We start from the raw sequence: 72,089 nt of genomic DNA on the forward strand, positions 1-72,089 counted from the left end.
AAATTGCAAATATTTTTACTTATAAAATTCCTCTAAATGTAAAGTTTTTGCTCAAATAAACCAACAACATTTTTTTTTACTATAACAGTAAAGTTCCCCTGCCGGAGAAGAATTGTCCCGACTTTCAAGAATCTCTGAGCTAATTTCCTGCTATTCTACATATTTTCATGGTTTATGACGTGCACCTGCTGCTTCGACCTCTGAATGCTCGGTTATGGAAAACCAACTGACATTTACTCCTGAGGTACTGACCTTTTACACTCTCTACAACCACTGTGATTATTATTTGACCCTGCTGGTCATCTATGAACGTTTGAACATCTTGAAGAACAATCTGGCCTTAAAACCTCTTACATCTAGATGTCCCGCTAGCGGAACACTGCTCCAATATCCAATGATAGGTCGTGGCGCGAATTACAAACTCCTCAAAAATCCCCAAACTTCCATTTTTCAAACATATGACTATTTTACACCATTTTAAAGACAAGACTCTCCTTTATCTAACCACATTCTCCGATTTCAAAAAGGCTTTACAACGAAAGCAAAACATTAGATTATGTCAGGAGAGTACCCAGCCAGAAATAATCACACACCCATTTTTCAAGCTAGCATATAATGTCACAAAAACCAAAACCACAGCTAAATGCAGCACTAACCTTTGATGATCTTCATCAGATGACACTCCTAGGACATGATGTTATACAATACATGCATGTTTTGTTCAATCAAGTTCATATTTATATAAAAAAACTGCTTTTTACATTAGCATGTGACGTTCAGAACTAGCATACCCACCGAAACTTCCGGTGAATTTACTAAATTACTCACGATAAACGTTCACAAAAAACATAACAATTATTTTAAGAATTATAGATACAGAACTCCTTTATGCAATCGCTATGTCAGATTTTAAAATAGCTTTTTCGGTGAAAGCACATTTTGCAATATTCTGAGTAGATTGCCCGGCCATCATGGCTAGCTATTTTGACACCCACCAAGTTTGGCACTCACCAAACTCCGATTTACTATAAGAAAAATTGGATTACCTTTGCTGTTCTTCGTCAGAATGCACTCCCAGGACTTCTACTTTACACCCAATGTTGTTTTGGTTCCAAATAATCCATAGTTATATCCAAATAGCGGCGTTTTGTTTTTGCGTTCAAGACACTATCCGATACGCGCCGATACGCGCCGGCGCGTATCGTGACAAAATATTTCAAAATATTCCATTACCGTACTTCGAACCATGTCAAACGCTGTTTAAAATAAATTTGTATGCGATTTTTCTCGTAAAATAGTGATAATATTCTGACCGGGAGACGTTGTTTTTGTTCAAAGACTGAAAATGTAAAATGGACTCTTCACGTGCACGCGCGCACCCGTGTCATTGTTCTCAGATCGACCACTATCCAAATCCCCTACTGTTTTTTGCCCAGGGACTGCAGAGTCATCATTCTCCGTTCTGGCGCCATCTGAGAGCCTATGGGAGCCTTAGAAAATGTCACGTTACAGCAGAGATCCTCTGTTTTCGATAAAGAGGCTATAGAAGGTCAAGAAATGGTCAGAGAGGGCACTTCCTGTATAGAATCTTCTCAGATTTTGGCCTGCCATATGAGTTCTGTTATACTCACAGACACCATTCAAACAGTTTTAGAAACTTTAGGGTGTTTTCTATCCAAATCAAACAATTATATGCATATTCTAGTTTCTGGGCAGGAGTAATAACTAGTTTAAATCGGGTACGTTTTTTATCCGGGCCGTGAAAATACTGCCCCCTATCCTAAACAGGTTAATGGCCATGTACTCTTATAATCTCCACCCGGCACAGCCAGAAGAGGACTGGCCACCTCTCAGATCCTGGTTCCTCTCTAGGTTTCTTCCTAGGTTACTGCCTTTCTAGGGAGTGTTTCCTAGCCATGGTGCTTCTACATCTGCATTGGTTGCTGTTTGGGGTTTTAGGCTGGGTTTCTGTATAGCACTATGTCACATCTGCTGATGTAAAAAGGGCTTTATAAATACATTAGATTGATTGATCTGGGGGGCCCGACCTCCAGGGTGACCCAACCCAAAAGCTTGTGGGCAAAATGGGAGGAGGCCCAAAGCTTGTAGGCTTAACACGCTAGTGGTTGCGTGTTAAGTGAGTCCGGTGTACCAACCTCATAGGCTCTGTTGGGATTATATTAGAGTTTCAAATATGTGCAAACAGATTACATTCATAGCAAAATCATTTAGTCGCTTAGATGGCATTTGTGGCTAGTGGTGTTACATATCTCAACACCTCCTACAAACTGTAGAGACTCACAATAAGGCAGTGTCATGGTTTTGACTTGGCTGGGACCGGGTCCAGCAATGACTCCTTAGGGCACAAGGCTCAAACTGGAAAACAATGATCTCCAAAAAGAACAAGGGCCTTTGTATAATGTGATACTCATCTAGAGAGGCGCTCGTATACATTAGACAGGGGCCCTATGGGGTCAGACCCAACTCGGCTATAAGCTGCAGTGGGCGAGGGATGGATGTATGTTTACCAGACCGACTAGACGGTGTGAAAAGTTGGCCGTTTGTGTCTGGCCTCTCGGTTACAAGGCCAGATCAGGTGTCATTGCTTCATAACCAGGCCGTCCATCCTCCTCACCTTCACCCTTTCTCTGTCTCTCTGTCTGAAAGAGTCTGGGGTCAGACACACATTACCCCCATACCCCTACTGTCTGTTACATTATTCACTCTGTCTTCACCTGAGAGCACCTGCAAGGGGCTGCAGTGCAGACAGACAAGCCCCTTGTCATTTCTGTCTCCTCTCCCCTGTCTCCGTTTGTTATGCGTCACTATGGCCTGTGGTAAGCTAAAGTAAACCAACCTGGAAATAAATAACATTCAACAGGATGAAAATATACGACTATAGGGTTATCATACACTTTGCCGGGCTGTAACATTTGATAACCAATTTTCTGATATGTCTGATATGTGATATCATGAGCCTAAATAAAAGCAGCAATGTGTTGGAACAATAATAATGGCGCATTACGAAGCAATATAATCTTTGAAAATGCTTTATTGCAGGTTTTTATTAAACCCTAGGCATGAGAAATAACAGTAACTGTAAAAAAAGATGAAGATGTTGCATGTAAATGTCTCCAGGTCATTCAGCTCTTAAAGCTGAAATCAATAGCGGTGAAACTGCCACGTCCGTTTGCAATATTACAACAACAAAGACGTTACTTCAAACAATTGTTACCACAATGCTGGATGCCAATTTCCTCCAAACAAAACAATAATAAATGCAACTGGGGCGGCCAGTGGCGCTGTTCTGCCTATCGTGGAGCTCAGTTTTAACAAAAAACAACAGATCACTTTGATGGTATGACAACAGACCTGAGGCTAGTCTAGCAGAAGGCTTATGCAGAGCAGTGTGTGCGCGTATGCTCATACACCATACTGCTCTATCTTGTTATGTTATCCCTGATTCTGCTCTGGGTCCTTTAAGCCTGATCTTAAAGTAACTGCCCAGTATTTCAAGATGTCTATGAAATATGACCAATAATACATTTTTGTGAAATTGTTCTCTTTCGAAAAATGTATTAATGTTAAAAAGCTGCTTTTCTGTGTTGGAATGGTGTGGGCATGCCCCAACAACAGAATTGTGTGGGTGTATACCGGTCATTTAAAATATTCACGCAAGTAGACCGCTGATTGGCCCGCTCAGATGACATCATGTTCTATGAGGAAATAGCCAGCATTTTTTTAAACAGTCTGTTTGAGATACAAGTTTGAGGTGTTTTTTTAACCTGTTGGGGCTACAGGTTAGCAATGAACCCCGAGACGGGATTGCTAACAAGGCTGGAAATTCAAAACATCAAAAATCTAATAATTTCAATTTCTCAAACAATCAACTATTTTACACAATTTAAAAGATAAACATCTCCTTAATCTAACCACATTGTTCGATTTTCAAAGAGGCTTTACGGCAAAAGCATAAAGTTAGATTATGTTAGGACAGTACATAGCCACAAAAGTACAAACATCCAGTTTCAATTCAAGGTCAGGCGTCACCAAAAGCAGAAACCAGCTAAAATTATGCACCAACCTTTGACAATCTCCATCAGATGACACTCCTAGGACATTATGTTATACAATACATGCATTTTTTGTTCCATCAAGTTCATATTTATATCCAAAAACAGCATTTTACAGTAGCGTGAAATTCAGATTTTTTTCTTCTCTGAAATGCTTCCGGTGAACATAACAAAATTACTATTCGAAAACATTGGTAAATTATAATATTGTCATTCAAAGAATAATATATTATCATCTCGTAATTGCTACCGAATGGCCAGATCTCAAAATAACTTTACTGGGAAATCACATTTTGCAATAAACGGGGTGCTATGCTAAGAACAATAAGCTATGCTATACAGTTAGCATCATCTAATATCGATAATAACATTGTAAATATCCCCTTACCTTTGATTATCTCCATCAGAAGGCACTGCCAGGAATCCCAGGTCCAGAACAAATGTGGTTTCTTTTGACAAAGTTCATAATTTATGTCCAAATAACACCAAGTAGTTAGCGTTCATTATGCTCCCACAAAACGTGGTGGGGGGGTGTAAAATCACGCCGAAAAGCTAAAAAAACCTAGTAAATAATCTATTTACGTTCGTTCAAACATGTCAAACGTTGTTTAGCATTAATCTTTTGGTCCATTTTTAACGTTAAACATCAGTAATATTTTCACACAACCTATCCTAAGTCTAGATAAACAATTATGACAAACTCACGCTTCTCACATTTATGCGCAGGCGCAAAAAAATGAAGTGACGACATGTCAACTTCCCTGCATTCTAATTTGCTCTCTGTTTATCATAGACGCTTCAAACAACTTTATAAAGATCGTTGACATCTAGTGGAAGCCGTAGGAGTTGCGAAATGAATCCTTTCTCACTATGGTATCTATAAAACAATGACACTAAATAGTACAGTCACAAAATTCACATTTTTTTAAATCTATTTTTCACAGGTTTTTGCCTGCAATATGAGTTTTGTTATACTTACAGACACCATTCAAACTGTTTTAGAAAATTCAGAGTGTTTTCTATCCGAATGTGTTAATAATATGCATATCCTAGCTTCTGAGTTGGTGTAGGAGGCAGTTAAAAATGGGCACATATTTTTTTCAAAATTTCTCAATACTGCCCCCTAGCCCCAACAGGTTTTAAAGTGTTTTTTCTCCAATATATGCTTTAGTCACAAATATAGGTATAGGACGAGTCAACTTTTAAAAGGGAGATTTTCACTGGACATTTACTTTAAATAGTTGACATTGAGTGTTCTTGACCCTGTCACGCAGACGTGAGACACCCCTAGAAAAACACTACCTGTTTTGATGAATTCTGGGAGGAATCCAGAATATGATTGAATAAGGAGATAGCTGAGTGAATCCTTACAAGTGGTAAAAACATGTGTGGTGTGCACTCAGAGAAGGGACAGAGCTTTGGGGATTTCCTAGAGCCAATGACACAGGGGCAAGTCATTGGTGGGACAGCCTCTGAGGACAAGTGGAAAAGGCTCCTCTGTTACCAGGTCATTGGGGCTTCTTGAATGTGATCTCTGCCATTGGGTCAGTGTGCCTCATATGCCTCTCCTAACTGGCTGGCCATGCAGATGCAGTTGCTATGGAGCACATCCAATTGGAGCACATGCAATCCCCTTTCCAGTTTCTAGGCAGGATTCAGATGTTGGAGTTGTTTTGGTGGGAAACTGAATCTGTGTGTGTGTGTGTGTGTGTGTGTGTGTGTGTGTGTGTGTGTGTGTGTGTGTGTGTGTGTGTGTGTGTGTGTGTGTGTGTGTGTGTGTGTGTGTGTGTGTGTGTGTGTGTGTGTGTGTGTGTGTGTGTGTGTGTGTGTGTGAGAGAGAGAAAGAGAAAGAGAGAGAGGTTTTTGAAGTTGCTGAAGAAGTGGAGCATGTGATTGTGCAGCCATGTGTGTGTGTTTGCATGCGTGCGCACCCCCGCATGAGAGAGCTGTCTGATGCAACAGAAAGTGATGCTGGCATTGCCTCTCCAGGCTTCTGAGGCTTCGATGGGAACTTGTTTCTTTTTTCCCCCTCCTCCAGGAAGCACTTGTAGCCAATGACGGCCCTGTTGCCATCGGAGGCAGCAAGATATGTTTGTTATGTCTCCGTTCAAATCCCATGCACCCATCATCCACAGTTTCATTAGGAACTGATTACCCTGGTCATCTGTTGAAAAGCTCTGTGAATGTAAATATTTTCATATATCATTCATAGAAAGCCTTTTTGCAACCCAGCTTGTATCAGTAAACAGACACATTATAGATAGTGGAGGAAAAATGCCCATAACCAGGAGCCACTAGTGAATAAAATGTCTTGTTGAATGCAATATTTATGTTCCTAAATAGCGGAGCCAGAGAGATGCCCCTCTATTCATTAATATTCGAGCAATAGGCCTATCTTTATACCTCCTGGGAGTAGCTTGATGACAAGATGACAACCTCTGACTGCTCTTCATGTCTAATACATAACTACAGCATACTGAATAACATACAACCCCTATTATCATTCATTACTACTTATTTGATTATCCAACATGTTATTTCGCTTTTCTCCATTGAACTGGTTAACACAGAACTGAAACCATGAGAGTAACCACTGATATGAAGACAGATATTTCAAACGGTGCATTTTTCCATCACCTCAGATTGAGGAGATAAATATTGGTGGCCGCTTCGTGAACCTGGAGATAGCCTGATGAATTGGCCGAGGACCAGAGTTGTCCTCTGGGATTCAAGACCGAGAGCAAGACTGGGTTCAGCTCAGGCCTTCTGTGGACCAACTGAATCATATTTCTCTGTTTTTACATCAGCTTTAGAAGAGAAAGAAAGCTAATCCCAAGAAAAAATATGAACCCTTCCTACACTTCAACAGTGTCATTTAGGCTGTAAAATGTAATGGCAGACTAAGCCACTCTGCTTCCTAAAATTACATGCTGTTGCAGACAAAATGAGAGGCTATTTAAGAAACTGACGTAATACAGTACTGTAATTAAAGCTGTCAAATAGTGTGCTTTTTGGTTTCCAGAGAACAAGACATGCAAACAAATGAAATGAACTGTTCGTAAGCCATGACTCATTTCCCTCAACTAAGAGTTGCTGATACAATTAGAAAGGTGCTATTATGAACACCTCTCATGACACCTTCACTGTCAAAAGTCTACTTTTCAAACAGTTTTAAACCCCACAACTTGATCCAAGATGGCGTAGCAGTCAGACGCTTTGTCCTTCGTCTTGTCTTGTCCCATGTATATATCTTTTTATATATTTTTCTTCGCATATATTTTTTATATTTTTCTAAACCTCAACTTCAAAATATTCTCCTGAAACCCGTCTCACCCAATGTGGTGTAGATCTGTTTTTTCGAAAGTGTTTTTATTTACCTCGGAACCGGAATCCCCCAACAGAAGCTAGCCAGCTCACTAGTTACTAGCTAGTAGTCAGCTAACCACTGCTAGTGGTCATCAGCTAACCTTTAGCTTGGAAAGCTCTCGCCAGTTTGTACAACGCGACTCAAACCAGAGCATACCGGACCTATTTTCTCTCCATATCCCCGGATTCCGACCGCAAGCTCTGAACCTTTTCACCGGATCATCGCAGCTAGCTAGCTGCAATCCAAGGGACTACTCCTGGCTCACGTCTGTCCCGAAGCAAGCACCAATTAGCCTGGAGCTAGCCCATGCTACGCCCATTCTCCCGGCTAGCTGAAGAGGCCCATCAGCCACTCCTGGGCTACAGTACCCGGACCCCTTCTAATGCCGGTACGGGGCACGGAACCACGCCGATCCTTCACGACGGACTACCGACGTAACCTGCTCGACGGGGTACTCAACTGGCCCCTACGCTGCGACGTCCCCTGAATGCCCATCTGCTAGCCTGCTAGCCGCGGCCCACTAGCTGTCTAGAGCATATTGGACTGTTAGCTGAATAGATCGGCCAATTTCTTGGGCCACTATACCTATTTTGCCAATTGGACTTGGACCCCTCTGCTACTCGGAACCCTACTAATCCATCACGACCGGTCTATCGACGTCACCGCACGTGGAGGCTAAAACTTTCCTCCGTTGCGACGTCCTTCTAAGGCCCTTCTGCTAGCTTGCTAGCCCGGGCCTGCTAGCTATCTGAATTGCCGTGTCTCCAGCCAGCCCAACCACTCACTGGACCCCTATGATCACTCGGCTACGCATGCCTCTCCCTAATATCAATATGCCTTGTCCATTACTGTCCTGGCTAGTGATTATTGTCTTATTTCACTGTAGAGCCTCTAGCCCTGCTCAATATACCTTAACTTTTTAGTGACAGGGGGCAGTATTCGGAAATTCGGATGAATGACGTGCCCATATTAAACTGCCTACTACTCGGGCTCAGAACGTAGGATATGCATATTATTAGTAGATTTGGATATAAAACACTCTGAAGTTTCTAAAACTGTTTGAATGATGTTTGTGAGTATAACAGAACTCATATGGCAGGCAAAAACCTGAGAAAAAACCCAACCAGGAAGTGGTTTGTAGTTTTTCAAGACTGGGCCTATTCAGTACACAGTCACTTAGGGTTCATTTTGCACTTCCTAAGGCTTCCACTAGATGTCAACAGTCTTTAGAAAGTTGTTTGAGGCTTTTATGGTGAACAGAGAGCGAACAAAGGAAGTTTGAAGTTGTTGACTCAGGAAAGGACATGAGTTCATTGGCGCGCTTTCACGTGAGAGGTAGCTGTGTTCCATTACATTTTTCAAGACATTGGAATCGTCCGGTTGGAATATTATTGAAGTTTTATGTTAAAAAGGCCACAAAGATTGATGCTCTACATCGTTTGACATGTTTCTACGAACGTAAATATAACTTTTTTTGACTTTTCGTCGTGAAATTTTCGGCGTGCTTCCTACATTTGGAGTAGCTTACTGAACGCGCTAACAAAGAGGACATAAATGATAGACTTTATCGAACAAAACAACATTTATTGTGGACCTGGAATCCTAGGAGTGCTTTCTGATGAAGATCATCAAAGGTAAGTGAATATTTATAATGCTATTTATGATTTTAGATGACTCCAAAATGGCGGGTATCTGTATTGCTTGCTGTTGATTTCTGAGCGCCATACTCAATAATATCAAAGTGTCCTTTCCCCGTGAAGCTTTTTTGAAATCTGTCACAGCGGTTGCATTAAGGAGATGTTTATCTATAATTCTTTGAATAACAGTTTAATATTTTATCAACGTTTATGATGAGTATTTCTATAAATTGATGTGCTCATTCACCGGAAGTTTCGGAGGAAAAGCATTTCTGAACATTACGGGCCAATGTAAAATGGTTTTTTTGGATATAAATATGAACTTTATCGATCAAAACATACATGTATTGTATAACATGAAGTCCTATGAGTGCCATCTGATGAAGATCATCAAAGGTTAGTGCTTAATTTTAGCTGTATTTCTGTTTTTTGTGACGCCTGTCCTTGCTTGGAAAATGGCTGTGTGGCTTTTATTTTTTAGGTACTGTCCTAACATAATCTAATGTTTTGCTTTCGCCGTAAAGCCTTTTTGAAATCGGACAACGTGGTTGGGTTAAGGAGAAGTGTATCTTTAAAATGTTGTAAAATAGTTGTATGTTTGAGAAATTTGAATTATGAGATTTTTGCTGTTTTGAATTTGCCGCCCTGCTATTTCACTGACGCTAACATCCCACATAGCCCATACTAGTTAACCAACCATTTAGTTCCACTTCCCACATATGCAGTGACATCACCTGGTTTAAACATGTCTAGAGACAATATCTCTCTCGGTTTACCTCCAATGTACTTACATCCTACCATACCTTTGTCTGTACATTATGCCTTGAATCTATTTTATCGCGCCCAGAAACCTGCTCCTTTTACTCTCTGTTCCTAACGTACTAGATGACCAGTTCTGATAGCCTTTAGCCGTACCCTTATCCTACTCCTCCTCTGTTCCTCTGGTGATGAGGAGGTTAATCCAGGCCCTGCAGTGCCTAGCTCCACTCCTACTCCCCAGGTGCTCTCATTTGTTGACTTCTGTAACCGTAAAAGCCTTGGTTTCATGCATGTTAACATTAGAAGCCTCCTCCCTAAGTTTGTTTTATTCACTGCTTTAGCACACTCTGCCAACCCGGATGTTCTAGCCGTGTCTGAATCCTGGAATAGGAAGACCACCAAAACCCCTGAAATTTCCATCCCTAACTATAACATCTTCTGACAAGATAGAACTGCCAAAGAGAGAGCCTGCAGAGTTCTGTCTTACTATCCAGGTCTGTACCAAAACAATTCGAGCTTCTACTTTTAAAAATCCACCTTTCCAGAAAAAAGTCTCATCGTTGCCGCTTGCTATAGACCACCCTCTGCCCCCAGCTGTGCCCTGGACACCATATGTGAATTGATTGCCCCCCATCTATCTTCAGAGCAAGTGCTGCTAGGTGACCTAAACTGGGACATGCTTAACACCCTGGCCATCCTACAATCTAAGCTTGATACCCTCAATCTCACACAAATTATCAATGAACCCACCAGGTACAACCCCAAATCCGTAAACACGGGCACCCTCATAGATATCATCCTAACCAACTTGCCCTCCAAATACACCTCTGCTGTTTTTGACCAAGATCTCAGCGATCACTGCCTCATTGCCTGCATCCGTAATGGGTCTGCGGTCAAACGACCACCTCTCATCACTGTCAAACGCTCCCTAAAACACTTCAGCGAGCAGGCCTTTCTAATCAACCTGGCCCAGGTATCCTGGAAAGATATAGACCTCATCCCGTCAGTAGTGGATGCCTGGTTATTCTTTAAAAGTGCCTTCCTCACCATCTTAAATAAGCATGCGCCGTTCAAAAAAATGTTTGAACCAGGAATAGATATAGCCCTTGGTTCTCTCCAGACCTGACTGCCCTTGACCAGCACAAAAACATCATGTGGCATTCTGCAATAGCATCGAATAGCCCCCGTGATATGCAACTTTTCAGGGAAGTAAGGAACCAATATACACAGGCAGTTAGGAGAGCTAAGGCTAGCTTTTTCAAGCAGACATTTTCATCCTGTAGCACAAACTCAAAAAAGTTCAGGGACACTGTAAAGTCCATGGAGGATAAGAACACCTCCTCCCAGCTGCCCACTGCACTGAAGCTTGGAAACACTGTCACCACCAAAAAAAACCAATATAATTGAGAATTTCAATAAGCATTTCTCTACGGCAGGCCATGCTTTCCACCTGGCTACTCCTACCCCGATCAACCGCCCTGCAACTCGCCCAAGCCTCCCCATTTCATCGACCTGGCCAAGGCTTTCGACTCTGTCAATCAGCAGACTCAACAGCCTTGATTTCTCAAATGATTGCCTCGCCTGGTTCACCAACTACTTCTCTGATAGAGTTCAGTGTGTCAAATCGGAGGGCCTGTTGTCCGGACCTCTGGCAGTTTCTATGGGGGTGCCACAGGGTTCAATTCACGGGCCAACTCTCTTCTCTGTATACATCAATGATGTCGCTCTTGCTGCTGGTGATTATCTGATCCACCTCTACGTAGACGACACCATTCTGTGTACTTCTGGCCCTTCTTTGGACACTGTGTTAACTAACCTCCAGACGAGCTTCAATGCCATACAACTCTCCTTCCGTGGACTCCAACTGCTCTTAAATGCAAGTAAAACTAAATGCATGCTCTTCAACCGATCACTGCCCGCACCTGCCCGCCCGTCCTGCATCACTACTCTGGACGGTTCTGACTTAGAATATGTGGACAACTACAAATTCCTAGGTGTCTGGTTAGACTGTAAACTCTCCTTCCAGACTCACATTATGCATCTCCAATCCAAAATTACATCTAGAATCAGCTTCCTATTTCGCAACAAAGCATCCCTCACTCATGCTGCCAAACATACCCTCGTAAAACTGACCATCCTACCAATCCTCGACTTCGGCGATGTCATTTACAAAATAGTCTCCAACACTCTACTCAACAAACTGGATGCAGTCTATCATCGTGCCATCAGTTTTGTCACCAAAGTCCCATATACTACCCACCACTGCGACCTGTACGCTCTCGTTGGCTGGCCCTCGCTTCATACTCGCCGCCAAACCCACTGGCTCCAGGTCATCTACAAATCTCTGCTAGTTAAAGCCCCGCCTTATCTCAGCTCACTGGTCACCATAGCAGCACCCACCCGTAGCACGCGCTCCAGCAGGTATATCTCACTGGTCACCCCCAAAGCCAATTCTTCCTTTGGCTGCCTTTCCTTCCAGTTCTCTTCTGCCAATGACTGGAACAAACTGCAAAAATCACTGAAGCTGGAGACTCATATCTCCCTCACTAGCTTTTTTCACAGATCACTGCACCTGTACATAGCCCATCTGTAAATAGCCCATCCAACTACCTCATCCCCAAACTGTATTTACCATTCCAGTGTTTAATTACTATATTGTAATTACTTCGCCACCATGGCCTATTTATTGCCTTACCTCCCTTATCCTACCTCATTTGCACACACTGTATATAGACTTTTTCTACTGTATTATTGACTGTATGTTTATTTATTCCATGTGTAACTCTGTGTTGTTGTATGTGTCGAACTGCTTTGCTTTATCTTGGCCAGGTCGCAGTTGTAAATGAGAACTTGTTCTCAACTAGCCTACCTGGTTAAATGAAGGTGAAATAAAATTTACAAAATAAACGTTTATATTTTCTTATGGCTTAATATTCTACTTCTGCTAGGTTTCCAGGGGCCAATGATGACCTACTCTGCAGTAATTACTACAGGAAATTGATTATTTTCGCTCTACAATAAACTTGAAAGTGATTAATTGAAAGCGTCTGTTTTATTGATGTACAAAGCATGCTGCCATTATGAAAGCTTACTCTCCTCTCAGCTTTGTTTTTTTTCAGTGGTCGCTCATGCGAGAGTGATCCAATGTCCAATATCGCAGAGAGAAACCAATCCTCTTTTCCACGAACATCTCCAGATCCTTGGATACACTGCAAATGGGACCAATCCAGGCAGAAAGTCCTACCCCAATGAAAGTGGACAGAGAAACCAGGGAACAGTGGCTTCTCACACAGCTCACTACTGGGACATAACAGTTGATAGGGGTGGGAGCTAGAGGAGTTGGGGGCAGGGTGATTGTCTTGTTCTGTGAGAGAATGCAGGGTCACCCTCTGCCCCAGCTGTCCAAGTGTTTATTGATCAGTGATAACCCTGAGGGGAGAAGGGGAGGCAGATCATAACAACCAGCACCTGCCCTGGCCAGCCCTGCCCTGCAAACTGAACTGAGCCCAGGACTCAATACTCACTGCATCCAAATGAGCCATAATAGTGTCAAACAAAGGTAACAGGCTGGGGTGATATGATTTATCATAATCTCAGTCCCAGTCCCAGTGAGCTGTCTTAGAGAGACAGGGACTCTCAACACATTACCAAATTCAATGGCAGGCCTATGGGTGATATGATAATAGCACACAAGGATAGCTTATGTGTGAAACAGCCCAGCTTTTCAGTTGTTTAGTCCAATTAAGGCAGAAGATCTAAGGCAGTGCTTCCCAAACTGTGGGGCACACCCTCTATGGGAGAGAGAGAGGGGAGGTCGGCATGGGAACTCAGTTTGGCATTAAACTTACTCTTGAAAGTTGTAATAGTAGAATGCACAAGGTGACATTTAAAAATTGGGTAGTGCATCATAAGTTCCTCTTGTCATGTTAGTCATTGCATACCTTAGAGAGATATTTATAACGTGTAAGAAATGTCCAGATCAACTAGCCCATGTCAGCCAACATTTTTTTGTTTAGGTGTTATAGTCACTCAAACATCACAAGAATACATATTAGAAATGGCAAAATGTATAGAATTGCAAGAAAATTAAAACTGCCACATTTTCTTTGCACCCCATGACAAAATGTGTAGAATTGCAGAAATAAGCTTTAAACCTGCAAAAGAGGGATGTGAACAGTTTGTGTCATGAACAGTGCTTGTGCCCATAGAAATAGATGTGGTGCACACCCGCAGGTTGGGTGCAGGAAGGGAGACCCAAGTGAAAAAGTTTGGGAACCCCTGATCTAAGGGTTGGGGGGTTATAATGAAATGAAGGTTGTCTACCCACTCTATCCAGAAAGGGTAGACATGCGCTTTGGTAATGAAATGTCACTTCCTTATGTTATAAAATGCATTTTACGAAGACATATATGATTATTCATGTTCTGAATCATTCAGTGCGGTCTTTCTATAACGTTTCATTAACAGTATATCCAAAAAGTAGTTTTTTTGTAACTTAATACATCCAATAATAAGCACCGAGCTCTGAAGACAGAGCAACTACTTTTGAGGATTTTACATGTTGTGGTGGTCGTTTTTTCCCCCCCGTGGGTCACAAAAAGCAAAATTAGCATTACACAAGCTGAATTAAATGTAAAAGGCTTTGAAAATAAAAAGCTAGCGTTGACATTTCACAGAAATGCACTTGTTTTTGAGAAATCTTTGAAAAAATAACAAGAATTTTGCATTAATATGAAAAGCGCATACTGAAAAAATTACAATTGGTACAGTTGAAGTCGGAAGTTTACATACACTTAAGTTGGAGTCATTAAAACTTGTTTTTCAACCACTCCACAAATTTCTTATTAACAAACTATAGTTTTGGCAAGTCGGTTAGGACATCTACTTTGTGCATGACACGTAATTTTTCCAACAATTGTTTACAGACAGATTATTTCATTTATAATCCACTGTATCACAATTCCAGTGGGTCAGAAGTTTACATACACTAAGTTGACTGTGCCTTTAAACAGCTTGGAAAATTCAGGAAAATTATATCATGGTTTTAGAAGCTTCTGATAGGCTAATTGACATCATTTGAGTCAATTGGAGGTGTACCTGTGGATGTATTTCAAGGACTACCTTTAAACTCTGCTTGACATCATGGGAAAAACAAAAGAAATCAGCCAAGACCTCAGAAAAAAATTGTAGACCTCCACAAGTCTGGTTCATCCTTGGGAGCAATTTCCAAAGCCTGAAGGTACCACGTTCATCTGTACAAACAATAGTACACAAGTATAAACACCATGGGACCACGCAGCCGTCATTCCGCTCAGGAAGGAGACACGTTCTGTCTCCTAGAGATGAACATACTTTGGTGCGAAAAGTGCAAATCAATACCAGAACAACAGCAAAGGACCTTGTGAAGATGCTGGAGGAAACAGGTACAAAAGTATCTATATCCACAGTAAAACGAGTCCTACATCGACATAACCTGAAAGGCACTCAGCAAGTAAGAAGCCACTGCTCCAAAACCATGTGCAACCGCACATGGGGACAAAGATCGTACTTTTTGGAGAAATATCCTCTGGTCTGATGAAACAAAAATAGAACTGTTTGGCCATAATGACCATCGTTATGTTTGGAGGAAAAAGGGGGAGGCTTGCAAGCCGAAGAACACCCTCCCAACCATGAAGCACGGGGGTGGCAGCTTCATGTTGTGGGGGTGCTTTGCTGCAGGAGGGACTGGTGCACTTCACAAAACAGATGGCATCATGAGGGAGGAAAATTATATGGATATATTGAAGCAACATCTCAAGACATCAGTCAGGAAGTTAGCTTGGTCACAAATGGGTCTTCCAAATGAACAATGATCCCAAGCATACTTCCAAAGTTGTGTCAAAACGGCTTAAGGACAACAAAGTCAAGGTATTAGAGTGGCCGTCACAAAGCCCTGACCTCAATCCTATCAAAAATTTGTGGGAAGAACTGAAAAAGCGTGTATAAAAGGAGGCCTACAAACCTGACTCAGTTACACCAGCTCTGTCAGGAGGAATGGGCCAAAATTCACCCAACTTATTGTGGGAAGCTTATGGTAGGCTACCCGAAACGTTTGACACAAGTTCAACAATTTAAAGGCAATGCTACCAAATACTAATTGAGTTTATGTAAACTTCTGACCCACTGGGAATGTGATGAAAGAACTAAAAGCTGAAATAAATCATTCTCTCTACTATTATTCTGACATTTCACATTCTTAAAATAAACTGGTGATCCTAACTGACCTAAGACAGGGAATTTTTACTAGGATTAAAAGTCAGGAATTGTGAACAACTTAGTTTAAATGTATTTGGCTAAGGTATATGTAAACTTCTGACTTCAACTATATCTATCTTATGTCTATATTGTTTTATCTTCTGCAGGCTCGGGAAGAAAGATGAAAAGTTCAACGGGAAAGTGAGCCTGTCAGCTAGCCTTCATTCTCGCACAGCATCCAGCCCAGCTGACGCAATGCTGTGCAATTTTCCTTATTTATTTTTTGATTTAGTCACCCTAATTTTGGTCAACCTTCAAGGGTAGAAGAGATTTTCAATATCAGGATTCCATGATACACAAAACGAAACCATATTCAAAATGTAGAGTTTTTCCATTAAAATTATTATACAAAATTCTTGCAAGCAATAGAATGTTATATATATGGGGGATACAACCATCTCTGCAGATTTTCCTGCGAAGAGACAGAATCATGAGATCATTTGTTTTGTTACTGTCCATATGTAGCTTGTTTTTGTTTGCAGGTTCAGGAACAGTTGAAGTATTGCAACATTTACCTGGAGCTAACTCTGCAAATAGCACTGCTGGGTGACTTGAATATAATAATACTCTTATCAAAAAATGTTATCTTTAATTTACATCTGTAGAAACTATGAGAATAGAAAGGATAAGAACTTTTGTGAAACATTAAAGCAAAGTTGTAAAATATATGGCAAATTGAAATCAAAACTGGATGGTGTTCAGAGATAGATTGGAGGGGTTGAGTGGAGCTGAAGGGTGAGACTGAAAACAAACAAAAGATACATATTGTAAAATATACTGTGTCTGTAAAATGTATATAGTATGTACTGTATAAGCTGGAAGTAGAAGCATATGTGTTGTTGTCCATTAGCTTACTCCAATTAGGGGAGGGGTGGTATATTTTAAATATACAGTACCGCGGGAACACCTACTCATTCAAGGCTTTTTGTTTATTTTTTATTATTTTCTACATTGTACATTATATTGTATGACATCAAAACGATAAAATAACACATAAGGAATCATGTAGTAACCAAAAAAGGGTTAAACAAATCAAAATATTTTTTATATTTGAGATTCCTCCAAGTAGCCACCATTTGCCATGATGACATCTTTGCACACTCTTGGCATTCTCTCAACCAGCTTCATGAGGTAGTCACCTGGAATGCATTTCAATTAACAGGTGTGACTTGTTAAAAGTTAATTTGTGGGATTTCTTTCCTTCTTAATGTGTTTGAGCCAATCAGTTGTGTTGTGACAAGGTAGGAGTGGTATACAGAAGATAGCTCTATTTGGTTAAAACCTGTTGGGGATAGGGGGCAGTATTTTCACGGCCGGATAAAAAACGTACCTGATTTAAACTGGTTACTACTCTTGCCCAGAAACGAGAATATGCATGTGATTAGTAGATATGGATAGAAAACACTCTAAAGTTTCTAAAACTGTTTGAATGGTGTCTATGAGTATAACAGAACTCATATGGCAGGCCAAAACCTGAGAAGATTCCATACAGGAAGTGCCCTTTCTGACAATTTGTTGTCCTTCTGTTGCATCTCTATCGAAAATACAGCATCTGTGCTGTAACGTGACACTTTCTAAGGCTTCCATTGGCTCTCTAAAGCCGCCAGAAAGTGGAATGGGGTGTCTGCTGTCTCTGGGCAAAGTACAGCAGCAGAGTTTGTAAGTGGTCAGCCTGGGGACAGTGAGACTGAGATGCGCGTTCACACACCTCCATTCGGTGTAGGGGGAATTTGACCAATAACGAAAGGGATGGTGCTGTATCAGATGACCTGGCCTCCACAATCATTTTGTTACCTTATTCTAAAATGTTTGTTACCTTATTCTAAAATGTATTTTCCCCCTCATCAATCTACACACAATACCCCATAATGACAAAGTGAAAACCGTTTTTTTTACATTTTGGCAAGTGTATATAAAATAAAAGCAGAAATACATTATTTACATTAGTATTCAGACCCTTTGCTATGAGACTCAAAATTGAGCTCAGGTTCATCCTGTTTCCATTGATCATCCATGACATGTTTCTAAAACTTGATTGAACATGATTTGGAAAGGCACACACCTGTCTATATAAGGTCCCACAGTTGACAGCGCATGTCAGAGCAAAAACCAAGTCATCAGGTCGAAGGAATTGTCCGTAGAGCTCTGAGACAGGATTGTGTCAAGGCACAGCTCTGGGGAAGGGTACCAAAATATTTCTGCCTCATTGAAGGTCCCTAAGAACCCAGTGCCCTCCATCACTCTTAAAAAGTTTGGAACCACCAAGACTCTTCATATAGCTGGCTGCCCGGCCAAACTGAGCAATCGGGGAAAAAGGGCCTTGGTCAGGGAGGTGACCAAGAACCAGATGGTCACTCTGACAGGACTCCAGAGTTCCTCTCCGGAGATGGGAGAACCTTCCAGAAGGACAACCACATGTGCAGTACTGGGGCGGCAGGGTAGCCTAGTGTTGGGCTAGTAACCGAAAGGTTGCAAGTTCAAATCCCAAAGCTGACAAGGTACAAATCTGTCGTTCTGCCCCTGAACAAGGCAGTTAACCCACTGTTCCTAGGCTGTCATTGAAAATAAGAATTTGTTCTTAACTGACTTGCCTAGTTAAATAAAGGTAAAATAAAAAACTCAACCCAATGGTGTATGGGTGACATGGGCAGCCGCCCAGGGCGGCATCTTGCCGGGGGAGGCACGGGGTGCCCGCAAAAAATAATTTGGAATGATGACATTTGCGTGATTGGTTTTCTATCACTCCTTTGCACGTCACATCAATGATATCATGTCACCGTGGGACTGTGGGTCAATTAACCTTGTCGGAGTGGGCTTCCTGATTGTAGTTTGTGAACTAGGCAGGCTACTGCCTAAGAAGTACGAGATGTGGCGGGGGTAGGTCTCCCCACTGGAAGCCCGAAGGAGGGAGAGTGGGGGAATCTATCAAATAGCGCATTTCTACAGTACTAATGCAATTATTAAAATAAGTCACACCGTGAAATGCTACCAAATAAACCACAATTCATTCATAATACTGTGAATATATAGTTTCAAATTTTTTTCTGGTTTGTGCGAAATTGTTAAGAATAATATAAAACCAGTCTGCACACCACCAAGGTGAATTGGTTTAGTCTTGACTCTTGGTTGACAGTGTTGGAGGATGGGTAATGTATTGATGCTCGAGTGCCAAATCAACACAAATGGATAACAAAAGGTCTAAGCCATCAGGTGACCAGTTTAGGAAAAAGAGGAAAGAAGAAGAGGAGAAATGCGCAAAAGATGCAGCTATGTCCTCTCTTATTGAGTATAATATTATGCATGTAATGAAATAGACTAGTTTAATTTGTGCTAGTATAATTTGTTAGCCTATGTTGCTATGTTGCTTGCTATGCTATTACACATACGGCAACAATATTCCGTTTTCTGTCCAACTAGCTTACATAACATTGGATATCATTTCACACAGTTTCATCATGATAATGTGTGTAGCCTGCAGCAAAACAATTACAACCTAACTAGCACATTATTGATTTGGTTAACTTTCATTGAGGTGACATCATAAAGGTTTTCTGTGATTGTATTGACTAGGTCCTGAGCTCAGTAAGTACAATTTCCAATGCTGTAGGCTAACTTAGATGTCTATATTATGCTGATATTTTATATCTTTTGTGATATATTGAGTCTTTTGGAGTGTCTTATGCCTAGAATTAGCCAAGGAGGTTATATGGTTCATTTGGTTCCTATTCTGAAAGTTTGATAAATTGTGCATAATGACAGGTATATTTAATTGTGCAACAAATGTATTTAGAGTGTCAGACTCATATACTGTTCTTCAATGCAAATTCAGGGTCACTTCTAAATTATTTTGGAGCACCCTCTGGCACTGGCCAGGATGAGGAGCCATCCACCTCCTCAGCCACACAGGTGTCTTCACAAATGATCTCGGAGCCTTGGGATGAGGAGCCATCCACCTCCTCAGCCACACAGGTGTCTTCACAAATGATCTCGGAGCCTTGGGATGAGGAGCCATCCACCTCCTCAGCCACACAGGTCTCTTCAGAAATCATCTCGGAGCCTCAGGATGAGGAGCTGTGTATGTATGTGGGATGTTCCACCACTATAAATGCTGTGAATAATGTGTGTAAACTAATGCCCATGTGCTCTCCATTAGAAATGCCTGTAGCAGCATCCCCACCAAATCCTGCTGCTGAGGATGAACCACTGTCTACAGACACTGTCTACAGACCCTGCTGACTGGCCTTCAGTTCTGACTGACAGAATTCGGACAGAACTAGTTTGCAGAGGACCAAGTGAGGTACCACCTAACTTTGTTTTCCCAAGGAATGAGAGTGATGGAAGAAGTTGCCACCACCAGTATTTCAGGAAGACCTTGGTGAGTGGTGAAAAAATCCCTAGAAGTTGGTTGGTGTATTCTGAAAGAAACAAACTCTTTTCTAAGAAGAAAATTAATTTAGCAAACTCAGGACTGACAGACTGGAAACATGCAAGTTCTTTGCTGACTTCACACGACAGCAGCCCAGAACACAAAAACTGCATGAAAACATGGAAAGAACTGGCAATGAGGATCAAAAAAGAGGAAACAATTGATAAGCATGAGATGGCACTTATGGAGGCTGAGAGGATAAGATGGAGAGCACGTCTGACTGCTATTGTGCAGTCTCCGGCAATTAGAAATCTGTCACTATGGGGACACACAGAAACACTGTACTGTCCATCAAATGGAAATGTCCTCAAAGAGGTTGAACTGATGGCACAATTTGATCCAGTCATGAAAGAGCATCTTAACCATGTCCAAAAAGGGACCTCGAGTCACACCACCAGCTACCTTGGCCACCAAATACAGAATGAACTCATTGATTTGTTGAGAAGCAAGGTCATTTCAATAATGGTGAGTGACATCAAGCTGGTAAAATTATTTTCTATGATTCTAGATTGCACCTCAGATGTCAGCCACACTGAACAGTTGTCAGTTGGGATTAGAATTGTGTCACTGAAGGAGGAGCCCCACATAAAGAAACATTGTATGGGGTTTTAGGAGGCAGAGGAGTCCACAGGCCAACACTTGGCAGAGGACAGTCTATGATAATGGGGCCAACATGAGAGGCATAAACAAAGGTGTCCAAGCCAGACTCCTGGAAATGAATCCAAGAGCTCTATTTGTGCCATGTGGGGCTCACACATTGAACCTGGTTGTGGCTGATGCTGCTAAAAGCTCTGTCGATGCCACAGGTTACTTTGGCATCTTACACAAACTGTACACCTTGTTCTCAGGCTCCACACAGGGATGGGCCATCCTGAAAAAAACATGTGGACATCACTTTGAAGATGTGGACTGAGACAAGGTGGGAGATTAACGTTAAGAGAGTCGAGCCGCCGAGGTATCAGGCAGCAGTGGTGAGGGAGGCACTGATTGAGGTGAGGAATTTCAGGAAAGATTTTCCACATTGGAAAATATGGGAGAGAAGTTTGGAGTGCTGTCAACCTTCCAAAGTCTCTCAAATGAGGAGCTGACAGAACAATGTGAGGCCCTTAGTATGACACTGCACTATAAAGAACACTCAATCTTGGATGGCAGAGAGCTTGCACAGAAACTGAAGAAATTGCCTGACTTGCGATCGAAGACCATGACCCTGCTTGAACTGCTGATATTTATACAAGAAAGGAGACTCTCAGAAATGTATCCAAATTTGTGGACTGCTCTCAGAATTTGTCTTACTCTTCCAGTGACCGTAGCTGAAGCAGAGATGAGCTTTTCAAAGCTGAAGCTCATCAAATCCTACCTGAGCTCTACCATGTCACAGGAACGTCTTAGTGGCCTTGCTGTCATCAGTATTAACCATGAAATTGCTGGGCAGATTTCTTATGATGATGCAATTGATGACTTTGCATCAAGGAAGGCAAGAAAGGTCAGGGTTTAGATGCCAGTTGTACAATTTAATTTATGTGTTTCTTGTTTGAAGTGCAATACAGTGCCTTGCAGAAGTATTCACCCCCTTGGCATTTTTCCTATTTGGTTGCATTACAACATGTAATTTAAATGGATTTTTATTTGTATTTCATGTAATGGACATAAACAAAATAGTCCAAATTGGTGAAGTGAAATGAAAAAAAGAACTTGTTGAAAAAAATTCTAAAAAATTAAAAACAGAAAAGTGGTGTGAGCATATGTATTCACCCTCTTTGCTATGAAGCTCCTAAATAATATCTGGTGCAACCAATTACCTTCCGAAGTCACATAATTAGTTAAATAAAGTCCCCCTGTGTGCAATCTAAGTGTCACATGATCTGTCACATGATCTCAGTATATATACACCTGCTCTGAAAAGCCCCAGAGTCTGCAACACAACTAAGCAAGGGGCACCACCAAGCAAGCGGCACCATGAAGACCAAGGAGCTATCCAAACAGCTCAGGGACAAATTTGTGGAGAAGTACAGATCAGGGTTGGGTTATAAAAAAATATCCGAAACGTTGAACATTCCACGGATCACCATTAAATCCATTATTAAAAAATTGAAAGAATATGGCACCACAACAAACCTGCCAAGATAGGGCCACCCACCAAAACTCATGGACCAGGCAAGGAGGGCATTAATCAGAAAGGCAACAAAGAGACCAAAGATAACCCTGAAGGAGCTGCAAAGCTCCACAGTTGTCACAGTATTCGTTGTCTGAAGAAGATGAATCATCGGACCAAAACGCAGCGTGGTAAGTGTTCATGCTTATTTTAATAACTGAACACTAAAATAAAAATAACAAAGAGAATATTGAAACAGTTCCGTAAGGTGCAAACACTAAACAGAAATTAACTACCCACAAAAACCCTGTGGGAAAAGGCTACCTAAGTATGGTTCCCAATCAGAGACAACAATAGACAGCTGTCCCTGATTGAGAACCATACCCGGCCAAAACAAAGAAATACACAAAACATAGAAAAGGGCACATAGAATGCCCACCCTAGTCACACCCTGGCCTAACCAAAATAGAGAACAAAACCCTCTCTATGGCCAGGGCGTGACAACAGTGGAAATTGGAGTATCTGTCCATAGGACCACTTTAAGCCGTACGCTCCACAGAGCTGGGCTTTATGGAAGAGTGGCCAGAAAAAAATAAGCACACATGTTTGGTGTTCACCAAAGGCATGTTGGAGACTGCCCAAATATATGGAAGAAGGTACTCTGGTCAGATGAGACTAAAATTGAGCTTTTTGGCCATCAAGGAAAACGCTATGTCAGGCGCAAACCCAACACCTCTCATCACCCTGAGAGCACCATCCCCACAGTGAAGCATGGTGGTGTCAGCTTCATGCTGTGGGGATGTTTATCATCGGCAGGGACTGGGAAACTGGTCAGAATTGAATGAATGATGGATGGCGCTGTATACATGGAAATTCTTGAGGGAAAGCTGTTTCAGTCTTCCAGAGATTTGAGACTGGGACGGAGGTTCACCTTCCAGCAGGACAATGACCCTATGCATATTGCTAAAACAACACTCGAGTGGTTTAAGGGGAAACATTTAAATATCTTGGAATGGCCTAGTCAAAGCCCAGACCTCAATCCAATTGAGAATCTGTGGTATGACTTAAAGATTGCTGTACACCAGTGGAACCCATCCAACTTGAAGGAGCTGGAGCAGTTTTGCCTTGAAGAATGGTCAAATATCCAAATGGCTAGATGTGCCAAGCTTATAGAGACTACCACTTTGAAATAAAGATTTGTAAAGCTTTCAGCATCATACCCAAGAAGACTTGAGGCTGTAATCACTGCCAAAGGTGCTTTAACAAAGTACTGAGTAAAGGGTCTGAATACTTATGTAAATATGATGTTTCATTTTTTTTATACATTTGCAAACATTTCTAAAAACTGTTTTTGCTTTGTCATTAAGGGCTACTGTGTGTAGATTCATAAGTGAAAAAAATGATTTAATCCATTTTAGAATAAGGCTGTAATGTAACAAAATGTGAAAGAAGTCAAAGGTTCTGAATACTTTCCGAATGCACTGTATATGGGGGATTGGAAAGGATTCAGACAATGACATTGATGGAAGCCACAATCTATCTGAAATATTAAAGCTGATCGACTCCCTAAAAAAAGTATTTTACAAAAATATACACTACCATCCAAAAGTTTGGGGTCACTTAGAAATGTCCTTGTTTTTGAAAGAAAAGCTATTTTTTTGTCCATTTAAAATAACATAAAATTGATCAGAAATACAGTGTAGACATTGTTAATGTTGTAAATGACTATTGTAGCTGGAAATGGCTGATTAAAAAAATATATATATATATCTACACAGGCGTACAGAGGCCCATTATCAGCAACCATCACTCCTGTGTTCCAATGGCACCTTGTGTTAGCTGATCTAAGTTTATCATTTTAAAAGGCAATGTCATCCTAAATATGAACATAACATTTTGCCACAGACTGTTAGTATTAGGCCTACATCTGTTTAGAAACGTGTCTAGTCATAGCAAAAAGATTGTGTGGGCATAGTGTTGCAACCCAGTCATTAGAGTTTTAGTAGCCTACAACTTTCAATTTTTTTTCAAATTCATAATATCACTGACATTCATTTTTTATATCGAATATGCAGTAGTAGCCTATAAACCCTTTGTGCTCACTTGTTCTTACTTTCATTGATGGCAATTTAGTTAGCTGAGTGTAAGCGACAAACCCAAGCTCTCTCACGCACGAGGGAATTTCCCATCCACGTGTCTGAATACACGATTTGGAAGCAGGATCAAAACAAACCCTCTGATTGGTTATGAAAACAAAATGCTAAAGAGCTCTTAAAGGGCCATACACTACTCACATTGAAACGCCAAAGACACTCTATGGTAACACAATTAAACATAGCCTTCATACTGCTGTTTCTTTAAGACCACTTTATTTACTTCTTTCTTATGTTCACGCCCAGTATTTGAGGGCGGAGAGATTTTGTAGCTGATGCCTGTGAAATGAAATCAGCTTGTTGCCATTTGTCTCACAGAATCAAAGTTGCGGTGGAGTGATACGGACTAAATCCTCTTGGGTTTACAGTGAACAGAGACCATTTACATTTTTCTATACACCGGTAATATCATCGAAGGACATATCTTGTGGTGAGTTCCTGGTCATAATGTATCAAATAAATTGAACAGTGTCATTCACCTGTTGTTTTTTATTGTATCTTTGTTTTGCTGGTCTGCCTGTGCTGTAAAATGTTGGACATTGTGCCATTGAGTCGCGCTACATTATCTCTCACACCACCCCCGGTATTGTCGCTGGGACTATTCCCATTCATTATGTGTGGACATTTCTCACCGATATAGGACATTATATGGATATTTGACTATTGACTTGACAGTAGTTGCGTGTTGATGTGATATGGCAAAACAATCGTGGCCAGCCACATAACATAGTCTTTTTTATTTTGTGTGCGCGTCGAATTGGCATTCCCTCTCAGTAGAGCTTAGGTCTATCGGCACGGTGTCTGCATTTCCACTGTCTCCAATGGTTTTACTCAAACTCTAAACAAGCAAGCAATTTTTCCAAGTACTCAAGTTGGGAAATAACACATCTGTGTTTTAGTTTATATAGTCTAATTCGTTCAAATTTGCTTAATAACTTGCATAGTTTATCAACAAATTCATTAGCAAGTGTAATAAGACAGATATGACAGGTTCCTTCAAAATAATCAGAGCGTGCCACGAATCTCACGATAAAGAAGAGGATCAAGAATATCTGCGGCCGGACAATAAATTATGCAATACGCTTGACAGTTGAGAGAGACGGTTGTCATTCCCATATCTCACAGCTCAGTCTCTTGACTTATTATGAACCATAGCCTATTTAAAAATAAAAAAAAAATATATATATATATATATATATATATATCACCTTTATTTAACCAGGTCGGCCAGTTGAGAACAAGTTCTCATTTACAACTGCGATCTGGCCAAGATATAGCAAAGCAGTGCGACACAAACAACAGCACAAAGTTACACATGGAATAAACAAACCTACAGTCAATAACACAATAGAAAAAAGTATATATACAGTGTGTGCAAATGGCGAGGAGGTAAGGCAATAAATAGGCCATAGTAGCAAAGTAATTACAATATCAGCAAATTAACATTGGAGTGATAGATGTGCAGATGATGATGTGTAAGTAGAAATACTGGTGTGCAAAAGAGCAAAAAAGTTAATAAAAACAATATGGAGATGAGGTAGATAGATTGGATGGGCTATTTACAGGTGGACTATGTACAGCTGCAGCGATCGGTTAGCTGCTCAGATAGCTGATGTTTGACGTTAGTGAGGGAGATATAAGTCTCCAACTTCAGCGATTTTTGCAATTCGTTCCAGTCATTGGCAGCAGAGAACTGGAAGGAAAGGCAGCCAAAGGAGGTGTTGGCTTTGGGGATGACCAGTGAGATATGCTTGCTGGAGCACATGCTACGGGTGGGTGTTGTTATCGTGACAGGTGAGCTGAGATAAGGCGGAGCTTTACCTAGCAAAGACTTATAGATGACCTAGAGCCAGTGGGTCTGGCGACAAATATGTAGCGAGGGCCAGCCGACAAGAGCATACAGGTCGCAGTGGTGGGTGGTATATGGGGCTTTGGTGACAAAACGAATGGCACTGTGATAGACCACATCCAGTTTGCAGAGTAAGAGTGTTGGAGGCTATTTTGTAAATGCCAAAGTCAAGGATTGGCCTATAGGCTACTAATGTCAGTTACCTGAATAGTCTTAGTGTCCTTTGCTCAACACATCCGTCTTGACCACACCCCTTATTGTTGTGTGTGTGTGTTGTCAGTATGTGTGGGGGTGATGTTTAGAGCTGTCTTGAGTGAAAGTAGACTATCTGCGAATCAATTGAGCCCAATACAGCAGGGGGAGCCACTGGTTGACACACACTTGAGGGAACAGACTTTGGTCTGTGGCAGAGAACTGAATGGTAGTTGTAACAAAATACCACCAGAATATACTTTTGTGCAACTTCCATGTTCTGGTATTGTGTTTGTCAAAACAACGCACTAAGTGGTTTTGCATGTAGGGTTTATTGCGAATGTATACAGGGTGCCATAGCAAACCTCTTTACACAGAATAATAGGCACTAAAGAAACTGAGGCAAATCTCTTTTGGTGAAGAAATGAAAAAGCATCCTCAGAACCTGGCATGTTGACAAATCCAAGGAGAGAAGAAGAGACTGGCTCCGTCTTTCTTCATCCAAGGCTGTCATTACCCATTTGCGGCAGACTCTCATTTGGAAGTGTATAGTGGTGTGGTAGTAGCCTAACCCTGTATTACAGTATTGATGGAGAGTTCTAAAAGGGTTCACGGGGCTACTTACATTTCAGCAGTATTTTGATAACACTTTGACCGCCATATCGCTGAAGGCTGTGTGATGCTGTGAATTAACCAAACAGAGAGATTGTTGTCTGCTCTGCTAGCCAAGGGCCTCAGGAGGATCCTAGCATGAGTCTCTGCCAGTACTGGAGGGATCCTCAAGTTTGATCTTGCAGCAATGTTGTAGAGAAGCTTTTCACTTTTTTTCTTCCCTTCTTTCCCTTTTTATTTTACAAATCTTCTTTTACAAATCTCATTAGAAATGTAGACCTATTCATTATGAGCAAGTCTCTAGACCAAGCGTCAGACTTGTCATTTAAGCCTGTTTGTCATATTTGCAAGTCTAGGCTTTGTTGTCTCAGCTACTCTGCATGGTATAGTCTTAAGCCATTGGACTGTATGAGGGACCAAGCTAGCCACAGGTCCGCTGGGTTGAGGTCGGAGAGAGATGGAGACTGCCTCTCACTCAACCCTGTCTGCCAAACCCCCCATTTTGGTACATTTAGCCAACGAGTCTCCAAACCACAGCCAACTGTGTGGTTTGATCACCATGATGAGCTGAGCGATTTGTCTAAATCAGCACTGTGCTTCACAACCACAGACTGAGAAGAGCTCTGCTAGCTTTCTGTTCCACATAGATCTCCTCTACGGGCTGTACTCTGCTCTGGCTGGATCAGCCAGCATGGCCTTTATTTATAGAAGGGTAGTTATTATGGATTAGAAAGGTTGTCTTTAATAGTAATTATTGTTCTGACCAAATGACCAAGTACATTTACAAAATGGTAAATGTTCTCTATGGTCCTGCCTGAGGCTAGGTCCTCTCATTAGTACAGAGAGAGACATGTTTAGAATCCACATTGATTTGAAGGTAAAGATCCCAATTTGTCAATATCAATACAGTAGTCAATGGACGTCTTAGCAGAGCAATATGCTTAACTCTCTCTCTCTTCTCCCTCTAGGCAGGTCTTAGAAGATTTCTGCCGAATGGATGATGAGGAGGATGATGTGTTTGTGCCAGACTCCTCCCACTGCTGGCGCACAGCCTTCAGGGAAATAAAGTACGAGGACAGAGGCACCCAGACACCCAGCCCTGCCCTGGCACTGCCCAACGACATGCTGCCCTGTGGGGTGGCCCAGGAGCCCAGACCACTCTTCTATGGTGAGGCCTAAAAACCCACGCACGCACACACACAAACAAACACAGTGTGAGAAATAGGTAAGAGTGGAACTCTGCTGTAGTCAGCTCCTGGCGCCTGATAGTCCGAGCCACAGAAGCTTTTATGACCTGTGTGTAGTGTACCCAGCTGCTTTCCCATTCAGATGGCGCCACATCAGGTTATTTAGCCTGGCCCTGTGCAGACGTGACGACAGGCCATACCTGTATAACTGACCCTTTACTGGGACACCGTGGCGCTGTCTGTCAGTGATGCCCTCTTTGTCCTGGCACACTACAGATAACGCTGGTAATTGAGAAGATTACTGTATGTAAACTTTGGAGTGTTATTTGTTGCAGGGCTTATGAAATTGACCTGACCAGTATCTATGGCCTTTTTCCTACAGGCAACGCAGGCTTTCGATTGCACTTTCCAGCGCGGTTTGAGCAGGTTGGAGACCAGGGGCCTCAGGAGCAGCATCAGGGGGAGCGAGGGAGGATGGAACGGCTTCAACAGCAGCCAGCGCAAAGCATGGAGGTCTGCATTGGACAGAAACTCCAACTCATCGGAGACCAGTTCTACCAAGAACACCTTCAACTGGTGAGGATACCCACTGTGACTGACTGCACAACACAGCTAAAGCACACTGGATAGGCCTACTGTACTCAGGGGCCTGCAGAGAGAGTGAGCACCAGAAGTGGCTTCTTTAGGGGCATCTGTTGTAGTCATGTCTAAGTGTCCCATGTTTGTTTTGGCCAGTGAACATGAATTAGCCCATTGTTCTGACCTCTCGTTCTACCCCTCCAAGACACAGCTTAACCAGGGCAGCCCCTCCCCCCCAGCTTCCTGTTTATTTGTCTCTGCCTCTCTCCCCCCATTTCCTCCCTATGCTGCCACGGTGCCACAGGGGGCATGAAGGAGTCCACCACAGACATTATGGTCAGGGTGACATTGCTAGTTACTGTGCTGAATACGTTGAAGAGCTCAGACTGTGACTCTCTTGACATCAGTGGAGGCTGGTGGGAGGAGCTAAAGGAGGACATGCTCATTTTAATGGCTGGAATGGAATTAATGGAACAGAGTCAAACATGTGGATTCCATATCTTTGGTGTGTTTGATACTGTTCCATTTATTCCATTCCAGCCATTACAATGAGCCTGTCCTCCTATAGCTCCTTCCGCCAGCCTCCTCTGCTTGACATACTATACATTTGGTTGTATTGGTGGTAGAACTGTGGATCTTGAGATTTTCTTTCTGCAGAGCACCAATGGCACGTTTTGAGGAGAAGGAAACACTAAGAGAGTAATCAAGCAGAAAAAAACTAAAGGCACACACTTACACACATAAACACACTCAACACACTCTCACACAGAGAAAAAGCAGAAGTGGCCGGACTAGGTAAACATGTTGTAACCCGAAGCTTGGCGCATGAGCCCGGGGGAACAGATGTGGTTAGGGAGTCTCCAGCCAGTCCTGCAGATCAGTTGCCCCCACCACCCACAAGACACTCCCAAATAAGAGGGCTGTGTGTCTGGAGGAGGGGCCGGGAGGGGCCCACTCACTTAATGCACACGCAATCTAATGGGCTTAGGGGTTTGACCAACTAAAGACAACTGTCTTGAATTTCCTCAAAATCGCTTTCATGAAGTGCATGGACCTCTTCAGTCTCATATAGATAGATATTCAAGGCTTTATTTTGGCTCTGAAACTACAGATTGGTGTAACTAAGCAGACTTCATATTCGCTGATGTGTTTCTGATTTTCTCCCACACTCCGGCTGAGGTTAAATTAATACCACAGACTGCTGTCCTATAGCCACACTGCACCGTGACTCATCTGATGTGACACAGGAAGTTAAAGGCAGAGTCAGGCAGGCGTTATGTTATCAGGGCTGCGATACACGGACTGACGTACAGCAGAGACAGACCAGGGCAGAGGATGAGGAAGTGGCTCTTGCTCTCTCCTTACTCACTGGGTAAACGCAACAACAAGTGAGAGTAGTCAGAGTGAGAACACTGTGATGTCATATCCTGAAGCTGCAGAGCTCTAGGGCTGCAGAGCTCTAGGGCACTCCTCCACACTGCTAAGCCTAGCAAGTTAAGGAAAAAAACAACTGAGGTAACTTTTTTTTTTTTTTCAAGCCCAGAGAACAGTGGATCTGGAATATTGACTTTGGCAACATACTGTATATAGCAACCAACAGTTAGGTGTTATTTCAGTCCTTGATGTTATTGACTACTCTCTTGTCATTCGAGTGGGCAGAATTACTGTTCTTGTCTGCAGAGCCCACTCAGCCCAGGGAGTTGTACAGGCCTGAGTCTCTGAGAGTTTCTCTCTGCCTGTCTGGCTGCTGTTGAGTGATGCTTGGACAGACTAACCCATACAGATCAGTGTGTTTTTTTATGCGTGATCTCTAGTTTAGCCCATGGCTGCTATTCCTGGCGCTGTGCTTTCGTTGTGTAATGCAGTCTTCAGCAGTGAGGTAGGTAACCCACCTCAGGCTGCTGGTGCTTGGCAGAACTTTGTGTGTGTGTGTGCGTGTGTGTGCGTGTGTGTGTGTGTGTGTGTGTGTGTGTGTGTGTGTGTGTGTGTGTGCACACGTGTGTGTGTGCACACGTGTGTGTGTGCACACGTGTGTGTGTGCACACGTGTGTGCATGAGAGGAAGTGTGTGTGTGCGTGCATGTGTGAGCATGAGTGTGATAGTCTTTCAATCTCTCACTTGGACTGCCACCTTTCAATGATATGTCTCTCGCTCCATCCCTTTATTTCTCGCTCTTGTCAATCGATTATTGAAATCATGTATTGTAGAGCATCAGAAGGCTTTCAAACGCAGTTTGACACCCATCTCCTTGCCTGACTCACAAACAACCCCTTCCGTTTCCCTATCATCCTACCATCATGGCCCATGGCAGGGGGAGGCAGTAAGGTACTTAAGTGTGTAAGTGGAGCGTTGGTGCTGACACATAAACTGCTCTGTCTGAGAAGGCTGGAGAGACAGAGCAGAGGCCCCGAGAGCAGAGCAGTACTGACATGACATGAGGACGGCAGCCATTTGAGACATGGCAGTAATGACAGTCACAATGACAGGAAGACTGCCACAGTCTGCACGGGTCGAGGAGCAGAGTTGGGTTACACCAAGACTCCTCCTGGTGCTGAGTGTTGAAAACCCAAGCACTGAATGTCCCGTGTGTGTGTGTGTGTGTGTGTGTGTGTGTGTGTGTGTCTCAGATCTCCATTCCTTATCTTCTCACTGTTCTGTAAGGGCACTTCACTTTCTCTACAGTTGTTGAGATATATATGTCTAGATTCCTGTCCTCTCCTGCCTGTTGGCTGTCCGCTCCTGTCCTGAGATGTGTGGCTCTGAGTCTCTGGCCCACTGGTCGTTGCCTGTCTGTGTAGCTTATAAGCCAGTGCCTCTGTGAGCGTTAGGACAGACAGACAGACAGACAGACAGCCAGCATCATGAGGCTCTGATAAAACACATTAGGGTTGTGTTGGCGTGATGACACTCTGCTTCTGGCTAGTGTCTGTTCTCTATCACTGGCTAAATTTAGAACCTGACCGAGTCATATTAGACAGTTGGTGGTGTGACTCGTGACTCATGAGTGAGCGACAGGGCTGGCCCACACCCCATCATCTCTGAGCTGAGCTGGGTGGAGGAACTAGAAGAGGAGAAAAGGTCACTGTCAAACTCAGGGACTTTCTGCTGCTGATTTTAGAGGACAGGACATTGTGGCTGTGAAGCAGATATCATGTACACATTGATATCATTAGGTGCGGTTTAAGCAATGTTTGTTGATAAAAAGATATGAGCCCATTGTGTTAACAGATGGCCTGGAAGTATCTTGCCCTGGTATTACTCACTGTAGGCCTACAAACACTTTACAGCATTACTGACAGTCACAACTACCTGTAATGGGCTTTGCCCTCTGTGAGAGCTGGCCTGTTCAGGTGTAATCACAGACAGATGGATGAGCTTGGTAATGTCCTTTGTAGTTGTAATTAGATCTAAAGAAAGATTGTCTCAAGGCAGAACTGTGTTGCTATGTCAGCTGTTGTTAGGGCTCAGAATGTCTTCAGGTGAACTAGTCCAATTTGTGCTACGTATAATGTACATTTATGAAGAAGACTTTATGAAGTCGACAGTGTTATTATGCACTTATCGAAAATATCCCTCAGTTAGCTTCAAATAAATGCTACAACACAGAACTAGCACGATCAAGGTCCCCAGTAGTCCCTCAAATAGTCAATGGCGATTCCTGATAGATTGTTTTATTTTCTTTTTTTTAACAAAAATTGGTGTGTGTGGAGCGTGCAGGAGCCGGTTTGCACCTGGCACCAGCTTACGCAACACTCTACAACAGCGTTTCCCAAGCTAAAGGTTGCGACCCTATGTGGGGTCGCCTAATTTAAAAATGATCACAGGAACTAAAATAAAAAATCACGCTTGGTTCATAGAACCGGGGTTATGTCAGTCACCTCCTATAAACGCTAGATACAGTTGTAATAAACAGAGCGGTTTCTGTTTTCTTCCTACAAATATGACTCTATCTTTTGAACGGTTTAAGCTGTGGCAGAGAACCTGGGTCTTACCACAATGGAGAGTGCAGGCTAGTTATAAACAGCTTGATCTCTGGGGTTGGACACAGATGCTGCCTCAGCTGTCGTGTTAAGATGGTGCAAGTCAACTCGGCAGTCACGCTTTGGTGGAATTGGAATACAATGGGATAATGTTGCCTGAAACTGGCAATGTGCTTACAGTGTATTGCCAAAACGTATTATCCAGCCTATTGCTGGTCTTTGTTAGTTTATGGTGTGTGTCTAAAAATAGCCATGGTGTTATCAGGTCCGGTAGTGTCTGTTTCGTCTGTAGATGAGTTACTTTGTGGAGCTAAGCTCAGCTGTCATACTGAGATGTATTTCTGTGGGTCTCCGCCCTTCCTCAAGTGCTCCCTAATCCTATTTAGTGCAATTATCTTATCTCCTCCTTTCAATGGCAGAGATAGCATTATCCTCCGAATCACACACTGTCCAGTTGGCTCTCTTGCCAGAGAGGGAGGCTGCTCCGGATGTGCTGTTGGATTCTGCTTCCATAGACAAGAGCTGTGCAATGAATGTGTCTGTGGCATGGGGTGGTAGTTAGTGTTACACTGGCTATATAGGGTTCTCAATCCTGCACACAAAGAGACAGCGTTAATAAGTAGTGCTGGGGACAGGCACAGACTGTTGTGAAAATATCAGCGCCATTCCGGTTTCTGGTTTTGACTTACTCCTCCTCAATTTACTCTGTTGATCCCTCTCACTGACAATCACCACACATCACTCACCGACAACCATCCAGAGCTCCAACTGAACACCCTGGTAAGTGAATGATGCCATCATTTGTCATTGACTATGCCAGTTTCCTGACTATCCTGTCCACATCCTGTTCTGACTCGGTTGTTTTTCTCCCTTGTTTTGTTGCAGTATCACCGAAACCAAAGGAACATGAGGCCCATGTGGTGGCGCCTGGCCTCAGCTCTGTTCACCCTGCTGTTTGAGCAGGAGGCCATTGCTGGAAGGGGGAGAGCAGGGTGGAGGTGATGGAGAAGACAAGCCCAGACCACCCCTCTCCCACAGGGACTGGACTCCTAATGGCACTGTCAAATTTAACAAGGGTCGGTTGGGGGAAAAGGAGAGAGAAAAGGTCACCGCAGGACGGAGACAACCATTTTTTTACAAGGTTGATTTTTTTCCAAGAAGATGCCATGTTGTTTCACGAGATTCCTCTACTGGACGATGTCCTTATTTTGGTAATTGTGTGATGTAGTATTTTGTACAGTCATTGTTCCTGTTGAATTTGTTTGCACTTCCGTATGTGTACATCTTGAATGGCCTCCATGGACCTGGGAATGCCTTATCAATGTCTCCTGCCACAACCCAACAACTGTTGACATGAACCAAGCAGAATAAAGCAAGAGATGGAGGGATCTGAAGAAGGGAAAGAAGAGTGGTTCATGGAGTTTCCCAGGAAATAATCGGTCAAACTTGACAACTTACAAATTTCCAAAGGCACAGTTTCTCAGAACAAAGCATTTTGCACCTCAACTCGTCCTTCTCCTCAATGGGGTTGTGTATACTGTCATAATACTGTTATATTACATGTTGATTTTTCTTTGCTCTTCCAGTCACTTTCATTGCATTGATTTCGCTAATTGTTGTTTTTCCCTGTCACCAAAAGTAAGAAGAACAAAATGGTGGAGCACTCAGTGGCTTCTAAGGTGGTTTGTGCCACTTTGTTGTGTGAAGGTAGATTTCGATTTATTATGATCCCCATTAGCCGACGCCAATGGTGACAGCTAGTTTTACTGTGGTCCGACATATAACGAAAAAGACATTACAGACAAAAGACTTTTACAATTTAGATACAACTTCCGAGACAAAGGGGATCCCACGAGTTACTTCAAGTTACTAAGAGAGAATACCGTATTTTCAATCATAGTCTATTTCAGATTGATCTTTTACTAATTCCATAAGTCCCAAAACTGGACCCCAGCCACTGTAAGAAACAGTGTGCTGATCATTTTAGTCTCTTAAGACTTTCAGGCCCTTCAAGTGGAGCTATGGATCCACATTGTTTGCACTATAATACATTAGTCAGGAGTAGATTAGGTTACAAAACCAACCTCTGTCATTCAATGAAGGTGTTTAACTGTATCTGATTTCGCATGGTAACATTACAATGTTTTCAGTCACATTTTCATTCACATATCATCACAGGAACTGACCTATGGACCAACAGTCTGCGGTACAAGTGATGCTGGATATTCCAGTGTTTTTTAGCCCTCTAACTGATGTGCTTTTTAACCCACTGTCAGATATTCAATTGTATTCTGGACACCAATGAAATAATGTGCAAACAAACCAGTGAAACAACAGCCTTTCCTCTCTTCTCCTCTCAGGATTCTTACATGGGCTTTTATACTTCTTTTTGTACCTGTGGGGTGATCTTGTATTAGTTCTTTGTCCTCAGATCCTGTGGTGTAACTGTTTGAAAGAAATGACCACTGATAATCCAATTGACAAGAGGAAGTGTCTGAGATTAGAAGTAACTGGTAGTGTGGAAGACTGTATTTACTGTTGAAATTTGAATCTGTTTGATGTATTCTTGAAGATGCTGTTTGTTGTACATTTTATTGCCTTTTTACTTTACTTTCGTCCATTTTGAAGGAGCAGTATACATTTTAGACACAACTCTTATTAACCCGGTTATGTTTGGTCCTACAGTACTTATGTGTCATCATCTGTCTGTATAATCAGAGCTTTTTTTCAATCCTTCATTTAGAATACTGGAGATATGTCTCAGGGCCAGGGTAAATACAATACTCTTAGTAAGAGTTCCCCATGTAGAGTAGAAGGACAAAGGAAATGAGTGGTTAAATCCAATTCTGTTGTCTGCATCAGTTGAAATACATTTGATACATAACCGTAGATACAAAGGTACACTTTAGACAGAGTGGTCAGATGATTATGCTTGCTATGACTCTGTTATGGCTGGGACTACGTTAGAAGCATGTGGGGCAGTGAGAGATCAGCTGAACGTTGGTGTTGTTTGTTGTTGTTTCCTGCAGATCCTGAACACTGAGCCAGTCACCGTAGCTTCCTGTCTCACTGTAGCACATTGACCAGTTTCTAAACTTGCTTATCTCAGTCTACTGTAGGCTACATCTATGTGTACTGCTCCTCCATTTCCTTTAGGACTTTTAGTGTTTTCAGTTTTGTATTTATTTTATATTTATTTTTTGTATATTCACCCTTTTCTACTGTATAGATTTTGTGTGCAATTTATCTTCCTTTTTTTGGTTCTAGATGTGTGTATGATACATTTGTTTGACTGTGCAGAGCGATGGTTGTCTGCACTGTGTCTGGTTTTTCCCTGAGGGTAATAATCTCCAGAAATGGGCCCAATCGGTTAAGGCATTTATCTAAATCAGCCACGTCACGTCATCCATTCAGTAGACGGCAGTAGAATCTATTTCCTGGTCAATGGCTTGGAGCTGGATCAGTAACCTTCAGATAATTTGCCTCGTTTTTCTTTAGTCACTGGGCATTGGTTATGGGTTCAGTCCTTTTTGTCTTCTTTAGCGTTCTTTTGTAATCAACATGCACTGGAAAGTACTTTGCGTCTGTAGAGCTGGTGGCTCCCTGAGCTATCCCTGTGTTATTGTACAGTGTACTCTGGACCGTTCTCTCAAGTCTGTCAGGTGCTGAACTAGCTGAGTGTGTCTTTACTATAGCAGACCATTGACGAAGCTATAACCTGTATAGGACATTTTTTGATTTCTTTGAAAGAGAAACAAGCCACCATGGTGCCCAGAAATCATTTGTTAGAGAGGGTTCTGAAGCTGTGTAGTGCAGATAGTATATGGCAAGTCTATCTCAGCACTGTGTAAGGCTACAGGAACTCAAAAGAGTGAGTTTTGTATATTATGGATAAACCGTAAGTGTCTTGAATTTTTGTAGTCCACTTTCTTTAAATTTGAAGTTTTTTGAGGAAGGTTTCAATTTGTATGTTTATTTTTTTATTATTTGTATTAAGAACCTTCCTTGGTCATTGTCTTTCGTAACTTTTTAAATGTCTTTTCATATGAAAGGGCCAGGTTTTATATGGACAGTTTCTAGGCTTTTAAATCCTTTTTAATACTTGTTGGATCTTTTTAACGAGTCCAATGAGATCAAGGGCTTTTTCGTATAAAAATGAACTTGAAACATTCCTTTTGTGACTGGTTCTGGTGTAAACATGTTTTCAACGACAACAACAAAACGAAAAATGTATTTCACTGTTGTACACCATATGATAACTGACATCATCACCATTAAACATGGTCCTTTCCAAGGAACCGATGAACTGTACATGTATTACTGACACCCTGGAAAATGCCTTTAACTGCTCAGTTTCAACTAAGTCTTGATTATCACACGCTCTCTGTACTCCCAAGAAAAGAGACCCAGTGAAAATGTAGCATTTCTGTAAACATTGACTGTGTGTTTTCGAGACTGTACTGTGCACTCATTTATTTTTTAGCGTTTCATTTTTGTTGTCGAAGGACAATTTGTTATGTAGTGCAATATGCTGTACATATAAGAGCTTTTCTCTGCAAATCTTTTTCTGAATTTCTTCTTGTTTTTTTGGCTCTTTTTTTTCAATAAAATGGTATTAAAAGTGCAAAAGGTTTCTCTGTTATTTTTCTCCCCAAAAAGGTCCCCTGGTAAAAGTAGATGTTGTGGTTACTTGATAAATGACTCAAGTTGTGCTGAGGCAGAACTTATTATTCTCTCCCCTCCTACAATGTCAAACATCAAGACGTCCATGTGTTACAAGCATCATTGTGAAATGAAGCCACTTGAAACTAGCCAACCATCTGAGGATAGCCAGCCAACCATTAGAAGTTAGCCAGGCATTTGGCATTAGTAGTGCTCATCACATCCCTCCTACTGAGAGTTCATTCATTTGGTTGGAGCGATGGGGCCTTTGGCCTGAGGATGAATGCTTAGCTGCTCTGTCTGAACACACACACACACCTGTCTAGTAGGGCGATGGCAACACTGAGGATGAATAGCAACTACAGAAGACCTGTGTCCTGGTCTCCAACAGAGCCCTGGTAAAGAGTGTCCATGTATAGAGCAAAGGAGAGAAGTGCCATCGCTCTGCATTACTGTCACTTCGACAAAGGTCAGAGCCACTGCTGCTGTGCTTGCAGATTACTGGTAAAGAGACACTCTTTACCAGGGTTCTACTGGCGCTCTGAGTGCAGGGGGCTTGATATATTGCCGATGACAGATATAAACATGTCCCTTGTGCATTATTGGACCCTGTAAAAGTGATGGAATATCATACTTAATGTGATGCCTTATGCTTTAAGGGAAATGTTAAAAAAAATGTCAACTTCATATTCATAATCTCCAGCACCAACCCAACATCAACATATGTGAAAATTGCACATTTCTATGATTTGTAGTATAAAAGATAGTGGAGGATAAGTGTTTCCACTGACATCATCAACTAATTAGTAGGCAATTAGTAGGCAATGCCTACTCATAAGCGGTTAAAATCACACCATACACACTGATGATGTCATTTGAAACACTTACAGAGTCTTCTGAAAGTATTCACACCACTTTACTTTTTCCACAAATTGTTGTGTTACAGCCTGAATTTGAAATGGATTACATTTCGATTTTTGTCACTGACCTACACACAATACCCCATGTCAAAGTGGAATTGTTTTTCGACATTTTTACAAATTAATTAAAAATGAAAAGTTGAAATGTCTTGAGTCAATAAGTAATCAACCCCTTTGTTATGACAAGCCTAAATACATTCAGAAGTAAAATATTTCTTAACAACTCACATAATAAGTTTCATGGACACTGTGTGCAATAAAAGTGTTGAACATGATTTTTGAATGGCTACCTTTTCTCTGTACCCCACACACAATTACCTGTAAGGCCCCACAGTCAAGCAGTGAATTTCAAACATAGATTGAGACATACAGACCAGGAAGGTTTTCTGATGCCTCACAAAGAAGGACACCTATTGGTAGACGGGTAAAAAAAGCAGACACTGAATATCCCTTTGAGCATGGTGAAGTTATTAATTACACTTTGGATGGTGTATCACTACACCCAGTCACTACAAATATACAGGCATCCTTCCTAACTCAGTTGCTGGAGAGGAAGGAAACCGATCAGGGATTTCAATGTGGGCCCAATGGTGACTTTTAAACAGTTACAGAGTTTAATGGCTTTGATAGGAGAAAACTGAGGATGGATCAACAACATTGTAGTTACTCCACAATACTAACCTAATTGACAGAGTGAAAAGGAAGCCTGTACAGAATAAAATATTGCAAAACATGCATCCTGTATGCAAAAAGGCAATAAAGTAATAATGTAAAAAATGTGGCAAAGCAATTCACTTTTTGTCCTGAATACAAAGTGTTATGTTTGGGGCAAATCCAATACAACATATATTTTCAAGCATAGTGGTGACTGCATCATTTACATTTACATTTTAGTCATTTTGCAGACGCTCTTATCCAGAGCGACTTACAGTAGTGAATGCATACATTTCATACAATTTCATTTAAAAAAAAAATCCTGTGCTATGTCCATGTTATGGGTATGCTTGTTAAGGACTGGGGAGTTTTTCAGGATAAAAAATAAATGGAATGGAGCAAAGCACAAGCAAAATCCTAGAGGAAAACCTGGTTCAGTCTGTTTTCCACCAGACACTGGGAGATGAATTCCCCTTTCAGCAGGACAATAACCTAAAACACAAGGCCAAATCTATACTGGAGTTGCTTACCAAGAAGACAGTGAATATTCCTGAGTGGCCGAGTTACAGTTTTGACTTAAATCTACTTGAAAATCTATGGCAAGACCTGAAAATGGCTGTCTTGCAATAATCAATATTACCTCCTATAAAAAAGGGTTCCAAAAGGGTTCTTTGTGGCGGGATAGGGTTCTACCAAGAACCGCTTTGATCAGAATAACCTTTTTTGGAAGACAATGTTTCTTTGTAAGGCAAGAGGTTCTACCTAGAGCCTTTAACCCATGACAATCTAAGCCCTGTCTAAGCTGGGGAGGGGGGTTTCTACTAAGCTATATGGAATTTTTTAAGAAGGTCATACCAAGGATCATTTAGCTATTTGATTTTGAATTTTAAGACCCCTTGAAGTATCCAAAAATATATTAAACAAATATTTTAGGAAAAAAATGTTTTTGCCTTACTGCTACAAATGCATTAAATAACAGATTCACAACATGGAACAACAGATATTCCCCCAAAACATTATAGAGATGATCATCCTATTCAATAAGGCATCTAAGGTTCTTTCAAGGTAAAACATGTATTCCTTTGGTTTAGTGTCAGGAATTGACATTTTAGTAGTCAAAAAGAAGAAAGCTTTTTCAGTCGGATGGTACTCCTAAAAAAATAGAGCTGATCATCCTGTTCAATAAGATATCTAAGGTCATACTTTTTAAAAGAGCTGTTTAACATATTTGTCAACATAAAACACACACTTTGGTAAATTACGTTCATATAACTTTTTTAGACTTGTGGTATGTAACATAAGTATTTATAGACTATTTCTGGCTCCTACCTCTCATCTTTCCATAGAGGGGTCATAATAGTTTATAGTCCAAACCGTTTGGACGCTACAGACAATTTTGTGAGAAGACCAATTTTTGGGATGTCTCATGGTCTGTCACCTTTCACCGCAGATGCCGAAGTGCAACATCGGCGGATGAGGTGGATTGAGACCCATCCAATGCAAAAAAAAAACAATATCTCTAGCTGAGGGATTTTCGTGGGGATTGTTATTATGCTAATTAGATTTGCGCAGGGGCACGGACATCGACTCATTAACAACCTAATAACTGTTTTCTGGAAGAAAGGGTTCTTTGATAATTCCTTGGAAGGCAAGGGTTCTACATAGAACCATACATAATATTTCCCAGCATGCTCTATTGTTTGTTTTACTCTAATATCTGTGTTCTTGAATGTACATTGATTCGTTGATTAATTTATTCCTACACAAAGATAAATAGCATACAGTTTTCTAAACTAATCTAATCTGTTAGTAATTTGATTCATTGCACCTGTTACTGAGATGGTTTTTCCAATTTAGATGATTGAGGTAGTCTCAGTATTTAATTTTTCCCTACTCTGGCAGTCATTTTGAATGCAGATTGCGGTTGATTAACATTTCACTTGTTGGATATCCTAACTCTGGTTGGATTCCAATAGAAATTACACATCACATTGCCATCCAGCATAATGTGACTTGCAGGCCTGATGTGGCCTGTAAACCAGGACTTTCCTTACACAACTGTGTTAGAGTATAACTAGGCCCTCAAAGAAAGGCCTTGTCATATATGTAATGAATTGTCACATTTTTTTAAATTGTAAGGGCTAATAGTGCTCGTGGAACCCTTCATAGCGGGTTCTAGGCAGAACCCTTCATAGAGGGTTCAAGGTAGATGTCACGTCCTGACCATAGAAAGCTGTTATTTTCTATGCTAGAGTAGGTCAGGGCGTGGCAGGGATTTTTTTCTAGTTTAGTTTTTCTATGTTGTTATGTTCTAGTTTTGTATTTCTATGTTGGGTTTTTGTTTGGGATGATCTCCAGTTAGAGGAAGCTGGTCATCGTTGTCTCTAATTGAAGATCATACTTAAGTAGGTGTTTTTCCCACCTGGGTTTGTAGGAGATTGACTTTGAGTTAGTGTATGTTTCACCTCTGCGTCACAGTTTGTTGTTTTTTGTTCTTTAGTTATGTGTATGTCTTGCATAGTTTCACAGTGAAAATAAAATGTGGAACGACACACACGCTGCACTTTGGTCCGCTCCTTCCTACGACAACCGTGACAGAATCTCCCACCACCAAAGGACCAAGCAGCGTGGTCAGCAGGACAAATGGACATGGGAGGAAATCCTGGACGGGAGAGGACCCTGGAGGCAGGCCGGGGAATATCGCCGGTCAAGGGAGCAGATGGAGGCTGCAAGAGATGAACGGCGAATATATGAGGCACTAGCCCGGCAACAATGGAAGCCCGAGAGGCAGCCCCAATAATATTTTTTTGGGGGGGGACACGGGGAGATTGGCAGAGTCAGGGTGGAGACCTGAGCCAACTCCCTGTGCTTACCGTGGGGAGCGAGTGAAAAAGCAAGCACCGTGTTATGCGGTGATGCGCACTGTGTTGCCAGTGCGCATTCACAGCCTGGTGCAATCTGTGCCCGCGCCCCACATTTGTCGAGCTAGGTTGAGCATTCAGCCAGGACGGGTTGTGCCAGCTCTATGATCGAGACCTCCAGTGCGCCTCCATGACTCAGTATATCCTGTGCCTGCCCCACGTACCCGGCCTCCAGTGAGCCTATCCAGCCTGGTACGCCCTGTGCCTGCTCCTCGCACATGCCCTGAGGTGCGTGTCACCAGTCTGGTGCCACCTGTGCCAGCCCCACGCATCAGGCCTCCAGTGTGCCTGACCAGTCCGGGGTGTCCTGCTCCCCGCACTCGCCCTGAGGTGCATGTTACTAGTCTGGCGTCACCTGTGCCAGCCCCACGCATCAGGCCTCCAGTGTGCATTCCCAGTCCAGAGCTTCCAGCGACAGTTCCCAGTCCAGAGCTTCCGGCGACAGTTCCCAGTCCAGAGCTTCCGGCGACAGTTCCCAGTCCAGAGCTTCCAGCGACATTCTGCAGTCCGGAACCTCCTGAGACGGCCCGCAGTCCGGAACCTCCTGAGACGGCCCTCAGTCCGGAACCTCCTGAGATGGCCCGCAGTCCGGAACCTCCTGAGACGGCCCGCAGTCCAGAGTCTTTAGCAACGGTCCGCAGTCCAGAACCTCCAGCGGTGGTCCGCAGTCCAGAACCTCCAGCGGCGGTCCGCAGTCCAGAACCTCCAGCGGCGGTATGCAGTCCAGAACCTCCGGTGATGATCCACGGTCCGGGTCCTTCGGCGACGATCCGAGTCCGGTGACACAAAAGCGGAGGGATCAGCGGGCGGAGCAGGGGTTACGCCCCGAACCGGAGCCGCCGCCTCTGCTGGAGGATCCGCGGGATGTGAAGGTTCTGCGTACTGCACCAGAGCCACCATAGACATTAGTCACCCTCCCTAACCCTCCCTTTTTTTTCATTTATTTTCGTGTTTGTTTAGGTGCGTTTGGAGTCCGCATCTTTTGGGAGGGGGGGGGGGGGGGGGGGGGGGGTACTGTCACGTCCTGACCATAGAAAGCTGTTATTTTCTATGGTAGAGTAGGTCAGGGTGTGACAGTTTTTTTTTTCTAGTTTACTTTTTCTATGTTGTTATGTTCTAGTTTTGTATTTTTATGTTGGGTTTTTGTTTGGGATGATCTCCAATTAGAGGCAGCTTGTCATCGTTGTCTCTAATTGGAGATCATACTTAAGTAGGTGTTTTTCCCACCTGGGTTTGTGGGAGATTGATTTTGAGTTAGTGTATGTTTCACCTCTGCATCACGGTTTGTTGTTTTTTGTTCTTTAGTTATGTGTATGTATTGCACAGTTTCACAGTGAAAATAAAATGTGGAACGACACACAGGCTGCACTTTGGTCCGCTCCTTCCTACGACAACCGTGACAGTAGAACCATATACATGGGCTTCTTTGAAGAACCCTACATAGAGATATAACCCTCTGCAAAGGGTTCTACCCAGCAACAAAAATGGTTCCCCAATGGGGACAAACTGAAGAACCCTGTATGGTTCTACTTAGTACCTTTTTTTAGGTGTAGGGCTCTATTCAATCTGTATCACTGAAGTTGAGGAATGTTCCCGCGTTAGCGTAGACAGAATTCACGGTAAACACTGCATTTGTTGGCTCAATCAGAAATTACTTTTACATTTGTATCGCGCAGTCTGTAACGCTTCAGCGATACAGATTTAATAGAACCCCTAGTTTATCTCCTTTGGACCATATCTTACAAGGATCATCATTACAAAAATTACAGTAAAACCCAGTATTATTTTGTCTTCAGCTCATGCTGAGTTGACTAGACCAGTCAAAGCTGTGCTCTGTGTAAAGTCATCTCCCCCAGGGCTGACACGTGGCAGTCCGATTGTCATGGCTGCCAGGTAAGATTTCACACCCCACTGACACCTGACTGACCTGTTTGGCCACTTCCAGCAGGAGAACTCCCTGGCCTCAGGCACTGGCCCCAACTCACGTATGTGTCAGAGGATGTGGAAGAGTCTCAGCCCAAGACTAGAGAACAGCTATCCCAGTCATGGAAAAACACACACAACTGTTCACACTTGTAGATATTATAGGTTTGTCATTTAAAGTATCTCTTCAAATCCTAAAAAAAGCAACAAGAGGCTAAGAATCTACCAAAAGGTGAAAGTGAAAGAGTATTTGACCAAAACAAGTGAAGCAGTCAGGCCAGGTGTTATCAGTGCAGTGATTGTACTTTGTTAGCATGTACTTTGTATGCTCTGAGGGGGGAGGTGGTAATCTTCTCCTGGGTTCACTCTCCCTCAGGGGGTAGAAGGCTGAGGCTCTGCTCTGCAGCAAGAAAAGGTGGAAGGCCCCATGGTTCCCTGGCTCCCTAGTCTGCTCCTCTTGGCTCAGCACTTTTGTGGGCTTGAGTCTTGGCTGTTCCTGGCACAGACAATGGGCTCTTTGTTCCCCGGGCCGCCCGCTGAAAGAGGCACCCATTAGAGGGAACGTCTATCTCTGGGGTCAGGCCCAGGGGTCACTCACAAGTGCAGCTCTTGTTTATGTCTGCAAAGCCAATCAAAACAGTGCAGCCTAAGTACGTAGTTAACTCGTCCGTGTCTGGATCTTGTGGCTGAGCGGGGCGGCTCACAAGAGGAAAAAAAGAGAAGACGCTTGTGATTGTGCTCAGCTGATGCACAGAGTCAATCTCTGCCTTTCATTCTGTCTATGTATCCTCTGGTAAGTTCTGTTTTCTCTCTGTAGAGGCTGAGAGTGGTGCTGAAGGCATCAGATAGGCACAGTATTAAGTAAAGAAAGTAGCTGTGAGCTGGAGAATAACAGCAAATTAGTGCTGACAGGCACCTCATCACCCCCTGTGTTCCACCAGCCACAGAACCCCCATCCCCAAGCACTGTACTCCTACCCAACACCATCTCACCCAAACGGAGAGGTAATTACTAACAGCGCACTCATTTCATTAAGCTACATTTCAGAAATACATTTTTCTGGTGGGAGAAGCGAGTGACTACAGCTCATTTGAATGTGGCTCCTATGACATTGTTAGTTGTAACGGGGTACGTACTGGCGGCAGAGAAGTCAGGCGCAGGAGAGCGAAAACTGATTTACAACGGTGTCGTTTAGTAAACATAAAAACCACCGTAAACAGAACAATCAATGAATGGGTCAGACAAAACCCGGTATCCACCAGCATAACAAACACAAGCACTACAAAAAACAATTCCGGACAAGGACATGGGGGAACAGAGGGTTAACCTCTTACATCTAGACGTTCCGCTAGCGGAACACCTGCTCCAATATCCAATGATAGGCGTGGCGCGAATTACAAATTCCTCAAAAATCCCAAAACTTCAATTTTTCAAACATATGACTATTTTACACCATTTTAAAGACAAGACTCTCCTTTATCTAACCACACTGTCCGATTTCAAAAAGGCTAACAGCGAAAGCAAAACATTAGATTATGTCAGCAGAGTACCCAGACAGAAATAATCAGACACCCATTTTTCAAGCTAGCATATAATGTCACAAAAAACAAAACCACAGCTAAATGCAGCACTAACCTTTGATGATCTTCATCAGATGACACTCCTAGGACATTATGTTATACAATACATGCATGTTTTGTTCAATCAAGTTCATATTTATATCAAAAAACAGCTTTTTACATTAGCATGTGACGTTCAGAACTAGCATTCCCACCGAACACTTCCGGTGAATTTACTAAATTACTCACGATAAACGTTCACAAAAACATAACAATTATTTTAAGAATTATAGATACAGAACTCCTTTATGCAATCGCGGTGTCCGATTTTAAAATAGCTTTTCGGCGAAAGCACATTTTGCAATATTCTGAGTAGATAGCCCGGCCATCATGGCTAGCTATTTTGACACCCACCAAGTTTGGTACTCACCAAACTCAGATTTACTATAAGAAAAATTGGATTACCTTTGCTGTTCTTCGTCAGAATGCACTCCCAGGACTTCTACTTCAATAACAAATGTTGGTTTGGTTCCAAATAATCCATAGTTATATCCAAATAGCGGCGTTTTGTTCTTGCGTTCAAGACACTATCCGAAGTGTAAAGAAGGGTGACGCGCCCAGCGCGTTTCGTGACAAAAAAATTCAAAATATTCCATTACCGTACTTCGAAGCATGTCAAACGCTGTTTAAAATCAATTTTTATGCGATTTTTCTCGTAAAAAAAGCGATAATATTCCGACCGGGAAACCCTGTTTTCGTTCAAAGACGAAAAAATAAAAACATGGAGTCGTCTCGTGCACGCGCCCCCAGTCTCATTGTTCTCTGATCGACCACTATCCAAATGCGCTACTGTTTTTCAGCCATGGCCTGCAAAGTCATCATTCAACGTTCTGGCGCCTTCTGAGAGCCTATGGGAGTGTTAGAAAATGTCACGTTACAGCAGAGATCCCCTGTTTTGGATAGAGATGATCAAGAAGGCCAAGAAATAGTCAGAGAGGGCGCTTCCGGTTTGGAATCTTCTCAGGTTTTGGCCTGCCAAATGAGTTCTGTTATACTCACAGACACCATTCAAACAGTTTTAGAAACTTTGGAGTGTTTTCTATCCAAAGCTAATAATTATATCCATATTCTAGTTTCTGGGCAGGAGTAAGAATCAGATTAAATCGGGTACGTTTTTTTATCCGGCTGTGAAAATACTGCCCCCTATCCATAACAAGTTAAATACACAACATGTAATTGATGCAATTGAAACCAGGTGTGAGGGAAGACAAGACAAAACCAATGGAAAATGAAAGTTGGATCGGCGATGGCTAGAAGGCCGGTGACGTCGACCGCCGAACGCCGCCCGAACTAGGAGAGGGACCGACTTCGGCAGATGTCGTGACATTAGTACCTCTATTGTTTTTATTCTCTGTCATGCAATGTGACACCTTGTCTGGCTGTTGGGAGTAATTTCCAACAGTCAACAACAAATAATGATCTCTGTGGCTCAAGTAAGCAAAGGACCCATTTTCTGTATATGTTCTGTATATGCTCCACGTTTGTGGAACATTTTCTAGTTGAAAAGAAGTGTCATTAGTTTCATTATTCTGTTTTTTGATGTCGTGGCTGCTGTTACTCTGTAAAACCATGCCTCCTCTGAACGGATCTGCAAAGTGGGCTGTAAAGAGGGGGGCTGGGACCAGTACAAAGGTCTGCTGAGTGACAGCACCAAAACACTCTGTGGTTCTCCTGATTGCATGAAGTTGACGGCAGGGTACTGGCGTTGTCTGGGAAGACATATTAAAACCGGGATAAACCAACCTCATGATTACAGCACTTCTCTCTTTTGTTTAAGATTGTCCTTTAGATAGCATTGGGTATTGTTTGTTTTTGCCTTTAATTGTCTTGTCTTTGCTTTGGCTAAACTAATACTGGGGGTGCCTAGGGGTTCTGACTCACTACATGAAGCACTGTTGTGTTGTTGTCTGAGTAATAGGCAGTGATATAAGAAATGAACAGTATTACGAAGCATATGTCATAGTCAGTTGACAGTCATTTGTAACACCATCCTGTCTTGCTTGCCACTGCCAGAGTTATCTCCATGCTCCCTCTAAAAAAGAGGCACTGGTCTACTCATCAAATAACAACCTCAGCCGTGTCAGAACAAACACAAACACAGAAGGCTCTTCAAAGTGTTCTCCGTCTCCCCTCTCTCTCTCTCTCTCTCTCTCTCTACTCGTCTCTGTACACATCTAACACCAGGAAAGTCTACAGTCGTCATGGAAACACCAGCTAAGCCAATGCAGCCACATGGGATGGTGAGGGCATAGGGCTAAGCTGGACTGGACTGGACCGGGCATGCTGGGGGCAGCAGACCTCCCTCGGAACAGACTCCCCAGCTCCCAAACCCTCCAGCACCCAACTCCAGCCTCCCAGCCCCCAGCTCCCTGCAGCCCAGCTCTGCCACCAAATTACAGCTGCAATGAAAGCCACAGCAAACACAACTATCAGCAGATGGATCTGTTGACTCCTGGTCAATACTGAAAGGATAAGTATTTATTGTGTTTTCTTTTCTGCAATTGAAGGCAAGGCGATACAGTGTGTGATTTTAATATCTGTGCATGAAACTTTAAGTCACTTCAGTTCAACCGTTTCTTAATTTTCTATGTCAGGCTACAGATATAGGATCTTAATTTGAGCCAGTTTGCTACAGCAGGACAATAATCCTGCAGCAACAGGAAATGTGAATTATCATGTGGATTTTAATTAATGAACATTTCTGTAGGGGTTGATACATTTTTCTTAAGGGAAAATCAAGTCTGAAGTTTCAAAGTGGAAATTACAAACTTCAGAAGCCTTTTTAAGCCTCAAATACACTACAAGGAAAGTTCTCCTGCAACAGGGTGATCAAATTAAGATCCTACATATGTATGAAAGTTATGTACTATAGTGGTATAAATAAGGCAAAGATGCATTTAATTCATGCTTAGAGACTTAGGCTTGAGAAAGTCTTAGACTACAAGTGTTTCTAAATGCATGTGATTTGGGACAGTAAGAATTCATCTCTTTCTCTCTGTCCATATTCTGTATTGTGTTGCCCCTTTAATTCTTATTTTCTTTTGAAGCCGTCTCTGTACAATTACTCTAAAAGAGAAGTTGTGCCATCAGCGTGCGGCACTGTGAGTTCCCCTCTGTTTACCAAGAGCAACCCAGAAGAGCTCAGTCCTTTGTTGAGCGCCAGTCACTCCCAGCCACACAGCTGTGACACACACGCAAGCAGAAGTAAAAGCACACACATTCATGTGCACGCACACGCACGAACTCTTGACAGACATACACACAGTTAAAAGTATGCGTGCACACATGCACACGCACGCACACGCACACACACATTCACGCACGCACGCACGCACACACACACACACACACACACACACACACACACACACACACACACACACACACACACACACACACACACACACACACACACACACACACACACACACACACACACACACACACACACACACAAAATCTCTGACTCACAAACTCTAGCCATATCCTGCGGTCAAGGGGAGGGATTTAAAATCCTCCAAGCAAAGAACATGAACCTAGTGAACTTGTCTTTTTTGTCTTTGCCTGCTATTGTTTTCTGGACAACATTTTCCATTTTATCGCTTTCACAAAGCTTTAAGCTCTTCTGATGACATTTAGGCCCCAATTAAAGGATTTAAACTGCAGACTTTCATCTATGCTTTGGACTCAAGCACAGAGACACAGGAGACTCAAGCACAGGTCCAGTTATGCTTGTAGATGTCACTCAATATACAGGACATAAACAAGCCGGGGGAATGTTGAGAACTAATTGTCAGGAAAAAGTTTCTCTCAGATGAAAATATGACAGTCACCATGGCTTCCTGAGGACACATCAGTCTCAACCCTCTGTGCCCCGTCCGCATGCGGTGTTCCAACACGCTATCACAGCTTATTGTGAAATAGACACAAATGACTTATTTGAAATTCGTGCAAGGCACACGTATTACATAATTTTCATCACAACGCAATTTGTGTGTATTACATGATTTTCTTTCTTCATAGCACATTCGTGTACATTACACAAATTCCAATTTGTTGTGGCTAACGTTAGCTAGGCTAGCTAGGTGGCTAACAGTAGCTAGGCTAGAAGTTAAGGTTAGGGGTTAAGGTTAGGTTTAGGAGATCGGGGTTAAGGTTAGTTAGTTAACATGCTAGGTTAGTTAACATGCTAACTAAGTAGTTAAAGGGTTAGGTTTAGGAGTTAAGTTAAAGGGTTAAGGTTAGAGTTAGGGAAAGGGAAAGGGTTAGCTAACATGCTAAGTAGTTGCAAAGTAGCTAATTACAGAAAATTCAGAAGTTATCCATGATGAGATTCAAACATACAACCTTTGGGTTGCTAGATGTTTGCGTTATACGCCCACCCATCCTCCCCAACCAACCTCCCTTCTATAATTTCTGTCTTACATAACCTACTGTCTTTTTCTGTGATTGAAATGCACTGTGTACAAAACCGTGTACTGCACACAAAATAAATTACTTTTTCATGTGCCTGTTATCAATTTCTAATAAGCAGTTTGTGTCTATTTCACAATAATCTGTGATACTGGGTTGTTCAGTAGCAGCGTTTCCTCACAGCCAGTTTCCATACAGGCTCTTGCTGGGAGACAGTGAGTGTCGTTCCAGGCAGGGAGGCCGCAGATAAAGAGCTGATAGTGCCTCCTGGCAGAAGCCGGTCCGGTTCAGTGGGTGCAACGTTTTTATGGAGACAGTTGGCTGGGCGCCAGGTCAGAGACGTCTGGCTGGCTTGTTAGTGTGAGTGTGTGCCTCACCTTGATAACAGAAGTGTGGCTGGGATGGGGCAGGGGGAGAGAAAAACAAGCACACCAGAGGTAGTGTTTGGGGCTCTGCATGTATGTTTGTACGGTTCTGGGTTTGCGTGTGCCTGCTCACGCAATCGATCCCTCCTAACAGTAACAACTGCAAAAACATTGGGTGAAAGTGTTAAACATTTTACCCAGCTCAGGTTTCACAACAGCAGACCAAACCCTTGCTCTCTCTTGACTTCCCTCCCCCACCCATGCTCCCCCTTCTCTTCCCTCCCCCTTCTCTCTCACATACACATTCCCTCCTCCCCCTCCTCTCTGTGCTGGCTGTTGTTGACTGACTGACAGTGCTGATTTACTCCAGGCTTGGATGGCTGCCAGCTCATCTCAAACAATTGCACGAGTTGCAGGGCCTTCAGAGCCAAGTTCTGATGGCAATAAACGAAGTAGTAGACTGGCTCTCTTGCTCTCTCTGTACTTCTAACCCCCAGCAGGCCCCATGTGGCCAGCAGCTGTGTATAGATCCCACAGACCCCAGCACCAAGCCCAGAGCTCTGGACATCGCCAGCACCATCATCATCTGTGCAATGGACTTATTTAGACATCATAGTTAAACACTGCATATCGTTCTGCTACATAAGCGCCAAACTCTTGTGAGGAAAGTGCTGGACTCTTAGTTTTTCATACTGTCATGAATTGTGCGTATGTGTATGATGCATAAATTGATTATTACACACAGGTGAGCAGAGCATATGACAACCTCTCTCTCTCTAAAGCCTTGTTCACATTGGCAGTTTGAAGTGACTCAAATACAATTTTTTTGCATATCCGATTAGTCTGTTGTTTTTCTTGCAGTATGAACAGCCAAAAGGCATATAGAATCAGATAATTCAAGTTGCATTTCAAACCTCCTTCGGAGGTTGTTTGAAGTCAGATACAAATCTGATTCCTGGCCATACGACAGTCTGAATGGTCAAATCTGACTGATTTGCGCTCAAGTGGTTTTTAGACTGTTATTTGGCATATCTTGTTGCTTGCTAGCTACTCTGTTGACAGTTTGACAAGAACATGTGGTAGATAACTAGCTTGCTAATTGTTTACAAACAAAGTAGTGAATGTGCCAGAAAGTTAAACAGCTACCTAGCTAACTAATGACTGCTATGACTAGCCAAAAATTACTTGTTTTGAAAGTTGGATAATCTTATCCTTTTAGGCTTTAAAAGGGTTCTTACACTATGATTTTGAACATTCAAAGCAACTGGGAAACGTCCATGGCAGACATTGTTGTCACCTGCTACATAACTTCTGATTGATAGGAAACAGGAGTACAGGAGTACATACTCGTCATTACTATGGCAACTAGCATAGCCATGTCAGCAAATGACTGCTCTCTGAACACAGAATTATTCCTAAACAGATTTGAAAAACAAAATTGATTTGAGCATTAAGGCCTGCAGTGTGAACAAGGCTTAACTGTCTCTCACAAGACGCTGATTTAAGGGAGAAAAATGACATTAGAATTGTCAGTCTGAGAGGTCAGGCAGGGTGCAGTCACTGACTTGAAGCGTTAAAAGAAAATGTCTACATTTTTCTACTTCATATTTATCGTCTTCATACTATGCTATGTCTACTCATAATTGGTCAAAATCACATGATGCACACCGATGATGTCACGGCTGTCGAAAGGAGAGGACCAAGGTGCAGCGTCTGTGTAATTCGACATTTTATTTACTCTGTGAAACTATGTAATACATCAAATAACTGAAATGACAAAACAACAAACCGTGACGCAGAGGAGAAACAAATGTTACTCAAAAATAATCACCCACAAAACCCAGGAAGAAAAACCCCTACATAAGTATGATCTCCAATTAGAGACAACGAGGACCAGCTGCCTCTAATTGGAGATCATCCCAAACAAACCAACATAGAAATACAAAAACTAGAACCTAAGAACATTGAAATAGAAAACATAGAAAAACACAAAACGCCCCCTGTCACGCCCTGACCTACTCTACCATAGAAAAAAGCATCTTACTTTGGTCAGGACATGACAGATGATGTCATTAAAAACACTTATCTTCTTCTATCTTATTTACTACAACACATAGAATTGCGCCATTTTCACATACAGTAGGTTGATGTTGGGGTTGTGCTGGAGATGATAAATATGAAGTCGAAAATGTTTGAAATTTTCCTTTCAGTCTTAGAATGCGACCAGACAGACGGCTGCCATCACGTCCCCACTGTCATTCATTCACATGCTGAGATCACAGCGCAGGCCATCACAACCACTCAACAGGCTCCTCCCTAACACTGAGGGCTGGCATTATTATCCAGTGGACATGTGTAAACTCCTGAACCCAGACTCTTTTAAGAGACAACACAGAGACTGGAGCTGGAAGCCACCTGGGATGGACTCAGACTCCCATGATCCTCTCTGGGCTGGCTGCTCATCATTAACCTGATGACACCACTGTACCATGGGAACACATGAATACATTCCTCAATATAAACAAAACAACAAATGCGCTATATCTCATGAATTAACCTTTGGGGAATAGTCCTGTTTCTTGTCAGAAGGTTATCATCACAGTAGTACTCCTGCAAATACATTAATATTTTCAAAATCACACATCTTGACTTCTTGTACTTTGGATATTGACTTTGTTAAACGTACTGAAAATAACCTGGCATGGAACCCCAGCTGAATTCACTTGGGAAACACAGCAAAACAAAACAAAAACAGACACTCAAATGAACAGGTTTCCTCATAAATGATTCCCTTCGAAGACAGTGAAATGCATTTCAATTAGAAGCAGAGAAAAGTGTGGGTAGGAAAACAAACTGTGAATTTAATGAACATTAAATGTGTAACATTTGTTTCTGACACTCTATTTTGGTGACTGCCATGCCCATGATTTGCTGGATTGCTGTAGTGAATTTTACCATGAACATTACATGTGTAAATGTAATTAAAAGTAATGAACATTACATGTGTAAATGTAATTAAAAGTAATGCACATTGTATGTGTAAGTGTGTAGCATTTGTTTCTGACACTTTATTTTGGTGACTGCCATGCCCATGATTTGCTGGATTGCTGTAGTGAATTTTACCATGGTTTCTCATTGTCATAATACTTGACTATATGCTGTGTAGACTACCTGATACTAACTCCATGAGATGTGAGTAACTTTGATATTAACCTCTCTGTCTGATCCTATTGGAGATATCCTTCTGCTGGCTTGTTCACAAATGAGCTCCTTAATAAAGGTTAGGCTATAGTCATCCAGTTTTCTGCATCTCACCCACGGACTTGAAGCCTCAGACACAACAGGAAGCCAAAAGATCATTGCTGATTTAGTCATCAGTCTCCCCAGTTTACTAACATTTATACACGTAACAAACAGGTTATGTAGGTCAGGTGTCCAATGTTTTGCAGATTACTGCATGGAGATTGGGTTGTATGGGCTCCTATGTGTTTGATTGTGGTGCCGTGCCATGCAGGGCTGTGGTGTAGTATGGTGTGGTGTAGTATGGTGTGTTATAGTATGCTGTGGTGTAGTATGGTGTGATGTAGTATGGTGTGGTGCAGTATGGTGTGGTGTAGTATGCTGTGGTGTAGTTTGGTGTGGTGTAGTATGCTGTGGTGTAGTATGGTGTGGTGTAGTATGCTGTGGTGTAGTATGGTGTGGTGTAGTATGCTGTGGTGTAGTATGGTGTGGTGTGGTATGGTGTGGTGTGGTATGGGCGGGTCCTGCTCTCCAAATGGTAGCGACGCCGGAGAGAGACAGCGGTGAGTCTGTGGTTTGTACAGACGGAGGATCAAGGCCACTGAGACTCTCAATGTGAGACAGAACAGAACAGAACAGAACAGGCAGACAGACGGATGGGTGTGTCCCTTCAACTGTAGTCCACTCATTGGGGTCTTCTTTTCTGTTTCATCACATGATATGTCTTGTCAGCCACAAAGACGGAATAAGACCCTTAGACCTGATGGAGAGAATATTACCTGGCAGAGGAGTTTTTCAGATAGAAGTAAAACTAAAAGGTAGGACTACAAGCAGGCCTTCCCCATAGGAATGTTTAACCACTCTATGGCTTTGAGTTTCTCATTCTTATATCAGTGTTGTTTACAGAGAGTAATGTTGTGTTTGTGATAAAAACACGGTCTGGAGCTGTTTTCAAGGTTTCTTGGGAAAGGCAGTAAGTGTTGATCCCGAGAGAAAATAGATAACACACAGTGTTATGTCCCATAAATAAAACTATTCTACGGTTTTAGCGATAACAATAGGCATAACACCATTGTTTTGACCCAGTTTCACCTGTGATTATTCTCTCTTTCTGACAAGATCACAGCATGTCTGATAAGCTCTCCAGCACATAGGATAAAACTGTAGGTTTTTAAAACAATAAGATTGTGTTATCCCGGGTTCTGTCTGTTTCTCCACACTGTGTCTGTGCAGTATCCCCTAATGGGTTTAGCTCATAATCAAAGAGATTACCAGCATTACGCTTGATAAATCCAGCCATGGACATGATAAAGAAAGAGCATAGCATCTAATCTGCACAGAGTCACACCCTGCTGGTTCTAACATGGGACCACAGCTCTAATCTGGCTATTGAAAGAAGGATTTTCATCCTAAACAATAAAAAATGAATAGTAAACTTTACACTCACAAAAGTTCTGAAGGAATAGAGACATTTCAAAGGTTATATTATTGCTATATACAGTGTTGTAACGATGTGCAAATATTAAAGGACAAAAGGGAAAATAAATAAACATAAATAAATCTCTCTCTTTGTCAGGCTCCTACCTATAGGACTGCAGGCCTGTGTGAACTCAGGCTGAACTGGCCTAGCCTGCTAGATTTTTATGATCGACGTATCATGGTCAGTCACCCCAAACCAGCTCTGGTTGGCAGAGTGGCGTCAAGTGGTTAGCAACCCAAGACAAACTACCCAGATACAATCTTGAACTCCTGAACCCCTCGCAAATATACAGTCAGTGAGAGTGTATTAGCTCTCTCTCTGTCTCTCTCTCTCTGTCTCTCTCTCTGTCTCTCTCTGTCTATCTCAGCATTTAAACTTGGCACAAAGGTACAGTAAGGTTGTGATTAGATAGGTTGTGACTATAAAGTGGCGTTTGTTTATCGACACAAAACTTACCAAGAAAATGAGATTCTTTATTGACAGTGATGGGGAGAGCCTGGATATTGTCCTGCGAGTTCAGCCCAGTATAACTCAGTTTTCCCTTGGGGAGAGGTGACAATGTTAGGGGGTTGGGAGGGCCTCCACGTGCTCTAACACACCCCTCCCCGTGCTCTAACACACAGCAGTCGGAGTCACAAGTAGAGAACAAGAATGAAATCCCCTCGCTCCCAACGCCCCCTCCACTTTGGCTGACCTCAGAGGTCAACAGCCAGGCAATGACCCCTGATGACCCAGGTTTCAACTTAGATTCTTTTTTTTGTGTCAGTAAATAGGTTGATTGTATACAGAGTGGAAGGGTTTTGAATTATATGTTTCTCCTTTGTGAAAAAACAAAAGGGAACTTTTCGGATTATTATGCTGCATTAAAAATCGACCCTGACCATCTCTAGTCTAGAGTAAATATAAAAAGCTGCCTTAGACTATTCTCACTGGGCACACACTGGTTGAATCAACGATGTTGACACATAATTTCAATGAAATTACGTTGAACCAACGTGGAATAGACATTGAATTTACGTCTGTACCCAGTGGGTTGTCATGCGTAAACTGTTATCATGCATTAGCATCTCCTCTTCTCTCATCCCCCCCTCTTTCCTCTCTCACACTAAATCACTTAACTCGGTTACAGAAGTCTGCTGTCAGAATCACTACACTATATCTAATTGAAATCACTCTGTTGACATTAAAAAGCATTAGAATGGCCCGACACAGGCAGCCCCATGATGTTGCAGACTAGAGAAGTCAGGCATACCTCTCTCTGCTCTCTCTCTCTCTCCTCTCTCTCTCTTCTCTCTCCTCTCTCTCTCTCTCTCTCTCTCTCTCTCTCTCTCTCTCTCTCTCTCTCTCCTCTCTCTCTCTCTCTCTCTCTCTCCTCTTCTCTCTCTCTCTCTCTCTCCTCTCTCTCTCTCTCTCTCTCTCTCTCTCTCTCTCTCTCTCTCTCTCTCTCTCTCTCTCTCTCTCTCTCAGTCTCTCTCTCTCTCTCAGTCTCTATCTGTCTCTGTCTCTCTCTCTCTTTGCTTGTGGGAGTATTAATTAGATGTCATGCTGCAACATTTGAATAATGAAAGCTGCATGTAGCAGCTGGACCTCTGAAACAGAAACAAGGAACTCTCTCTCGCTTTCTCTCTCTCTCTCTCTCTCTCTCTCTCTCTCTCTCTCTCTCTCTCTCTCGCACTGTTGTCCTCCAACAGCTCCACTCACGTGGTTCTCACACCCTGAAACCTCACGCTCTCAATCAGGCCCATGTGCTTTCGGGGCACTACAATGGCCTGGCCCATGCTATACACTCTCCAGACTGGAGCCTTGTTAGTATTGTTGTTAGGACAAGGCTGCTTGTGTTTGACTTGAAGTGGATCACCACTCTGAATGCACATCAGCATCATTACTGATACAGCTGTAGTAAAGACTCATCTTGGCTGCACAAATACAGTATGCTTAATGGATTTTGATGGATTAATTCAGAATATTGACAGATAATCGACATCAATCTTATGCGTTTACGCTTTGCACGTGGCTTTTTCCCCGTTGGTAAGTGTATTTTATGGATAGGGTAGCTGTTTGGTACTCCTCTGAGCTCTATCAATAAAGGGTTAATGACAGGACCATTTATGACCTCAGAGTAGAGCATGCTTGGGAATCCCCTACACAGAGTTGTAATCCAGCAGCACATTTTAAACACACAACCCCCAGCCTTGGCTCTGAAAGCCCCCACAGGGCCCCTTGGGGCATCAGGAGAGGGGACACACATTACTTACTAGATAATACTCTTAAAACCCTCCACACAGCTACATGGATTGCCATGCATGTTTGTGATGTGGCCATCTCACCTGGTAAACAGACTGTAGTTTGCGTGGATTATGTGGTGGATTATGTGTTGTTTGGATTAATGGAGTGGATTAAAAAACGTACACTCACTTAAGAGCATTTCATGCTCCTAAACTTGGAAACTGTCTGGTGAGGCTCCTTTTTGATGATATGTTATAAATACTTGCCATCTACAAGGACTGAAATAGCATCACCCTGTGAATATCCTTTACATCGTACCTTTAGTGTAAATTGTCTTTTTGGTATGGCTGTGGGCAGGTTTTGTACTCTGGTAATTCTGAGGCTCATCTGAACAGTTCAACTAAACAAGCTGATGTCTCCTCCACTGACATTGCCCCTCATTACTGGTGGGGGGAGGGAAAGAGAGAGGGGGGGCAGTGAGGGCGGGAGGGAGGCAGGAAGCCAACGGAGTCCCAGTGAGTCTGAGGTAATCACGCGATTGGGTTAATGACCCTGTATAAAACACAAACTGGATGTTTATGCCACTGGCCAGAGGGAAGCCATTAATGCCTTGTTAATTAAAGGTAATAAAGGCCTGATGCAGTGCTGCCTGCTGCTGCTGGGACCGGCTGACCCCGACTTGATCTCTGACATGCGATAAACTTAAATTAGAAAACTCACTATCTACAAACATGTTTTCACAGCTACATGCAGCATTAGGTTTCATAAAGAGCCATCCTGAAGCTCCTTGATCCTTTAGTGTGTGGAGGAAATAAGCTGACAGGTTTGACGGTTGTATAAAAGAGGTTGTGAATTTTGTGAGTGTTGTTTATAGGCTGGATGGTTAATCTTTCCTTTCCCAATCCCTCAGCAGCAGACGCATACACTACCCTCTCTCTACTCTCACTTTCAGATGTTTGAGTGATGCGACATGTGTAAACAGAAAGGGCTTTTGTGATGCAAGTTATAAATAATTCATGCAAATGAACATAGTATTAGATTCATTCACAACTACATGAATACATGTTAAGCCCAAGAGTAAGATAATAGTAGTAGATGGTATTGACCTAGGGAAGAGTCTCAGAGTTCCTGACTTCTGTAAGGTGTAAATAGCCCCGGCCCAGAAGTCACACAGTGCATCAGAACTCAGTGGCTCTGAAGCAATAACACTGGGCCAAAGAAGGAGAGAGAGAGAGCATACATACTGATATGAGTAATGGCAAACAGCTGCTTGTGCTGTTCGCTAAAAATAAACACACATGTGGGACAGGTGTGTGTGTGTGTGTGTGTGTGTGTGTGTGTGTGTGTGTGTGTGTGTGTGTTTGTATAAAAACACAATTTTGCCCGGTGCTGTCTAAATCCGCTGTTTTAGACTGCCAACACTCAAGTCTCCATGGCTTAATGGTAATGACAATGGCTTCCACAACTACTGACCACAACTACTGACCACAACCACACAACAACTGACCACAACCACACAACTACTGACCACAACTACTGACCACTACCACACAACTACTGACCACAGTGACACAACTACTGACTAGAAGTACTGACCACAGTGACACAACTACTGACCACAACCACACAACAACTGACCACAACCACACAACTACTGACTAGAAGTACTGACCACAGTGACACAACTACTGACCACTACCACACAACAACTGACCACAACCACACAACTACTGACTAGAAGTACTGACCACAGTGACACAACTACTGACCAAAACTACTGACCACAACCACACAACAACTGACCACAACCACACAACTACTGACTAGAAGTACTGACCACAGTGACACAACTACTGACCACAACTACTGACCACAACCACACAACCACACACCTACTGACCACAACCACACAACAACTGACCACAACCACACAACTACTGACCACAACTACTGACCACTACCACACAACTACTGACCACAGTGACACAACTACTGACTAGAAGTACTGACCACAGTGACACAACTACTGACCACAACTACTGACCACAACCACACAACAACTGACCACAACCACACAACTACTGACTAGAAGTACTGACCACAGTGACACAACTACTGACCACAACTACTGACCACAACCACACAACAACTGACCACAACCACACAACTACTGACCACAACTACTGACCACAACCACACAACAACTGACCACAACCACACAACTACTGGCCACAACAACTGACCACAGTGACACAACTACTGACCACAGTGACACAACTACTGACTAGAAGTACTGACCACAGTGGCACAACTACTGACCACAACTACTGACCACAGAGACACAACTACAGACCACAACCACACAACTACTGACCACAACCACACAACAACTGACCACAACTACTGACCACAACCACAGAACTACTGACCACAGTGACACAACTACTGACCACAACTACAGACCACAACCACACAACTACTGAGCACAACCACACAACTACTGACCACAGTGATACAACTACTGACCACAACTACACAACTACTGAGCACAACCACACAACTACTGACCACAGCGACACAACTACTGATCACTTCCACACAACTACTGACCATGTCCATACTGTAGGGCCCAAAGAACAAGCAAAACAACCAAACAACTACTGACCACTGCTACAAACCCACAGTTACAAACACCACCCTAATGTTGTGCAGACTGACTCAACTTAGATGCCTTCAACACATATTTGTATTATCATTTCTACTTCATAAACTATAAAGCTTGTGGTATCCCCATTCATTTCAATGGTGGAATGCAGGCTTCAATGAGAAAACAAATACAAATTCTGAGCTTAAAAAGACATTATATGATGATATAGTACTCACTCTAGCCTTGTATACTAGCCCACTATAACCCACTGTAAAATAGGTCACTATAACTAACCCATAGGCTATAAAAACCCTATTACAACCATTGCTACTACTAACAGTACTACCACCGCTACTACCACTACTACTACTATTTCACAACTAGATAGTGCCTTCAGAAAATGTTCACACCCCTTGACTTTTTCCACATTTTGTTGTGTTACAGCCTGAATTTAAAATGTAGTACATTTAGATTGTATGTCACTGGCCTACACACAATACTCCATAATGTGAAAGTGCAATTAGGTTTTTAGAATTTTTTACAGATTAATAGCAAAATGAATAGCTGAAATGTATTGAGTCAATAGGTATTCAACCCCTTTGTTATGGCAAGCCTAAATGTTCGGAACAAAAATATAAATGCAACATGTAAAGTGTTGGCCCCTTGTTTCATCAGTTGAAATAAAAGATCCCAGAAATGTTACATACGCACAAAAAGCTTATTTCTCTCAAATGTTGTTCACCTCTGTTAGTGAGCATTTCTCATTTGCCAAGATAATCCATCCACCTGACAGGTGTGGCATATAAAGAAGCTGATTAAACAGAAGGATCATTACACAGGTGTGCCTTGTGCTGGGGACAATAAAAGGCCATTTTAAAATGGGCACAATTCCACAGATGACAGTTTGAGTGCACAGAAAATGGCAATTTGAATGCACAGAGATACAGTGATGAGGCCTGAGGCCAATTGTCGTGCCATTGATTCGTCGCCATCACCTCATATTTCAGCAGCATAATACACGGGCCCATGTCTCAAGGATCTGTACACAATTCCTGGATGCTGAAAATGTCCCAGTCCCAGGCCTGCATATTCACCAGATATGTCACCCACTGAGCATGTTTGGGATGCTCTGGATCGACGTAAACGACACAGCCATTGAAGAGGAGTGGGACAACATTCCACAGACCACAATCAACAGCCTGATCAACTCTATGTGAAGGAGATGTGTCGGGCTGCATGAGGTGGTCACACCAGATACTGACTGGTTTTCTGCTCCACGCCCCTATCTTGCTTTTGAGGTATATGTGACCAACATATGCATATCTGTATTCCCAGTCATGTGAAATCCATAGATTATAGCCGAATGAATGTATTTCAATTGACTGATTTCCTTATAAACTCAGCAAAAAAGAAACGTCCTCTCACTGTCAGCTGCGTTTATTTTCAGCAAACTTAACGTGTAAATATTTGTATGAACATAACAACATTCAACAACTGAGACACACACTGAACAAGTTCCACAGACATGTGACTAACAGAAATGTGTCCCTGAACAAAGGGGGGTCAAAATCAAAAGTAACAGTCAGGATCTAAGTAGGTGTGGTAGTGAAGGTGTGGTACATTAAGTACTGCAGTGCATCTCCTCCTCATGGACTGCACCAGATTTGCCAGTTCTTGCTGTGAGATGTTACCCCACTCTTCCACCAAGGCACCTGCAAGTTCTCGGATATTTCTGGGAAGAATGGCCCTAGCTCTCACCCTCCGATCCAACAGGTCCCAGACGTACTCAATGGGATTGAGATCCGGGTTCTTTGCTGGCCATGGGGGGTCATGTCAGGATGAGCCTGCAGGAAGGGTACCACATGAGGGAGGAGGATGTCTTCCCTGTAACGCACAGCGCTGAGATTGCCTGCAATGACAACAAGCTCAGTCCGATGATGCTGTGACACACCGCCCCAGACCATGAAGGACCCTCCACCTCCAAATCGATCCCGCTCCAGAGTACAGGCATCGGTGTAACGCTCATTCCTTCGACGATAAACGTGAATCCGACCATCACCCCTGGTGAGACAAAACCACGACTCGTCAGTGAAGGGCACTTTTTGCTAGTCCTGTCTGGTTCAGCGACGGTTGGTTTGTGCCCATAGACGACGTCGTTGCCGGTGATGTCTGGTGAGGACCTGCCTTACAACAGGCCTATAAGCCCTCAGTCCAGTCTCTCTCAGCCTATTGCGGACAGTCTAAGCACTGATGGAGAGATTGTGCATTCCTGGTGTAACTCGGGCAGTTGTCGTTGTCATCCTGTACCTGTCCCTCAGGTGTGATGTTCGGATGTACCGATCCTGTGCAGGTGTTGTTACACGTGGTCTGCCACTGCGAGGACAATCAGCTGTCCGTCCCGTCTCCCTGTAGCACTGTCTTAGGCATCTCACAGTACGGACATTGCAATTTATTGCCCTGGCCACATCTGCAGTCCTCATGCCTCCTTGCAGCATGCCTAAGGCACGTTCACGCAGATGAGCAGGGACCCTGGGCATCTTTCTGTTGGTGTTTTTCAGAGTCAGTAGAAAGGCCTCTTTAGTGTCTTAAGTTTTCATAACTGTGACCTTAATTGCCTACCGTCTGTAAGCTGTTAGTGTCTAAATGACCGATCCACAGGTGCATGATCATTAATTGTTTATGGATCATTGAACAAGCATGGGAAACAGTGTTTAAACCCTTTACAATGAAGATCTGTGTAACGGCTGTCTGAAGGAGTAGACCAAGGCGCAGCGTGTTGAGCGACTCTGGCTGCGCCGGACAGGCGGGCGACTCTGGCTGCGCCGGACGCACCAGGCTGGGGAGACTTGCAGGAGACCTGGTTCTGGGCGCAGGACTCACCAGGCTGGGGAGACACGCAGGAGGCCTGGCTCTGGGCGCAGGCACAGGACTCACCAGGCTGGGGAGACATGCAGGAGGCCTGGCTCTGAGAGCAGGCACAGGACTCACCAGGCTGGGGAGACATGCAGGAAGCCTGGCTCTGGGAGCAGGCACAGAACTCACCAGGCTGGGGAGACTTGCAGGAGGCCTGGCTCTGGGCTCAGGCACAGGATTCACCAGGCTGGGGAGACATGCAGGAGGCCTGGCTCTGGGAGCAGGCACAGGACTCACCAGGCTGGGGAGACATGCAGGATGCCTGGCTCTGGGAGCAGGCACAGAACTCACCAGGCTGGGGAGACTTGCAGGAGGCCTGGCTCTGGGCGCAGGCACAGGATTCACCAGGCTGGGGAGACATGCAGGAGGCCTGGCTCTGGGAGCAGGCACAGGACTCACCAGGCTGGGGAGACATGCAGGAGGCCTGGCTCTGGGCGCCGGCACAGGATTCACCAGGCTGGGGAGACATGCAGGAGTCCTGGCTCTGGGACAAGACGTGCAGGGCTGGGGAGGCGCACAGGAGTCCTGGTGCGTGGGGCTGGCACAGTCTTCACCAGATGGCTAGCACGCACCTCAGGACGAGTATGGAGAGCTGACTCAGGTGACATCAATTCGAGGACACGCTCCATAGGGCGAATGTCGTGCCTCATGCACCAACACAGCAGCTCTCTCATATCTCTCTCCTCCAATCTCCCCATCAACTCCTTCACTGTCTCTGCTTCGCTCCCTTCGCTCACCTCCAACTTCACCCCGACTGGCTCTGGTTCCATCCTCGACACCGCCGACCGTCCCGTGTGCCCCCCCCCAAAAAAAATCTTGGGGCTGCCTCTCCTCCTCTTGCCGTGCCAGCCGATCCTCCCAGAAACGCCGTTCTGCCTTCGCTGCCTCTATCTCCTCCGGCGTGCGGCGATATTCTCCAGCCTGTCTCCAGGGTCCCTTACCGTCCAGTATCTCTTCCCAAGTCCAGGAGTCCTGAACCCTCTGCTCCTCCATACCACGCTACTTGGTCCGTTGAAGGTGGGTGGTTCTGTAATGGCTGTCTGAAGGAGTAGACCAAGGCGCAGCGTGTTGAGTGCTCATATTTAATTGTAATCGAGACACTTTGAACAAAACAAGAAAATGACAGCCAAACAGTTCTGTCAGGTATAACAAAACACTAAACAGAAATTAACCACCCACAAAACCCAAAGGAAAACAGGCTACCTAAGTATGGCTCCCAATCAGCGACAACGATGTACAGCTGTCCCTGATTGAGAGCCATACCAGGCCAAAACAAAGAAATACAAACACATAGAAAAAAGGACATAGAATGCCCAAAACCCCAAAACACACAGAAAAACACCCCCTGCCACGCCCTGACCAAACTACAATAACAAATAACCCCTTTTACTAGTCAGGACGTGACAATCTGTGAAGTTATTTGGATTTTTAAGAATTATCTTTGAAAGACAGGGTCCTGAAAAAGGGCCGTTTCATTCAATCTTCATACTTTCAAACATGATGATGGCTGCGTTATGTTATGGGTATGCGTGGGATAAAAATAAACGGAATAGAACTAAGCAAAGGCAAAATCCTGGAGAAATACCTGGTTCAGTCTGCTTTCCAACAGACACTGGGAGACAAATTCACCTTTCAGCAGGACAATAACCTTAAACACAAAGCCAAATATACACTAGATGTCACGACTTCTGCCGAAGTCAATGCCCCTCCTTGTTCGGGTGGTAATCGACGGTCGACGTCACCGGTCTTCTAGCCATCATTGATCCATTTTTCATTTTCCATTGGTTTTGTCTTGTCTTCCTACACACCTGGTTCCAATCCCATTCATTACATGTTGTGTATTTAACCCTCTGTTTCCCCTCATGTCCTTGTCAGAGATTGTTTGTGGTTATGTGCTCGTGTATTTGTATTGGTGCGCGACGGGTTATTTTACCCATGTTATTTTTTTTATGTATGTTGGTTTTTGGAGTTTGTTTTATGTTTATTAAACTACTTCAGTTACACCAAGTTGGTTTCTCCTGCGCCTGACTTCCCTGCCACTTACACACACGACAATGACACTAGAGTTACTTATCAAGATGGCATTGAATGTTCCTGGGTGGCCTAGTTACAGTATTGACTTAAATTGGCTTGAAAATCTATGGCAAGACATGAAAATGTCTGTCTAGCAATGATCAACAACCAACTTGACAGAGCTTGAATAATTTTTAAAATAATAATGTGCAAATATTGTACAATCCAGGTGTGCAAAGCTTTTAGGGACATACCCAGAAAGACTCACAGTTGTAATCACTGCCAAAGGTGATTTTCACATGTATTGACTCAGGCTGTGAATAATATATTTCTGTATTTCCTTTTCAATATATTAGCAAACATTTATAAAAACATATTTTCACTTTGTCATTATGGGGTATTGTGTGTATATGGGTAAAAACATTTTTTTTATAAATGTTGAATTCAGGCTGTAACACAACAAATGTGGAATAAGTCAAAGGGTATGAATACTTCAATACTAGCAAGCACACCATATTTCAGTAAATGTCCTTTTCTATTTTCTTTGTCCGCTATTGTGCTATACTGTACTGATCAGTGATCATAAATACACAATATTAAACTACTGTGTTAGAGCTCAGGGCTACCAGCTGTAGTTCTCTCCCCATCTCCAGCTCTCAACAGGGTCTCCCTCTGGAACACGAGCAGTAACATGATCTGCAGAGGTAAGACCTAAACCCAGAGCAGCAAAAACAATCAGCTACAGTATACTGGGAGTTAGGAGTGGGCCTTGGGCCAAGAATAACAACTCTCATCATCCCAGAGAGAGAGAGAGAGAGAGAGAGAGGGAGAGAGAGAGAGGGAGTGTGGAGATAGGTCAGGAACAGAGGGAGTGAGAGTATGAGTGTTTATCAGTGTATAGGTTGATATGGGCCTCTGTTTGTGATGTGCAGTGTGACTGAAACTAGAGGGGGGGGGGGGTCATTTGTGCCTGCGAACCCAACCTCATGACCTTTTGTTCTGATGACACACTCCCCAAAACAACCACCCCCTCCACACAAACACACTGTGTATATTTAAGCAATAAAGCCCGAGGAGGTGTGGTATATGGCCAATATAACACGGCTAAGGGCTGCTCTAGTATTTATACTGCAATAGTTTATGTGTCGAGGGGCTAGGGTCAGTCTGTTATGTCTGGAGTATTTCTACTGTCTTATCCGGTGTCCTGTGTGAATTTAAGTATGCTCCCTCTAATTCTCTCTCTCCCTCTCCCTCCCCTCCCAGAAGACCTGAGCCCTGGGACCATTCCTCAGGACTACCTGACCTAATGACTCCTTGCTGTCCCCAGTCCACCTGGACGTGCTGCTGCTCCAGTTTCATCTGTTCTGCCTGTGGCTATGGAACCCTGACCTGTTAACTGGACGTACTACCTTGTCCCGGACCTGCTGTTTTCGACTCTCTCTCTACCGCACCTGCTGTCTCTAACTCAATGCTCGGCTATGAAAATCCAACTGACATTTACTCCTGAGGTGCTGACCTGTTGCACCCTCTACAACCACTGTGATTATTATTATTACTTGACACTGCTGATCATCTATGAACGTTTGAATATCTTGGCCATGTACTGTTATAATTTCAACCCGGCACAGCCAGAAGAGGACTGGACACCCCTCAGAGCCTGGTTCCTCTCTAGCTTTCTTCCTAGGTTCCTTCCTTTCTAGGTAGTTTTTCCTAGCTACCGTGCTTCTACATCTGCATTGCTTGCTGTTTGGGGTTTTAGGCTAGGTTTCTGTATAGCACTTTGTGACATTGGCTGATGTAAAATGGGCTTTATAAATACATTTGATTGATTGATTCTTACACTGTAATGGAAAACTGTAAATTATACAGTATTTTCTATTATTATCAACAGTAAAATACTCAATCAGATAAAATAACATTATATTGGTTGCATATACATTTAGCAGATGTTATTGCGGTTGTAGCGAAATACTCTGAAATGTTTTACTGCAGCAAACTGTAAATTATGGTGCGTTGTGGGAAAATGTTGGGGGCGGGGAAAGAATTGGGAAAGAATTGCTTTAAGAATTGCTTTCAAATGGTACTTTAACTCTACCCCACAGAACACAGTACCATACCATATTTTTGGAGAGCCAACAACTTTTTGACCACTAGTTGGTGCATGGTATTGTTTCTGAAGCATTAACATATTTTGAGGCGTGCCGTGTAAGGGGCTATATTTGTTGCACCCATGAGTGAGAACGCTGTTTAGGGGACATTTTGGAGTGACAGCAAGTCTTAAACCTTAAATGGTTGAGCATTTTTACCATGTCCTTTTGGTCTGTTTTACTCTGTAGTCACTGCCAGTTTGGAAGCCTTTGTGAAGGCCCCTAGAAGTGCAATTGATATAAAATACCTAATGTTCATTAATATGCTGTATTGTTTGTAAACAATTTACCTAGCAGCCAACCTGCTTGCACCAATCAGTTGTAATTACAGTAAAATACTGTGAAAATACAAACCCCTCAATTCGTTTAATTAATCCATTCATTCATTCATTCATTCCAATTACGGTAGCAACTTACGTCACTACACAGTACTTGCTTTGATTCCATATTTATGTTGCAGTAGGTGTACTGTAATATGACATACAGAATTTTACATGCCACCTAGCTGCCTATAAGCTACTGTCAAAATCATGGTAACCCCTTTACAGTGTAGGCACAACACAATGCAGAGTTTCAACTAACCTACATGGCAATACTTTTACATTCTTGACTTGGAACACACCGGTTTCTTTTAAACTCCCATTGCTAGTTGCAGGCGGAACGTTTGAATTTAGACAATGCTCTGTTACTAAATTAAATACATTTTTGCTCCATGAAGTAATCCATTGATATATACGCCCCCATCTTGTCTATTTCTGATCTTCTCTCATTGATCGAGACAGTGAGTGTCATTCAAAGCGACACTTGATTTCTGAGACATGCACATGTCGTGCAGCACTTTGGGGTGGACACCCACCTGTCTCGATCAATGAGAGAAAACAAAGATATCCATTGTTGGATTACTTCATGCAGCAAAAATGGATTTCATTTAATAATTTCATCTAAATTCCAACGTTCCATGTGCAACTGGACACAGCAGTTTATAAGACAACAGTGCCTTATGAACCGAGAACAAAAAAAGTAAAGGTTACGGCTAAACAGCACTTTATGCACATCCTCAGACACAAGCTTTGGCTCTGCTGCTGAGGTTCGTGTTTACAAGGCTATGTAGTATGTAGTCTATGAGTATGCACTGACTACCATTCCTGTTCCACAGAATGCTAATCCCACCACAATGCAGTAAATGTGTAACGCTTGAGTTCCACTCATAACACAAACGCTCGGTGCATTCAACCCATGCCTGGGATTTAATATAGAGTGACATGGGAGCGTTATCACGTTTGAGACAGATCGTAAAGTTAGCCACTTGTGTGGACTCCAGGGCAGACAGTTCAAAGGTCAGATTGCAGTTCACAGTGGTAGAAGTAAAACAGGGTGGTTCTGTGGTCTGCTCTGTAGGAACTCTCTCACTGTGTGATTGACTGCTGTGAGTGTTCACTGTCTAGTGACCCAGATTACCAGCAGGCAACCTCTCATGACTGTCTAGGAGTTATGGTTATCTTCCTTACACGTCAACAGGGTCTCTCATTATGGTAGGGTAAACTCTGTGGTACGACTACGTGGAATTTCAGCTTTTACTGTATAGTTCTAAGAAGTGACCTGAACTTGACATCCTGTGCACAGTGTGCATCTCTGCAAACCTAGTCTCACCATTGTAGATTATAGCTCTACCGTGGTAATCTGGGGTCTTCTGCTGTAAACGTTATCTGCAAAAATGGCTTACTTACTGAGTGCTTTAATGGTGTCACATAAACCATGATCATGTGCAGTACTTTGTGGAACTGACTTCACCTAAAGATTAAGAATATGCAGCTTGTATTAGAGAAAACATTGCAGGCTATTACAATGAAGTTCCAATGGCAATCCTCTCTCATTGTTTTCATACTGTAGTATCCTGTCCTCTCAGAGGGTAACATACAAAGTCCTGAGGTTTTTAAACAACACAATGGGGGATGGGGGATGGATATGGATGTCTAACTGTACCTGAGTGTTACAGATGTGTGTCAGTAAGCCTGTTGAGAGGAATTGTCACCATGACAGGAACACCAGGTCACTGGACTCTGACACAAAGGGAAAACATGTGACTTTGAACACAAGAAAAGCACAACACTTTGTATTTTGACTGTGTGTCTCTACCATATGCTACTTGTGGTTAAAGCATATTGAATTTAGTGATAAAATGTTGCTGCTGTTAAAACTTTTTAAATGTTAAGTCCCCAATTTAGGGGAATTTGAGTGGTTCTGGACTGGTTCCGACCTTTTTGTGTACAGAGCGCTTGGCGCAACATCAATTACTGTGCACTCCGTTAACGCTGTTGTTGTCCCGCTTCACATGCAGCTCTCCCCTCTTATCAGAAATGCAGTGTGTGAAATCTGACACCTCAATTTCATAGCGAGCAACACGTCACATTTTCTGGGCAATCCAGACAAAAGATCGATGTCTTCTGTCTGTGAACCTCGCAGCGTGAACCTTACATTACGGTGTATGAAACGGAAGACCCTAGCGATTGCAGCAAAAGTAGCATCTCACTGTGAGGTTCTCAGATGGATTTAGAGCGCTCAACATAAAAAAATACTAAATAATTTTGTAGAATTGGAACAAGACCACTTTCTCTTTGTCACAGAGGGACGAAAACGCTTTGCGCTTAAAGCTAAAGTTTTAACGAGTCCGCAGGCATCGCTCAGAGGACACGGGCAGAAAATACTCTGTGAAATTGGGCCAATTCAGTACTGTCACAAAGTATGATAATATTATTTTACAGTTATAAGAAAGGTGAAATATTATAGTAAGTCATTTATAAGTTGATTGTTACTATATTTAGAAAGCATTTAAATCATTTCAAGCCCCATTCCCCCACTTTTGTTAAATAACATATTTGTACTGTGTCCTCAAAAGTGACTACACCGCAGCGTTTTAAAACTATTTTTTAACAGAAAGCTGATATTGTACCCTTTCTGGCAGTATAAGCATTACTAGGCATTGTTTATGGTCCACTCATGATAAATAATTGCTTTTGGGTATGTCTAGTTAGGTGGAAATCTACATTTTGACATTACATTTTTCAAAAAAAATGCTACAACTAGTTGCACCCCTTCTGCTGTAATGGTGTAATTATAGTCCCATCGAGAGGATGAATTCACTTCTGCCAGATGCCTTTTATTACGTTTTTGTGCTGAAGACCATTGCGCTACGTTTTTGTCCATTGCATACCATTCAAAAAGCCTACAAAAGTTATTAAACTACAACGCTAATAATGTAGGCATAGGTTGATGCTCAATGTTAAATTAAAATCTCCCTACCATCACATCTAAGCCAATATGACACTAATGTCAATAAAACTTTACAAATCAACTTGATATTATACTGTATCTAAAAACACATACAACCTAATGATAAAATACATAATAAAAGCAGGACACTGAATGTACATTATCCCTCTGAAGCAGGGATGGGCAACTCCAGTCCTCAGGGGCCAGAGTGGTGTCACACTTTCCCCTCATCCCTAGCAAATCCAGCTGATTAAACTAATTGTGTTCTACATTGAAGATCATGATTAGTTGATTATCAGAGTCAGTTGTGTTAGCAGGGGCTGTGGCAAAAGTGTGACACAAATCAGGCCCCTGAGGACTGGAGTTGCCCATTTCTGCTCTGAAGAGTATGAATTAGGCTGTTTGAGGTTTGAATCCTAAGCAACCTACACATTGTTTGAAGTACAATAGGCCAACAGCTACTGTAGTAGGTCAAAACTGTGTGCTGGAAAACCTTAGTAGAGCATGGGTGAAGTAGGCATTGTGGTGCTTATGTGAATAACCTTTCTTTTACGGCTTCAGACCAATGCCTACTTCTCACTTAAAACATAGTTTTTGTGTTTAATAGAGTATAACTTTTGAATAGACTTATGCACACACATATTGAATTAAACTGTAAACTGTAGTCAACATGGAAAAAACTGCCATCTGTTGAAGGTATTTTTTTTCTCCTTTTTCTCTCGCTCCCTCGTTCCTTCCGAGCGTGCATGGGCTGCCCAGTCCAGGCTGTTTTCATTTCACAGTGGGTGAGTGGCAGCCTCGACCCCATGTGACCCTGAGCCCTGCTTCTGCTGATGTCAGCATCTTGCTGCAGATTTACCGAGGTGGAGTTTTAAACAAAGCCCCAGTTCCATGCATCCCTGAACCCCAGCTCCAGCTAGCCCCAGCCCCAAGGGGACAGATTGATTAAACCCCACTTATTAAAGGGCCAGTACACAAATGGCAGCCAGTGAGTATAACTACCTAAACTGTAATATAATATGATTTTTTATCTCTCTCACTTTTCTTTTAATCTATCTCTCTTAGCCTTGTCTCTTTCTGTTTCTATCCCTTTTAGTAAGAGTGCATTCCATAAACAATGGCTTTACGCTCTGGTTTAAAGCTACCCAGCTAGCACATTTGGTTCCGTGGAAGTTGTTGGAGCATATGTTTTTGGTTCCACATTGCTTGTGGGAATGTAGCCATAAGTTTCCTGATGGGTAAAACTGAAAGTTTTTTAAACATTCTGAGAACAGAAGTGAAAAATCCACCTGTTCTGGGAATGTTTATTTTTAAGTTGCATGGAGATTCTGAGAACGTTTTACTCTGGTTCCTTGAACATTTCCAGTTTTTTTTTAATTAACGCTCTGAGAACAGAAATTAGAGGTTATTTGGAGATTTTTGAATAACTTCCCTAAAACGTTCACTGAATGTTTCAATAAGACTTTTAATATCAAC

At 42.7% G+C, this 72,089-nt stretch overlaps 1 protein-coding gene across 3 annotated transcripts; it reads left to right on the top strand.

Annotated features, from left to right (window-relative positions):
- The first annotated feature begins 25,088 nt into the window (after positions 1 to 25,088).
- Positions 25,089 to 53,718, top strand: LOC106610847 (bcl-2-modifying factor). 3 transcript variants are annotated; one of them, XR_001329991.3, is made up of 5 exons: positions 25,089 to 25,231; positions 28,423 to 28,622; positions 29,024 to 29,217; positions 48,084 to 49,103; positions 52,888 to 53,718. XR_001329991.3 is itself a non-coding variant. In XM_014210480.3 (4 exons), exons 2-4 carry the CDS (start codon positions 28,448 to 28,450, stop codon positions 48,141 to 48,143), a joined length of 429 nt encoding a protein of 142 aa, XP_014065955.1. In that variant the 5' UTR covers positions 25,089 to 25,231; positions 28,423 to 28,447; the 3' UTR covers positions 48,144 to 50,415. The 3 variants fall into 3 exon arrangements, 2 of the variants coding, with proteins under 2 accessions (XP_014065955.1, XP_014065953.1); XM_014210480.3 differs by lacking the exon at positions 52,888 to 53,718 and having other exon boundaries at positions 48,084 to 50,415; XM_014210478.3 differs by lacking the exons at positions 48,084 to 49,103; positions 52,888 to 53,718 and adding an exon at positions 34,086 to 37,829.
- The last annotated feature ends 18,371 nt before the right edge of the window (positions 53,719 to 72,089 follow it).

This window comes from Salmo salar, chromosome 09, assembly GCF_965601325.2.
Source record: "Salmo salar chromosome 09, fSalSal1, whole genome shotgun sequence".
Lineage (NCBI taxonomy): Eukaryota > Metazoa > Chordata > Actinopteri > Salmoniformes > Salmonidae > Salmo > Salmo salar.

Bases quoted from the DNA above. Each gene is read 5' to 3' on its own strand.
- LOC106610847 (XM_014210478.3), top strand. From the start codon at position 28,448: ATGGATGATGAGGAGGATGATGTGTTTGTGCCAGACTCCTCCCACTGC. The intron at 28,623-29,023 runs GTGAGGCCTAAA...TTTTTCCTACAG, and splicing joins GCCCAGACCACTCTTCTATG to GCAACGCAGGCTTTCGATTG. The intron at 29,218-34,085 runs GTGAGGATACCC...GTTTTGTTGCAG, and splicing joins ACCAAGAACACCTTCAACTG to TATCACCGAAACCAAAGGAA.